The sequence below is a fragment of the Zootoca vivipara genome, chromosome Z2, assembly GCF_965207765.1.
Source record: "Zootoca vivipara chromosome Z2, rZooViv2.hap1.1, whole genome shotgun sequence".
Lineage (NCBI taxonomy): Eukaryota > Metazoa > Chordata > Lepidosauria > Squamata > Lacertidae > Zootoca > Zootoca vivipara.
The window spans coordinates 8,451,638-8,523,726 of record NC_142585.1 but is presented as its reverse complement, the minus strand read 5'-3'; the positions used below and the strand labels follow the sequence as shown (position 1 = coordinate 8,523,726).

Sequence of the window (72,089 nt, the reverse complement as noted above, 5' to 3'; positions counted from 1 at the left end):
TTTACTCCCTTGCCTTTTCTTCTCCCAAAGATGTCCTGCAAGGCAGTGGGTATGGATTTTTCTTTGGGGTTTTCCCCCAAAGCCTTTCCCACAAATGAGTATAGCTGCAAGACAGCAGAGGTTTAGGATCAGAGTTTCCTTCTCCTAGATGGGCTACCTTCAAGGTGGATGAGCCCCATCTACCCACACTTCCCTCTACAGCATGCACAGGAATCCCCTTCTTGATTATTGGTCTTGTCTGCTCAAATTGCCAGAGCCTGTCTTCACTAACTCACTGAGAGTATGAGACCCATCAGCTACCCTCGCCTGGTTTAGCTGGTCAGTCAAAGCCATTCATGGGGTGTGACCTCTGTTGCATGCTGACACCTCCTAGGAGCCCCAGGTGAGAGCCAAGTGCAGGGTGAGAACCTCTAGAAGGAGCATGACATGTCCCCCACCAGAGGTACTATGCCTCCCCTAATACCCTATACTGCATGCAGAAGACCCCAGGTTCAATCCCCAATAGCTTCTCCAGGTAGGGCTGTGAAAGATTCCTGTTTAAAACCCTGGAGAACTTTCGCCATTCTGTGTAGGCAATATTGAGCTAGGTGGACTCTGTATAGCTTACTGTCTTCCTAAATATATCCCTTTTCTGGGCTCTGAACCTCCCCATGTTCACAAGGAGTTCACAATGGGGAGTGGGGTGGAAAATGTTATCAGCAAATGGCTTTATTTCTCTTTTTTGAAACTTGTTCTCCAAGCAGTGTACAATATAACAATAACAATAAAAACCAAAACAGATAAAGCCAGCTAAGCCAATTAAAACAGGGAAATCAAAATACAAAATGACATATAAACTGTGGCAGCAGAACTGGGACATCAAGAGACAAAACCCCTTTTTATAAATAGAAAAACTTCAGCCTGCCTGTAAAATGAAGAGAGGAGCAATCTAAAAGCAAGCCGCCTCTTGTGAATTATAATGGCCATGGAGGTTCATATAGATATATCAAATTTATGAATCACTTTCCAAACATCCCAAAGCAATTAGCAAAACATTTATAAAAACAATTTCAAATCCAGTACAAATACAGACTTAAAAGAAAAAGGGAGGCTTTCAATAGGTGCCTAAAAGACAGTAAGGCAGCCTTTGTCTTATTTGTAATGGGGAGAGGGAGTTCCAAAGGGTTAGGTGCCGCCATACTAAGGGTTTGTTTACTACATCAGGTAGAATGGACCTCCTGCAGTGTGTCTTCCTGACACAGCACATGTGGAAGGTATTGAGGTGTCGCTCCTGTCAGGTGTAAGTTGCCCATGACTCACTTCCATAAAGCAGCATGCTCAACACACAAGCCTGGTAGACCTTCATCCTGGTATTGGTTGTTAGCATCACATTCTCCCATACCCTGTTGGAGATGCTTGTCCATCTCAGCATCCATGGAAAGGCTGTTGGTAATGGTAGAGCCCAGGTAGACCAAATCATCTGCACCCCAAGTGTGTAGTCACCAATGCTGATGCGTGGAGTGCTGGTGACATCCTGACCCAAGACGTTAGTCTTCATCAGGCTAATGGTGAGGCTGAACTCCATGTAGGTTTAGGAGTGTGCTTTTGTCACCTGCTATGTCAGTGAATATGTTTTCCTGTGGGTACAGTTCTTGATAGTGCTCTGCCCGTCATTTCATCTGCTTGCTATGGTATGTGATGATCCCTCCAGACAAAGCTTTTAGCGGTGCAGTTTTCCTGACTGTTGGTCCAGTGGCTTTCTTCATACCTTTGCACATTTTGCTAGTGTTGCCACTGTCAGCAGCAAGTTGAACACTCTAACACAGCTTTAGCTAGTAGTCTGTCAATTTGCTGGGCATTGCTCCTTGCCTTTCTCAGGGCAGCAAGTGTCTTCTCACAGAGCACACACTTGTAGTTCACAAGAGCCTCACAGTTTGCAGCAACAGGCTCATTGTCCTTAATGCCATCCTCAAACCAGTCATGAATCTGCTGCTCTCTTTTGCCAAGAGAGGACATAGCTGTGTTGCAGGTTGCCTCTTTGATGTAGTTCACTCTTGCTCTGACACTGTCTCTGGGGCATTTCAGTTGAGCTTGTTTGATGGAATGAGAGAAGCGTTCACAAAGTTCAGGTATCTCTGTTCTGGCAGTGTGAATTCATGGCTGCACTTTCTGCTTTGTGCTATGGGTCCTCTTTGGCTGGAGAAGGATTTTGCTTGCCACCAAGGAGTGACCCATGCTGCAATTGACTGTGTGGTTGCTTCATGTGACATGAACACAGTTCAGTTCAGTGCCAATTGCCTGGTAACAATCAGGTCCAGCTGGTGCCAGTGGACATCTTGGATGTCTCCAGGACACTTGGTGTTTTGCCTTGGTAGAAATGATTGTGTCTGTGATGCAGAGGCTGTGATATGAGGACAGCTCAAACAGTTTTTGTCCATTTTGTCCATGCTGCCAATACCAATGTGGCCTATGCACTTGTCCGATGTGTGCTGATTGTCCCCAACTCTGGCACTGGAATCTCTCTGCAGGACTAGGTGTTCACAGGCTGGGACCCTCCTGACAGCCTTGTCTAGTTTGTCAAATAATAGAACACATAGTGAGAGCATAAGCAATCAAGATGTTAACCAGACTGGAGATAGTTGAGAGGTGAAGGGAAAGCATCCTGAATCTTTGGTTGGTTGTTCTATTGCAGATAGAAGGGAGTTCCTCACCACCAAACCTATGCTGTGATTAGGTGGGTCTTCAGGATGCCCTCCTTGCCAGAAAAAGGTGTAGTTCTTCTCTTGAAGACTGTCATTCTGGTCTCTTCATGAATGGCAACATATATACAAAGGATATGATAATATTTTAGGTATCCTAGTTCTAAGCTTCTGGCACCTTGAACTTTGTCTGAAAGCTGATTGGAAGTCAGTCAATTTCTTTCACTGCAGCATAACATGGTGGCATTATTCTGCCCCCAACCAAAGCTTCCAGGTTCAGAGGCAGCCCCACATACTATGCATTGTAGTAATCTAATCTGGAGGTTCTTGGCACATGGACAGCAACGGACAGGCTATCCCAGTCCAGCAATGGCCAAAGCTGTACTGTATTGCCAACTCAAGCTGGTAAAGGCAGAAGTCATACAAATTTGGTCACGAGTCTCTCTGTTCTAGTGGTGGTGGTGGGATGAAGGTTAGATGTAGAAAGTTGAATAAGAGGAAAGTGACTCCCAACATTTCCCCCCCATCCTTTAGCAGTACTTGTTGAATGAGTGTTTTGTTCTTGCTTGGAATTTGAAAGACCAATATGTATTTCATGCTAAGAAATCTTCCTTCAAGTTATAACCTAATGACCTTTAGAATTTTTATTTTCATTCCATGATAGGATATGCTTTTGTTTACTTGCTCATGGTATCTGGAATATTCTGCTTTGCAGTACTTCCTTCTAAGAATGCACAAATCTGTCAATCTTTCTGTTTTTCATTTTTCTAGTCTTAAATTCAGTTCACCACATTTCCACATCATTTTGCAATAATAATAATAATAATAATAATAGTCCTCACAAAATTTTGTCTGAATTTTAGTGCACATTTCTTTTTCTTTTTATATAATAATTTTATTAATTTTTATACAAATCCAATAAAAGCCACATTGTCACAATACCAAATTACAATCCAATTAGAAACAAAACTAATTATTTAAAAACTTCTTGTGCACTGGGTTTCAGGATGTGAAGTTCTTATTTCTTCCCGCTTTCCCAATCTTGATTAATCCATTTGCAACAGTTGTGATCTTAATCCTTTGTTTAACAGCCACTGGTTTCTTGACTTTCATTCGTAGTTACAAATTTATTAACTTTTATTTCTGCAAAAGGAGTTTGTGTCCAATACGTTTTCTGTGTGAGATATTAAGTTTTCCATCTATTTTTTTCATTTTTCCTGGTGTAATCCAATCTTAGGGTGCACATTTCTTCAAAACATACATCTTTGTACACGATGCCCCTGCATATATACATTTTGCAGGCAATTTATCCAAATATAGTACATTTTAAAATGACGTTTTCAACAATAATAAGCATTTTAATGCACTCTCTCCTGATATATGTATTTGCACTCAATATCCCACTGGAGATTTGCACTGCCAAGTTTGGAAAAGTGTGATTTCAAAAGGTAGCTGTGTTTCAGTTAACATGTCATTTCAGGCAGAACAAATAAGAACAAATTTCTGCTCACTTCCTAGACCACAAACAATCTCTTTATGTTGGCCACTTGCTTTATTTGCTACAATTTGCTGACCTTCCCATGCAAGACAATTCCTCTAACTTTGTAGCATTTATTATGCACCATATAAATTGCAAAATATGTCAAATTGTCTCCATACACACCGCATCCTTACCCCAAGTTCAGCTTCTCATTTATTGTGGAGGTCTAATCATTTTTGCTTGCTCGGTTGGAGCAGATGACATGAACCATAGCTGCCAAGTTTTCCCTTTTCTCGCGAGGAAGCCTATTCAGCATAAGGGAAAATCCCTTTAAAAAAGGGATAACTTGGCAGCTATGCATGAACTTTCCCTCTGTTAATTCTGGAATTCTATGAACTTTGACTTTCATATTTGTTTATAACCTGTGCTTGCTGAGCAGTAAAGCTCCCCACCCCAACCCGCCAGCAAAACTTCATAAACTTCATAAACTTTCCAAAGACAAAATGGAAGGCCAATATGTGAAGCCAGCAACTTGATTGCCTTGGGTGGAACTAGGTTTCATGCCAGGGTTGTGAATACTGATAGTGCAGAAGATCAAGGCTACTTTCAGACTATTTATTGACCATTCATGCTAATTGGTTTGTACAGCATTTTCAATGAGGCTATATGTTGTCAGCTGTTTATTACTCATTCATTCTGATTTGTTTCAGGGAAGTTATACCAACCTTGTGTTAAGTAACTGTTATCCCAGCGCACTGTCCCTTCATTTCCCTTACTGCAAAAAGTCTGATTTTCATTTTCATTTTTGAAAGTGGAATTGTTAGCACAAGAACACTAAACCCACTTAATTGTGGAACCTGAAGTTGCTGATATGTCCACAAAATAGCAGCAGTCTGGAAGTGCCCCAAAAATCTTTCTTCCACTAAACAAAAACACCCCAAGTTTTCAGATTGCCCCATCAATTTGAAAGGTGCCCCTACTGCAATATATCAGGAAATATTCTATATGAGAAGCTGATCTTAACTCTTCGACTAAAATAGAAGCATCAAACAGATGTGTGTGTGTTTATCTGTGGTATCAAAGAAATCTAGCTACCCATGTCTCAAAAAGCCCTGCTGTTTTTCTTAGGATGTGCTACTGCATAGGGTAAGGGTTTTTCTGTGTATGGAGAGGATCTGAGATATTTTATAATTTATATAGTATGAACATACCGCTGAGTAAGAGGAATTTTTGGCATGAAAAAGTCAGGAAGAAGCAGCTCATTAAGCAGGACCTAGGCTTAATCTAACTTTGAACATCCCCCTCCTCCTCAAAAAAAGAAAAAGGAAAATAGAGAAATAAAGGTTTAATCCCAAAGCACTTGGGTATAATAAATGAGTAAGAGTGTGTGTGTGTGTGTGTGTGTGTGTGTGTGTGTGTGTGTGTGTGTGTGAATGAATGTAGGGATATATATATATATATATATATATATATATATATATATATATGAAACAATGTTGTAGATAGCATCTTGTTGTCATAGCTAATGGGAGGGGAGTCCTGTTCCCACATTTTCACTGCTGGAGAACCAGGAGTTTAAAATAGGTGTGTGTGAAAATATCTCTTTACTGACTTAGTCAAAATTACCATACTTTTCCATGTATAAGACTATGTTTTTTTCTTTAAAAACCATGCTAAAAAGTGGGGGTCGTCTTATACATGGGTAATGCATAAATGCATAGGGTGGATGTTTGATTGGTTGCTGACGAGGCTGTCAGGAGCTATTCTGCATGTTATTGGTTGTTGTGTCAATGGGTGGTGTTGATTGGCTGACACTCCGGCAGTTGGGCCAGCAATGGGACAGATGGGAGGCGGATTTAGCGATTTGTGTGGGTGAACGTTTTTTTGCAATCCCCCCTAAAAAAAGCTCAGCAACCCTGGGTAATCCTCCGCAGAAAAAGCTTAACAATTCTGTACCATCTCCCCCCATTTTCTTACATTTGAGTCCCCCAAAATAGGGGGCGTCTTATACATGGGGGTGTCTTATAGATGTTGCATATGTTTTAAAGATCACTGCAGACCACCTCGGTGTTAAGATTGGCGGGGGGAGGGGGTCCTCCTGGTAGTCCCACCACACACTGTTCCCAGAGTGGTGGCCTGGGAGAGAGATTTTCTGTGGTAGTCTCTCATAGCTGCCAAGTTATCCCTTTTTTTCAGGGATTTTCCATTATGCTGAATAGGCTTCCTCGCGAGAAAAGGGAAAACTTGGCAGCTATGTAGTCTCTAAGCTTTGGAGTTCTCTGCACACAGAGATGCACCTGGCACCTTCATATACAGAAGACACTCCTCTTTATCCTGGCTTTTGATGCTGTGTGTGTGTGTGTGTGTGTGTGCGGGCGCGCGTCTCCCACCCTATTATTGTGATCATGAATTGTTTTAACTGATTTTTAATATTGTCTTCTTGCATTGTTGTAACCTGCCTTAGAACCTTAAGGTTGAACAGTGGGTAAGATACAATCATCATCATTGATGTCAGAAGGCATTGTTCCTGTCCCTGTAGTCATTGCATGCAGTACCGTTTCCATTCTGCTGCTGTTCATGTTTTGAGACAAAAAACTGTCTTATTCATCTCGGTGTCAGCTGTGGCAAAATTATGTAACATAATGTAATGTATGTAATTCAGTGCCCTTGCATTATTCCATTCCATTTGTTTCAATGCAAAAGAAACACAATGCAAATTGGTGTGTGTGTGTGTGTGTGTGTGTGTGAGAGAGAGAGAGAGAGAGAGAGAGAGAGAGATCAATTACATGCCATTAAATCAACAACAGTGAATACCAATTGTAATTGCCAGATTGATTTCCATTCCAGATAAAGAATGAATAATCAAACTTTGACAATTACCCCTCCCATTTCTGTTTTTGTTTATATTCCCCAACATCACCATCAAATTTAGATATATATATATAAATGTTCACACTGCGTGCGCAGATGTAACACCCTTCCTCTGTAACCGCTGAACCGAATTGCATCAAATTAGGACACAAAGTTCCATGCCCATCAGGGAGGGTTCTGGCATATATATTTTTTTCAAAAAACCACACCTTTCATACCTAAAATAATGATTAAATACACAAAAAAGTGGCGCACAAATTAGACATCAGCAGGAAAAGCTCTGAAGATTCCAGCAGCATCCAATAGAAAGGCAGATCTCCAAGGGCGGGGCCAAATTGTTACATCATCAACCACCATCCAACAACCGGCAAAATGGCCATTCCACACCCAAAGCCCAAGGGCGGACCCCAACACTGCCACACCCACCCCACGATCCAGACCCTACCCCGACGTCCCCACCACCCCTGCCAAAGCCACAATGGCCATTCCACCCCCAAAGCCCAAGGACGGAAACCACCAAGATGGTCATTACCAGACAAAGGCAAACGGCCAAACCCAGAGCCACAGCCACAGGACACCACAGCCACAGGCCGCAACCCCAAAACACCCCCCCCCCCGCAAATGCTCACACAACAAGCAACGCAACTAGCCCAAACCCTCATCCACAAAAACCCACAGAGTCAGGCCAGGGCCAAGGAATGGAGATACAGGGCAGAGGCCTCGGCTCACATTTAAATACTAACCCAAGCCAAGGCCGACAGACTAGGCCTCGGCTCTACTTTACAGCCTACAGACTAGGCCTCGGATCTACTTTACAGACTAGGCCTCGGGCTCCACTTTACAGCCTACAGACTAGGCCTCGGCTCTACTTTACAGACTAGGCCTCACCACCACTTTACAGCCTAAAGACTAGGCCTCGGCTCTACTTTACAGAATATCCCAAGTGGAGCCCTGGGTGGGGGGTGGGGTAGGAGGGGCCTGAATAGGTCATGGGTTGAGACAGGGTGGAGGGAGTCACAGGGATGACCCGGGTGGGGGGGAGGGGGGACGAAATACCTCATGGGTTGCTACAGGATGGGAATAATCACAGGGATGAGACACAACAACGGGGATGGGGTGGAAAAAACACATAGTCCAGGGGGGGGACGGGGGGACGGGATACCTCATGGGTTGTGACAGGATGGGATGAATCACAGGGATGAGACACAACAGGGGGGGGGGAAACACATAGTCCAGGGGGGAACATACACATCCTTCCCCCTTTCCTGGGAAACAAGGAACCTGAGTCAGGCACAGCAACGCGTCATGGATCGTCACAGGGTGGGGGCATCCACAGGGATAACCCCCAGCAACGCTTGGCAGGGCCAGCTAGTAATACTAATACTAATACTAATAATAGCCGAATGGGTGATGTGTAGTTTGAACCTGAGAACAGGTACTCGTTTGGGCACCAGGTGACGATTAGATGAAACATTGCTTAAAGCCCATTGAGGATATCCTGTTAAATGCTCCATGCTCTCTCTCTCATGAGAGTCAAGCACAGAGTACCATAGCTGCCAAGTTATCCCTTTTTTTCAGGGATTTTCCATTATGCTGAATAGGCTTCCTCGCGAGAAAAGGGAAAACTTGGCAGCTATGCAGAGTACTACGGTAATAGAAAAAGACAGAAAAGACAGGTAAATACTCCCAGTTTCAAAGATAAGCATCTGTTAAAAGAGCACACCAGCTTTGCAATTTTTTTTGTAACTTGCCTTTTCTGCAACCTGCAAGCACGCAAAGACGAGAGAAGGGGAATAAATGTGGATGCTGATGGCAGAAACAGATGTTATCTCACATAATGAAGCACAGGGGCCTAATTTGTTGCTGTTTCCCAGCAGGAGGGTTGTCCATGGAGCATCTCGCTAAATCTATGTTGCATTGGCACCTATGTCCTGCTGAAATTGGCATTGCACCTTGCAAGCGGGCATCTGGCCACTCTAACAGATGGCATCAGAGGAGACTCAGGATGCTTATGTGCTGAAGGAAGCCAGTTCCCGAAAACAAACAAAAGGAAAACAAAGAGTCTCTATAGGTTTGAATTCTAAGGGTTTTCCAGCTTACATTCAACTGCAGATTTTAAAACAAGGGCATGCCCAGGCTGTATACAGAAAACTTAACTATCTGTATGCCATCTGTAACCATGATGGTGTGTGTGGTTTGGTTTTGTTTTTTACTTAAAACAAAAATAAAAGTAGTGCAACTTGCATCTATGCTTAGGTTTTTTTTAAAAAAAAATATTATGAAGGAAAGCATGGCTTAAAATTTACATCATACTCATTTTTTGCATGGCAAAGGTTCTTTCAATGCCTCTTGGGTTCCTGTTTGCCTTAAAGGATTACCAGTAGGCTACAGGACTTCTGATACAATAACCAAACTACTAGTTATCTATCACCACCATATAAATAAATTTCCAAAAATATGTATATTAGGCAAAATTGTCTACAAAGGTGCATATTAGGAGCAATGCTGACAAATTTTCATGAGAACTTTTTTTAAAAATAGCAAACTTAAATGCAGAGAGCTGAGCTTGAGAAAAATGAGAAGCTGAGAGCAACCAAATTCAGATTCATCCTTTTAAGTGAACCTTAAAAGTCAGCCTTTTAAAAAAAAACACACACAAGCAAACACACACACAAGCAAACACACACACAAGCAAACACACACACTATTGGTGCTCAGCCTAGCCTTGACCCTAATAATGTTCTCAGGCCTGTTTGACTGCAGTCAGAAATAAATGATGAGCTCACCATAGGAAGCTGAAATATCCACATCGAAATATCTCAAGATCCACATCGACCCTGACAACAGTTGGATATGCTTCCAGAGTTGAAACCATGTGGGAAATCATGCTGGTCACATCCCTGGAGCTTCCATCTCAAGTGGCTTTCTTAAGAAGGGATGGGAAATTTCAGGATCAGGGTGCCTCCCAAGGACCCAAACCTCTGGAGCCATTCTTCCCATCTGGCCTGCTTTGCATCCTTCTCAAGTGTTTTTGCCTGTCTGGAATGTGCCCTTGAACTGAAGCTGTGATAGCTCTGTCAGTAGAGCATGAGACTCTGAATCTCAGAGTCATGGGTTTGAGCCCCACGTTGGGTGAAAGACTCCTGCAATGCAGGGGGTGGACTATGTGAGCCTCACGGCCCCTTCCAAATTTACAACTCCATGGTTCTTTGATTCTATTCTAACTCTGACCATGCTTCTTACTTGCCCGCACAGAGGCAAGTGGCTCCTCCCACCATTGCCATGTGGCCCCAGAAGCTTGCCCTGAAGGCTAGCAATGTGGCCCTTGGGCTGGAAAACATTCCTGTTTGAAAGGAATGAAATAAAAGCCAAACTCTGGATCAAAGATAACTTCAGAAGCAGAACAACAGGACTATCACCCAGATGAGCAACAATTTCATCCCAGCCTCATTGTTTCCTCAGAATTTATTTATTATTATTATTATTTTAAAAACCCTCTGTATAATGAGCACACTCTGCACAAGCTGTGCAGAGCAAGGACTGATTCCAAGGAGGTACAGAGACCAGCAATAAAAAAAATGAAGGGGAGGGAGAGAGAATGAGAGGGAAAATGCCCCCAAACCTTCAAGCATGGACTTTGTGACATCTGCCATAGCATTGTTATCCAACACCATAATTTTTTGTGTGTCAGAAATCTATAATAGTCTCAACTTTTATTTGTGAAATATCAGTCTGTCGGCAGCATCTCAGAGCTGGCAGGCGAGGACTGACAGATGCTTCGATTTCGCCTCATCTTCAGCTTAATGCGGCTCTCTCATTACACCAGCTCGAGCTGGGGAAATTATTCCTTCGCATTGGAAAGCCGACATGCAGCCATCTGTCTCTGTGTGGTTATCAAAACTAATATGGTAATGTGGAAAAATTAAGGTCTTAAATGATACCTGGCAACTACCAAAAGACTCTATAGGACATGGGGAACACCTAAACTTCAAAGCCTCCCTGAATCATGGAAAGTGTTGTATGAGCCTTCCCAATATTTAGCCAACGGTGGAAAAGGAGTAGGGCAAACATTCAGCCATGAAGCTCATGTGGGCTAGATTCACTACCTTTCAGAGCACCCTACCTCATGGTGTTGCTGTGAAGATAGAATGGGGTGGGAGGAGAAACATGTGTCCCACCTTGAATTCTTTAGAGGAAAGGGGGGTATAAATGTAATAAATAAATAAATGATAAATAACCTTAAGGAAAGAAAGTGAAGGGGAGTGTGTCTGTTTGAGGTTGCCCATCAACAGCACTTGAGCTGCACACTGAAGAGGACCAGGCACAGATCTCCTTATCACAGCCTGCTTCAGTTAGTGAGAATTGCATTTATGTTTACATTATAGTATACATCTTGGAATGTATACTTTAACATATGCAATTTTTATGTAATCTGGTGTGTAAGCACAATTAGAGCACCTCCAGCCTGTCAGCATTTTGTGAGAGGGAATCAAGCACCTAGCAGGAAATTTTGGTTTGCGCCATTAACATGGATTCAAGAGCTGGGTTGCTCTTGTGCAGCAAATCCGCTTTAAAAAAGAAACAGAACTTCTATGTTAGGAAAGTATTGGGAAATGCATTTAAACAGGGGTGCCAGCATGAAGAAAATATGGGGGTCAAGTAGGTCCCACCCTACATGATGCGGTACATGCACACTATTTGAATAGCAATGCCCATCAATGTGGTGGTGATGGTGTTTCCCTCAAATATTTTATTGGGGGGTGAGTGAAGACCCATCGGCTCCTAGGAGTTGGCTCCTATGCATTGAAAGATGTGGAATAAATGGATGATTAACATGAAGGCGCATAAACACCCCACAAGCAACTCAGGAGGAATGCGCATCGTATAATCTCCCCAGGGCAAATCAACTAAATCAAAATGAATGCTCAGTAAAGACAATCCAACCACCACATAAGCTTTGTGTAAGCAATTCAAGGTGAATGTTCAATAAGTAGGTTATCAGGAGCAGCCCTTTGTGAAATGGCATGAGGATCAGGTTGGCTACTCAATGGCAGGCCCATTCATTGCCTGTAGCTGTTTAACCTAATGTATCAGGCTGTAGTCAGCTCATGCTTTTCAAATAAAATAAGTTAGTCCACAAGACAAAAATGTGGTGTCCTTAGTTTATAAATAAACTCCTAAAATGGCTAGAGTACTAGAGGTCACCTTGACCACAGCACTTCCTTCTCCGTTCTGCATATTCTGGGAACTCATGTCATCTAGTCCTTGTCTAAAAAATGCTTGTTATTTTCCGAAGCATAGCTTTGCAATGGGAACATATTCATACTAGATTGGAATATCTTATAATTCATGTCTGCTACTATTTGTTTTGACAAGCAATATCTCTCCAGTTTTCCCCAGTCCTGCAAGGTAATTAGAACTGGAAATTATGTCCTCCCTCAAAGTGGGCACATGTTGCAGTGAGACCTGGCAACCAAACCTTGTGTTGTGGGTCGGTACAATTGGTCAGCCACAGCACCCTATTGGTAGCTCCCTTGATGCTGGGTTTAATCTGACCAATGCGGACGCTAGCCAAAATGGATCAAGGCACCTATATATGCCAATGCATGTGACCTGAGCTTTCTCTCTTGGTCAGTGCATCGGAACACCCGCCCACCTCTCCCTATATTTAGGGCTTGTGCACTTGACCTTGCTATGCCATCGTGTGTCATCTGTTGTTGGGACAGGGGCACGGCAGGAATGTTCCTCACTTGGCTGATTGGCTGGTGCCATTTGGGTTTTGCCCGCCACGTAGCAAATCATCACAACTTGTAAGGTTGCAGATAGGCTCTGGTTCAGGTGATAAGAATGGGGGAACACTCTAGCCATCCCTATGTGAAGGGGTATTCCGTTAAAGGAATCCAGGGATTCAATGGTTTGGTCAACCTTGTGAGGGGTTGTTGTGCCCATGCCTGAGTCCAGGGGGACATCTGGGTGGTGGACATAGCATGTTCACGGCTTTCTGCCATTCCAGGTGTTCACCCTTGGCTGACCTACGCTGACCTACGATAGAGCTCTGGGTCAGCACTACCTGCAATGGTGCAGGGAGCTAGTCAAACCAGAGCCTATGCAACCACTCACTTGCTGTAATCAATAAAGTTGTGGCCTAGGTAAAGGTAAAGGTACCTCTGACCATTAGGTCCAGTCACAGACGACTCTGGGGTTGCGGCGCTCATCTCGCTCTACAGGCTGAGGGAGCCGGCATGTGTCCGCAGACAGCTTTCGGGTCATGTGGCCAGCATGACTAAGCCACTTCTGGTGAACCAGAGCAGCATACAGAAACGCTGTTTACCTTTCCACCGGAGCGGTACCTATTTATCTACTTGCACCTTTTTGTGCTTTCAAACTGCTAGGTTGGCAGGAGCTGGGACCGAGCAACGGGAGCTCACCCTGTCGCGGGGATTCAAACTGCCGACCTTCTGATCAGCAAGCCCTAGGCTCTGTGGTTTAGACCACAGCACCACCCGTGTTCCTTAAAGTTGTGGCCCAAATTCTGCCAAAATCAAACTAAAAATTTGAGTCTTGTGTGAATTTATTTAAGGGGAAGGTTTAAAGGTCTGAACACGCAAATGTCATGGGAAGAATTCAAAACTTTGTTCAGGCATAGAATGTTCTGTCACTGAACTATGACATTCCTTATCGATGACTGTAAAGTCAGCAAATCTCTTATATATATTTAGTGGAGGTGGTTCTGGAAGAGGAGGCGGCCAAATGGCATTTGGCCCCCACTGAGCCAATGAAGGGGGCCTCACTGTCTCATCACACCTTCAGATGTCAGGTGAGAATGGCTGCTGATTGCAGAAGCTCTGGGAGGGAAGTAGCCAAATGGCAACCACTGGCTCCAGGTGAACCTCTGTCTCACCTTTCCATCAGAAGTAGCCCATGTGGAAAGGAATGCTGTTGGAGACAGTACTGGTTGGATCCAAATAGAATGGATACTCGAAGTCCCTGGAAGGTGAGAAGACACTGAGATGAATACTTTCTAAAGTTAATAATAATGATCTTGACAATTAATAGTCTGAGGTGGACAAGCGGAAGGTAAGACTTGAGCTTTGTTTCAAATGGGCACTGCGTAGATGGGTGTGAAAATACAAAAAAGACAAGACAAGACAAGAAACCACATATTCTTCTCAAGACTGTGCTTTCCACTGAAACGCAGACTCTGCCTTTTAGAGCATGCTGTAGTACTTGGCTGTCAGACTCTTGATCTCCATGGAAACTGTGGAGCTCTCATTAAAATACTTGGGCCATCTCCCCCCCCCTTTCCTTTTTTCAGGAGAATTATTTGTTAGGCTATATATAACAAAAGGAACAGGGTGCGGGGGAGATAACCTGCTGAAACAAAGAATAATTTGGCTTTTAGACAAATGCAATCTAGCATTTATTTCCTCTTATCCTGGGAGATTTTCTTGTACCCTTCAACAAGATCATTGTAATATTTGTGAGTGGTCCCCCCCTCCTTTTCTTCTCCATCCCTTGCCTCCCCCACCACCTCCCATCATTCCCTGTAATCCTGCTGAATCTCATTCTTACAAAACAAGCTGTTGGACTTCCATGGACAGGGATATATCAAAAGCTCCAGGGTGTCCATGTTGCCAGTCTTCCTGCTCACAAATAACCACAACCACAAACAGTTGTTAATTGGAGATAATGGTGTTGCGTCATATGCTGCTCCTCCAGAGAATACCCTCCCGCAGTTTCTTGTCTGGGGGTGGGCACTGGCTGGGTTAAGTATCAGGTCCTATACCTCATCCTATACTTCACCCTGCTGGCCTCTCAAATTCCTAGAGAGTCCTTGGCAGTGCTTTTTTCTATTTTAAAAAAGTGGTACCAGAACTTACCATGAACCCTGGTTCTCTTATAATGGCAATGGTGCCCATTTGAGAGGTGCCAGAAGTGAGTTGCATCAGGTTCAGGCTGGAAAATGGATAGCAGCTAAATGGCCTGCCCATGACAGGGAGAGTTACTATGAGGAACACCAGAAGTTGCTTTAAATTAAATCAGATCATCAATTCCAACTAACCCATCAATTCCTATTCTAATTGGCAGAGGCTCTTCAGGGTTATAATGGGAGTTATTTCCAGCCCTACCTGGAGATGCCAGGGATTGAACCTGGTACTTTCTGCATGCAAAGCAGATGCTCTCACCACTCAGCTTTTAAGACAAAGAAACAGAGGAAACTGCTCTGTACAGAGTTTGACCATACTTCCATCCAGCTCAGTATTGTCCACTCTGACTCGCAGTAGCTGTCCAGTGTTTTAAACAGGAATTGGAGAGTTGAAAGTGACCTCTGAGGTCATCTACTCCAACCCCTTGCTTATGCACTTTATCATTATCTTATCTAGAGATACCCAAAATTGAACCTGGGGCCTCCTTCCATACAGAGCATGCTCACTACTCCTGAGATAGGGGAAATCAGTTCAGAACTCTGCATGTGCAAGAACCATGAAGAAAACACTGAAGACATGCAGCTCAGAGCTGGAGAGATTAAAAACAGGAGGATACAGGAGGTATTTATGCCTGCTTCTTCATCTTTTTGTATGAGCTTCCTGGTTATTGTATCCAGGATGTATGTCATGATATCTTAAGATAGCAAATAATTGTTCTCCCAAGGTTTCTGCATAGAGTGCTCAGACAGAGAGCAAGTTCCGTCTGAAGAGGAAAAAGAAGAGGCTGCTTCATCGCCAACATAAAGGCACCTCACTTTCAAAAGGAGCCTATTTATCTGATTCAGATAAACTTCTCCTACTTGGAACAGACTCAGGGACAGCCCACTTCATCTCTGGGTTCAAGAGAAGAGTCACAACTCACTGCCCTCCTATTCTTTCATATGCAGAGGTGCTGGGGGGGGGGAGAAACTCAAGAAAGGAAGGTGTGGACCAAATTTCAGAGAAGGGGGCAAAAATAATATTCCGGCTTCACTGAATTTATTTCAGACTTTCAGGACTTGCTGATGTACAGACCAGGGTCTTTAGTTAATAAGCAGCTGCAATTTCACACTACCATTCCAGATGTGTGTGTGTGTGTGTGTGCGAGAGACTACATGTGTACAAATGTAAGTAGCGTGCATCTAATGGTTGTGGAAGGTTGGTGATGGTAGCCTTAGGCCAAACTTCCAGAATCTTGTGTACTCTATATGTTGTTGGACTCTGATGCCCATCAGTCACACACAGCATGACAAATGGCCAGGGATGATGGGAACTGTCATCCAAAACATCATTTAGTCCACCATCTTGTGGCTAACAAGGTATCTGTAGGAAAGGTATCTGTAGGCTTTCACTTGTAGGCTTTCACTTGAGTGCAGGAAGCTCCTGCAGCCAATCAGAAGCCGTGCCTTGGTTTTTGAATGGTTTTGGGAGTCAAACAGACTCCCAGAACAAATTAAGTTCGAGAACCAAGATACCACTGTACTAGGTATAAAAAGGACAATTCCTGGATGCCAAGATCTAGGTTTGCAGCAAGTACTCTTTGGTGAGAGAACACCAGCAGAGATTTAAAATCACAAAATATGCACCAAAGTAAAGTGTGGAAATACAAGCAGTAAGACCTTTAAAATATCCCCTTCTAAGTTGCTTCCAAAATTCCCCTCTTCCCTTATTATAGAAAGAAACCACACGTTTGGTAAGTTAAAAATAGTTTCCTTAAACCACTTCAAAGGTTAGATTCAAGTGCTCTCTCATACAGCAGCTAGAAAAGACAGGCAGTATAACTTAGGTTCCAAAAGTGCTAAAAAAAATTAAATTATTTGTATAGAGACACAAAGATGGCCTGATTAAGCCACATGGTCTAAGCTTGGAGCATCCAATAGGGTTGCCATGTGTCCTCTCCCCCCCCCCCCAGGACATGTCCTCTTTATCAGGGGAAAATTTGAGACATGTTGCATTTATTTGCTTTGAATGGCCATCATAGAGTCTTCCTTTTTGCTCTTCAAAATATGGCACCCCTACCACCAAGACTCTCAGCAATTATCAAGTAGACGATTTGGGTTAAATTTTTTGGAACCACTGGGCTAGAACATTGGATGTAAATACCATAGTTCTCTCCTTTTATAATTTTTTCAGTTTCACCCGGCAGCAGTATGAGGAAATTAAGGCACCTTCTTCTTCTGCAAATAAAAACTAAGAATCACTTTTATCCTTTCCTAATATCAAACATGTATCTTATAATTAAATTTCAATCACTCCCCCCTGCTCTCAACTAGGATCATTCATTTGACAGATCCTGCAGTGAGATTATTACAAGATTATAAACTATTGTCAGTCAAATTATCAATGCAGGTCTGAAAAAAAAACCTCAACATTTTGTCAATGCTGAGAGCAGATGTGGGAGGGAAGGAACAATGAATGACAAGAGGTTGTCAGTTCTTGGTTAGAAATAATTGGCACAGAGGAGACAAAAGATGAATCAAGTGAAAAAAAGAGTTTGATGGCAAAAGCTCTCACATTTCAAGACTTCTCCTAAATAGGAGGACTAATGCACCGGAGAATGAATGGAGTCTTGAAGTATGATGTTTCAATTTATTGATGATGCAATATGACTTCTGCTTAAAGTGGTTGAGTCATTCATTCATTCATTCTGCTTAAAGTGTTTTCTTTAAGTTGGGTGAGCACCAGCCTGAAAAGAACTTAAGCAAAATGAGGTTGGCAGGAGCAAGGTTACAGAGTGCTCAGTGACAATGAAGAATGTAAGAAGGCAGCAATCTCCATTCCAACTTGTATTTGCCACAATCGCCCCTGCTTCTGTTCTGCTGCATTTCACTTTCCATCAAATACTATGTTATTCATCTTGCTCTCTGCTATTTAGCATGAGTTGCATAACTACTTGTGCAATGTATGTAGTCTACATTCATTTCAGTGTAAAGGAAACTTCAAAACAATGGGGGGGGATTAATTACATATTGTTTGGAGACTAAAAAAAAAACAACAACCCCAGAACGATGAAAAGCAATACTGGACTAATTTCCATTCCTGACCATTCCTGACCACAGATGAATACCACAGAGTTACAATTCCCAGAGTTTCCTGGGAAAAGGGATGGACCATTAAACCAGCCTGGGAAGTGTAGCTCTGAGAGGGTTTCCTAACCACTCTCAGCACCCTTAACAAACTTCAGTTCCCAGAATTCCTTGGGGGAAGCCATGACTGTGGCATCATTGTGCTTTCAATGTACGATGCATATAGGACCTAAACTCACTGAAACAACATCAAAGCTCTGTTCCCTTGTGGACAGCCTGAGCCCTACATAAGGACTGGCCTGGCCTGAGGCCATTGCCTGCATCATACAACAAACAAGGCTATGTTGAAGTAATCTACAATAGAAACAAATGGCTTATGAGTCACCCAAGACATACAGGCCTGGCTTAAGGATTGCTATTAAAGAAAGGTTAGAGACTGTTTAACACACACTTGTTTCCTGACTGTAATAAATCTTAACATATAAAGAACCCACACCATTCTCCAAATTATTGGCAGTAAATGTTTTAAAGCCCGCCACTAAAAGAAAGAAAGGGGGGTTTAAACTACAATAAACATCAGTGTGTCCAAAACCTTTTAAAAATGACAGCTGCAGTTCACAGACCATTCAGACTGAAGCAGTCTCATGGACCAGGGCGGGAATCTCATGAGCAAGGCCGCCTATGAATGGCAACCCATTCTCTCCCTCCCCGCTAGGAATATCGATTTTGTTTTGGTTTTAATTGTACATTAACATTCAGCGTTGACATTAAACACTTGCTCCCCATGGGATCAATGGACAGAAACAGCCTACTTTTACAAGTGCATATCATGGCTGAATAAAATCAATCACTCTGAAGCCCAAGTGTGTATCAGATTCCATGGTGCAGGCATCATCTGCTCCCCTATGCCAATGCCTCATGATTACTTTTAATCTTAGAATAATCTCGGCTCATATTAAAGTAATTGAATATCTACAGGGTATCGAAAATATTCCAATCACTTCCTGACACTTACCTGTTTTTTCTCTACTTGTGTTTTTAGAAGAGTCTTAGGGTAACTTTGAGTTGTGGCTGAGACCATATAACACCAGTTCAAAGTGTTGGTGCTGACCTTTTAAAGCCCTAAACGGCATCGGTCCTGCATACCTGAAGGAGCATCTCCACCCCCATTGTTCTGCCTGGACACTGAGGTCCAGCTCTGAGGGCCTTCTGGCGGTTCCCTCCCTGCGAGAAGTGAGGTTACAAGGAACCAGACAGAGGGCCATCTCAGTAGTGCCGCCCACCCTTTAGAACACCCTCCCAGCAGGTGTCAAACGGATAAGGAACTAGACAACTTTTAGAAGACATCTGAAGGCAGCCCTGTATTGGGAAGTTTTTAATGTTTGATGTTTTATTCTGATTTTAGTCTTCTGTTGGGAGCCGCCCAGAGTGGCTGGGGAAACCCAGCCATATGGGCGGGGTACAAATGATAAAAAAATTGTTGTTGCTGTTGACTGCCTGAGCTCTTATATACCAGCCCAATGGCTGAAATCATCTAGAGGAACAATGTTAGTTGTCTCTCATGTTACAGAAACCAGACTGGCCTCAACCCGAAGTCCAGCATTTGGTGCCACTGGTCTCATGCCCTGGAGGACTCTTCCTGCAGAGATTCAGTAAGCACCATCACTTTTGACTTCCCTGCATCTCTTGAATGCTTTTTTATGTGACAGGCCTTTGCAGCTGCTTATTTTTTTGACTAGTCTATTTGCCTGAGATTGCTGACCCAACAGCTGCTTGTCCTTTTTCTGCTTGCTGAACCACCTGGTCAACTTTTTCCCTTACCCTCAGCTCTGAGACTCAAAAAATTAACATAGGAAGGTTATTTTTATTAAGTCAGACCATTGTTCCAATGGTCCCAATGTCATCTACACTGACTGGCAACAGCTCTCCAAGGTTCCAGGCAGGGGACACTCCTAGCCCCACCTGGAGATGTTTGGGGTTGAACCTGTGACCTTCTGAATACAAAGCAGATGCTCTTCCACTAAGTTATTACCATTATCCACCTCTTTTACTGTCCTTGGCAGATGTCAGTGAGATTGGGCTATTTCACTCTAGCTGTGGATTCATAGAATCTTACAGAATTGTAGAGCTGGAAGGGACCACAAGGGTCATCTAGTTCAACCCCCTGCAACACAGGAGTCTTTTTGCCCAATGTGGGACTCAATCCCACAATCCTGAGATTAAGAGTCTCATGCTCCACCAGCTAAGCTATCCAGTGGAGACTGAGCTATCCAAATATTCCCCCAAGACTTCCTAGATGTAAACGCATGTCCTTTCAATTAGAGATTCAGGCTGTGTATATATGTGTGTGTGTGTGTGTGAGAGAGAGAGAGAGAGAGAGAGAGAGAGAGAGTTACTAAATTCCAGGCACTTCTGGAAGTAGCATGTGAGACTAGCGTAGCATGGGAAGCAACACTATTGTTGGGAAAATTGAACCCAATTTCTGACAAACAACAGGCGTTTATTTCTGCTATCAGCAAAACTAGCCCCAGCTCGCAAGTTGACACATTGTGGTTGCTGTTTGGGCCAATTCTTGGAAAGAGCCAGGCAATATCCTCTCCTCCATCTTTCATTTGGGGGTTGGCATTTCAAAGGACTTGGAACGAATGCCAGACAGTTTGGCAAGTCTCTAATGACTGTTTCAGGGCAGTAAATTAACAGGAGGTCTCCCTGATTCTCTCTCTGTTGTTTTTCGTCTTAATTTTATCAGGCGGATGGCTGCTTGGCAAAGGGGACCCCCATTCTCCTCTGTGTGAATTCTGGGAGTGGGGTAAATACCTCTGGGTATATTTATTCCTCGTTATATTTATTCCTCGTTGAAACTTAAGTTGCAACAACAGCAAAAAGTAGTTACACAGTGCAACATACTGAAATGAATGTGCAAGCAGTGTGGGTACCAAGAGACTATGTGTTCCAACATCAATGGTGCCAGTCATTTGGCATTAAAATATGCGCCAGCTGCAAAGCCTTGGATCTGGATAAGTCAGAGAGTGCTGGCAGGCTGACAAGGTGCTGCTTTGGAAACATAGGGAGCTGCCTTATATTTAAGTCTGACAATCAATTCCTCTAGCTCAGCATTGTCCCACTGACAGGCAGCAGCTCTCCAGGGTTTCAGATGGGGGACATTCACAGCCTTACCTGGAGATGCCAAGAACTGAACCTTGGACCTTCTGTGTGGGAAACTGATGCTTGGCTGTTGAGCTAACCAGTTAATTTTGGTTTCTCCCACTTTCTCATTTTTCCAATCTTTATCTTAGTTCCTCACATTTTCTTATCAGTTTGCCAATTATTATTTTTTTAAGTCCTCTTGAAATTAGTGCAGTTTTTGGGGTAATATACACAATTTTATATGCAGCACAGGATTCTAAAGACAGGCACAGCAGAGAGAAAAGGAAAAAATACACAGCCTACATGAACACAAATTGTGCATTTTAAAATGAGAGTACAGGCATCCCCACACTTACATGACATCAGCTCGCATGTGACCACGTATACGTGCAATGCTTGGACATAATTAGAAATGAAAAAATTCTAACCAGAAATGGTGGGAGAGAGCTGGAAAGTGCATTGTGGCTCATAAGGAGACCCTTCTGAAGAGCCTGAAGAGGACATCAGTGAGCCAAAAATCCGGGGGAAAAAGAGACTCCAACAGCTACAAAATGGCATGCAAGAGCTCTTGTTGTTGCCATGCTACCCTGCTCAACAGCTGTTGGACAGGAAGCTATATGCACTGCAGCAAGCTCCCCACTTACGTGCATTTCACATATGCACATAGGGGCCTGAAATGTAGCCTCAACATAAAATCTATGAACAGAGAAGAGAAAATTAAGGGGAGACAATATAGCAACCTTCAAATATCTGAAGGGCTGCTGTCATATAGAAGATGGAGCAGACTTGTTCTAGACCCAGAGGGCAGGTCTAGAACCTATATGTGGAAATAGAAGGGCAAGATATTTTGACCAACTTTATTAGGAGTAACTTCCTAACAAAAAGCGGATATTTAAAACATAAGAAGAAACCTGATGTATCAGGCCAGCAGAGTGCCTAGTCCAGTATCCTAGGCTGGGCACATATGACATTTTATTCTCGAATCCATTGAGATGCAGCATTTCACCCCTTATATAGACCACACCCATAGAATCATAGAATCTTAGAGTTGGAAGGGACCCCAAGGGTCCGCTAATCCACCCCCCTGCAATGCAGGAATATCAGTTGATAGATGGCCATCCAACCTCAGCATACAAACCTCCATGGAACGAGAGTCCACCACCTCTTGTGGAGTCTGTTCCACTGCCAAACAGCTCTTGCCAAGTTAGTTTTGCTGCATATTTTTGCCCCTAAAAAGCACTTCCCAAGAAGCTGCTTTTATTCTGAGAATGAAAGCTCATTTCAAATTAATTCTGCATTGCCCCTTAGTGTGTCCATTTGAAAGCAGATGTAGGCAGTTCTGCCCAATGACATCGCGGGTGGATGTATACCAAGTTTGTAATGACCACTTCCATCTTTATTCACCTGGGCATGTGCAGGGGGCGTAAAAGCATGGATAACCTAATCAAATGGATATCCAACAACCACACCCATCAATCTAGATGGAAAGCAGCATGTTGAGGAAGAGCATAAATGAGTCCAGACTGAGAAAAACTAAACTATTGTGCTACAAATGAGTTACTGTGTAGGCAGCTCCATTCCTCTAGTGGCCAACCAGATGCTTCTGGGAAGGTTGCAGCAGGACCTGAGCACAAGAGCCCTCTCCCCTCCTGCAGTTTCTGCCAAATGGTATTCAGAAGCATTACTGCCTCCAACAGTGGAGGTAGAACATAAAGGCATCAAAGTTAGTAGCCACCAATAGCCTTACCCTCCATGAACTCCCTAAAGGTAAGAGCTGTTCAACAGTGGAGCAAGCTGCCTCAGGGGGGCAGGGAGGAAGGTATCCTTCACTGGAGGTATTTCAGCATCTGTAGTCACATCTTTTCAGGGATGTTGTACTTGCATCCTCTATTGCATTTTTGTAATTGCTATGCCTAGAGGACATGGAGGCATCAACCCCCCATTTTTTGCCATCTGTTTGGAAGGGCAATTCTATGAAACTAACAGCTGTGAACACCGTAGAGAATTTGCTTGTCTCCTGACTTTATTTGCTAGTCATTTTATCAGCTTACTTTTTACTGAATATGTTTGTTTCCTACTCATTGAATTCAATGTGACTTACCTCTAAGTAGACAGGGTTACAATTGCAGCCTTCATGCAGTTGTGCTTCTCTCTCATTGTAGATGTTCCTTTAGATTTCCTGGCTATACATCAAATGCAGGGTGTTCCTTTAAAGACACAAAAGGCATCCAAGTTAATGCAAGCCAGTTTGCAGTACTAGCAGTAGCTTTGATGGAATAATTGATTTATACAAAGCAACTACCCTAAGCAAACTGCATGACGCAGGAAAGGAGCATTTGGCTGAGCAAGCAGCCACTATCAGTTGAAATTATGGGCTATGTATACACTTAAAGTAAAACGCTTTCCCACAAAGAATCCCAAGAACTGTAGTTTACCGCTCACAGAACTACAATTCCCAGCACCCATAATAAACTACAGTTCCCCGGATTCTTTAGGGGAAGTAATATGTTGGTGAATATGCAGCCATGATGGGAAGAAGCTGATTCATCCAAGCTCCATACATAAAGATAATGCACATTATATTACCCAACTTGCCGGTAACTCCCATGTAAAATGGTGTAGGTTGGTTGGTCCTTCCAGGTGTGGTGTATCTATCTCCCCCCATTACAGTGGTACATTCGTTCTCAAACTTAATCCGTTCTGGAAGTCTGTTCCAAAACCAAAGCATTCCAAAACCAAGGCGCACTTTCCCATAGACAGTAATGCAAAACAGATTAATCTGTTCCAGACTTTAAAAAACAACCCCTAAAACAGCAATTTAATATTATTTTTTCTATTTTACAAGACCATTGATCCATAAAATGAAAGCAATAAACAATGTACTGTACTATAAAATAAATAAAACAGTATTGTAGATGATAAAAATAGAAATTAAATTTTTTTCTTACCTGAACTGGTGATAGTCATTGTTTGGAATTTATTCATTTCCACAGTCACACAATCAATCAATCAATCAGTAGCTGAACTGGGATCCACAGTCACAAAAACAAATTACTGTAACTGAAAAAGCATCAAACCAAAAACGTAACATAAATAGCAAAAACAACTTCACCAAATATTATATGAGCTCCAAATATCACCTCAGAACACTGCAACTGGAAACAGAATGCTGGAATTACAATGGGGGGATGCAAATGAGCAGCGCAACAGGAAACAAGGGGGGGACGCAAATTAGCGGCACATTCCTGTTCACCCAGGCATTTGGTGGCTGAAATGTTATTGATCCTGGCCTCATTGAAACTTGGACTCAGCAAGAAAAACTAATTGAATATCTAAGGATGGCAAAATTAACGGCAATAATTAGGAATGTTCCGAGGCAAAAGATAATAGGCGAATGGAAATACGTACAAGACTACTTGGAAAAAGAAAATATAGAAGTCAATTTAGCGAAATGCTTAGAATAGAGAGTTAAAAGGAGAAAAGAAAACTATAAGTAAAGAGAAAAATGGTAATGGAGTGGAGTAAGAGGAACAGCAAGGGAGAGAGAATCTGCAAAGGAACGCATACTGTAAATAACAGGAAGTGAACCTTTTTTCTTTATATTTCCTTTTTTCACCTTTATTTGCTTTTTTGTAAATGTATTCCTTTGTTTTCTAATTTTTACCCTGCACTTTTTCTATGATTTGTTCTTTATGATTTTGTAATTTCCATTTTTTTGTTCTATTTTTCTTCGTTTTGTATGTTTTTAAAAATTGAATAAAGATTATTAATAAAAAAATGAAACTTGGACTCAGCTACATTAGGAAAGCAACAGTAATTTGAATGTGTTATAAACATGCAACAGCAGATAACGACAGAGAGCGGGAAAATTTAAATCATGATTTTCCATAGATATTTCCCCCCTCTCATTTCTGACTTATTTATAGTGTTTATTTTCATGTGTTTAGATCCATCCACTATTACTTATGAGGGTATATGACCATTTTTTATTTTTTGATGTTCTTAATGCTTTAAGATTTTTTAAATATACTGTATTACAATTTTATTTTAATCACATTGTTTTCCTGCTTGAATGTTTTCTGGCCTCGTCCCTTTTGGAAGGAAGGCAGGACAGAAATTTAATAAGGTCATCATCATCATCATCATCATCATGCAAGGCTCCATACACATTATACATTTAAAGCACATTCAAGGCACATTTCCTCCCTCAAAGAATTCTGGGCACTGTAGTTCACCCCTGCATAGCATTACATCCCATCACCCTTAACAAACTACAGCTCCCCTGATGGCAGGGAGAATGTTCTTTTAATATGTTTTGAAGACATATTGTGTATGCAGCCTAAGCACCTATTTTGTCAAATGTATGCCCAAGAATCAGCTATGGACTCCCAAATGGGAATTCCTAAGCATCCATTGAGCAAAATGCAATACAACCAGATGTATGCACAGTTTTATACACCGATTTCGCCCTGCTTGCTTGATTCATGCTGAGCATCTATGGAAGGGAATACCTCATCATTAGACAGGTATGCCAACTGGAGACCACCTTATGCACCTGCGCCCACTGCATTCTACAGGAATGTCTTTCATTGAAGTCCCTCAGGTATCAGAAGCCTTCTCCACAGTACTGTAGCTCCGAGCAGGGCTTTCAGCATGACAGCACCTGCTTAGTGGAAGATGTTCCCTGTTGAGATATGACTGTCACCCACTCTCTGTACTTAACAGAAACAACCGAAGACATTTTTATTTCGACAGGCTTTCTCAGCCAGATAAATAGGTACCTGTTTTAAGGTGTTCGTTTTGCATTGTTTTAAAGCTTAGCTTCAGGGGAGGTTTGCACTGTTTTCAAAATGGTTTTAAGCTGTTTCCATATGGTGCCTATAAATCGAAGAAGAAGAAGAAGAAGAAGAAGAAGAAGAAGAAGAAGAAGAAGAAGAAGAAGAAGAAGAAGAAGAAGAAGAAGAGGAGGAGGAGGAGGAGGAGGAGGAGGAGGAGGAGGAGGAGGAGGAGGAGGAGGAGGAGGAGGAGGAGGAGGAGGAGGAGGAGGAGGAGGAGGAGAAAGAAGAAGAACAGGAGGAGGAGGAGGAGGAGGAGGAGGAGGAGGAGGAGGAGGAGAAGAAGAAGAAGAAGAAGAAGAAGAAGAAGAAGAAGAAGAAGAAGAAGAAGCCATAGAACCTAAGCATATAGGAACTTACCTTATGTTAGATCACATTTTAGCCACATTCACTTTATTTTTATTCCCCCCCCCCAAAAAAAATTATTTATTTATTTTGTTTAAGTATTTTGTATTTGGAAAATTAATAAAAAATATTTTTTTGGGGGGGAGCAATGCAAGAATCTCAACTAAAGCATTCATGACAGATGGCCACCCAACCTAGTTCAGCATACACTGACCAGCAGATGCCCCAATGGGAAGTCCAGATTCCAGAGGCAGAGACAACCTTGTGATTCATCCTGTCTTCAGAGGCATGTTGTCTCTGATGCTAAAGGCAATAGAGCCATTGTTATACAGTGCTTTGAGGACAATTTGGTCTTAAAAGAAGAGAGAAGGCTCACCCATAGCGTTTAATGTGGATTGTAAGCTTCCTGCTCCTTGATTAATTCTCAGTTGTCCACATAATGTTCTCCTATAAATCACTGCCCAAACTTTCTCCTCCCTCAGTCTGGATTTACTAATTCCTTCTCCTTTTCGGAGTATCCCTGGTATGAGAAAATCCAGACTGATGGAAGGGAAATGGTGGGGAGGCAGTGATTTAGAGGGCAACATCATATGAACAATGGAGAATTAACTGAGGCACAGGTTTCTTCCTGTCTACATTAAACGACAGTATGGATGAGCAGAGAGAAAGAGAGAGAGCACCAGTAGTATCTGAAGTGACCAATTCATACAATCAAACTGATGGCGTCCCCATTCCCCTATAAATAACACGAACGACCTGTGCATAAAACCCAACTGATGGTAGCTATATGCCTCCATATTTGACATAATATTGAGATTTTTCCTTGGGTTTCTCTTAGAGAAAACCCATCCTTCTTCCTCAACAGGCACAAAAAATAGATAAAAAGAGGAGCATCATGAAAGCTTCCAGAGCTGTATCGATCTTGCCTCCCATGTCCAAAGAGAATTGTTTACATGCCGAGCATCAGAAAGCTCACAATTTTTTTTATTGTAAATACTCATCTCTCCTGCATAGACACCAAAGAGCTGAGGGTGCCTGTTATTGTACTTTCTACCTGAACATCTTGCTTTTCACTAAAAAAGTTTCCAGGCACAAGCAATCTCGACATCTGTTTCAAGGAACTCGGCTGGAAACGCAGTTCTGCGCAGCCAAATTGCTTGTGCTTCTATGGAGGAAATGGCTATTTATTTTATGCTGCCATCTGGGCTCTAAATAGTATCTTTTGTCATTTGCGGCCTTGAGTTTGGTTTCCCCCCCCCTTTTTTCTTCCTCTCCACCAGATATAAAATGAAATGCTTTCTAAATTAGGTTTGTTGTATACAACACAAACTTTATTTTTAATGTAAAATAAAATAAAATAAGAAGTGTCATAAATTACTTGGGGAGATTGAGTTGGCCATGAGAGTTGGAATCAGCCCACCTCCTTAAACTTTATAAATACCTAGGTATCTGTTGGCTTGCTGAATTACTATTGTTCTGTATATCTGGTTACTTTAAGCTATGTTGAAATATGGGGCTTCCCTAGAGTAGAAGGGTGCCTGTGGGTGACGCTGTGAGGAAACTGGTGGAGGCAAGCAGCTGCTCCTGATCTGGTGTGCCCATGAAGCCCAAAGCACAACACACAGGAGCCACTGCACACACTACCCTTTCCTCCATGCAAACCAAGGAAATAAGAGACAGAGCAGGAACAACAGACATGAAAGGAAATGAAAGGGCACGGGAACTTCAGGTTGAAAGACAAAGGGAGAACTGTAGTTGGCTCCATCTAAGCGGCCATGGGGAGTTGGTGTGGGGCTCATGAAAATCCTAAAAGGAATTTTTTTTTGGGGGGGGGGGTGGAGAGAATTGCAGTGCATGGAGAGGGGAAGAAAAGAACAATCCATGGCCAAAGAAGACACAGAAAGAGAGAGAAGCATGGGGGAAGTGGGGGGGGGGATAAAAGAGAAAAGCCACAAGCAGGTTTGGATTGCAGCAAGAGAGCAATGAAGGAGCTGAATAAACTGGAGAGGGGTGGGTGGGTGAGACATCCTTCAATGACTGGGAGTTGTGTGTCTGTGTGTGAGTAAAAAGAGGATAGAATAGCGAGTCAGCCTTTCCAGCAGGGAAACTGAGGAAGACGAAAGAAAGAGGGAGATGAGCACTCAACCACCCTCCTACCCCTCTTTCCGGGGGGGGGGAGAGACGAGCCCCCCACCCCTTACACACCTGATTGAGGGAGGGGACGCCCCTCTCCCTGCAAGGGCTGGAAGTGCCCTGAGGAGAAAGTGTGGGGGAGAGAGGAGGTGCCGTCCGTCTGCCGGCTTTTTGTCCGGGGTGCCTATTCTGTGGGGAGCAGCGAGGAAGTGGCAGCAACCAGGAGGAGGAGGGCGAGGGCAACGTGAGGGCCCCGCAGGGTGGTGAGGCAGCAGGGGGGAGGCGAGCCGAGGGGCAGCAAGGAGGAGGAAGAGTTCCAGCTCGTCCCTCCCCCGCTGCCAACACCTGCCTCTCGCAAGGGCAGGCACAGGCTCCTATGCCTGCTCTCTGGGGCTTTCCCCCTGCCCGCCCCACAGCGAGCTGGCTAGAAGGGAGGCAGTGCTTTTGGGCTGTCCGCTCCTCCTCCGCCCCCTTTGCCGACATCAACGGCAAAGGGAGAGGAGCGGGCAGCGCTAAAGCTGATGCCTTTGCTCCATAACACGCAGCGACTTTTTCCCTTCTGTTTTAGGAGGGGGAAAGTGCATGTTATGGAGTGAAAAATACGGTACTTTATATTTGACTTTCTTCTGTAATGTTTTATTTTGGGTGGTTTCATTCGATGTTTTCAAGTAGGCTATGAACTGCTTTGAGATTTTTTTTCTTAAGAATGTAAAACAGTATGGAAATGAAACACCCTGAGATCATGGCCGTGATGAAGGGAGGGATATGAAATTAAGCAACAAATTAATGAAAAATAAATAAATAGATGTGTACACAGAAGCACAGGAAACTGCCTTAATCAAAGCATTGGTCATCTAATTTAGTATTGTTTCTAGCAGAAGCCTCTCCAGCCCTACTGGAGATGCTGCAGGTTGAACTTGGGACCTTCTATGTGCAAAGCAGATGTTCTACCTCTGAGTGATGACTGTTCCCAACATAGGAAAGGTCATACCACAGTTCTTTGGTTAATAGCATTTGTAATTATTGCTACCAACCCTGGGATCATGTTTCTGGCACCAAAACATGAGGGGTTAACCAATACAAAATGAGTATTATCCCCACCCCAAATTAATTTTTAAGGGTCCTTTAGCATCTTCCATCAGGTCTATCAATAGTTTAGGTTATAAAAGAGTGTGGATTGTTGCCATTTGGAATGCATATCTACCTGGCTTTCATCATGTATTGAGTTAAATTAGAACAGATGGACACTACTAGATTACCAAAGAAATGCTTCTTGGAGCAGCCAAAAGACAGTTATGTCAACATATAACTCTCTAAATGCAACCATAAAACATAGCTGGGGGGGGGCTGGGTTCTGCAAAACCTAATCAAGATGGATTTAAGATGTGCCCAGGAAACCATTACAAATAAATTAAGGGGTTATTACATTCAGCAGGATATGGATGGAAGAGATCCAGACCTCAGTCTTTATTCCCTATATTTGGCAGCTGAAGTGATGCACAATTTTGGAAGGTTTATTTCCATGGCTCAACCTTTAGGCTGTTGCAAAGAGCCTTCCTGACTTTATGTTCTTAGTCTATGCTAACTCGGTTCTTGACGGGACATTGCCAAAAGATGCCTGTGGAACTCCAGTTATCAATCTCTGGGTACATTGTCCCATATGTACTTTACACAGGAGGAAATTTCTACATGGCATTTGCAGGAAGGGCCACAGCTTAGCACATGTTTAGCCCCTCATATTTCCAGGTGAATGAACATAAGAAGCTGCCTTATGGAGACTCACAAAATTCCCCAGGAAGGGGACGGGCACCCACAATTTTCGGTGCCAGGGCCATGCACACTGCCTGGCACCCATGACCCCGGACACCCGCGGCTAAGTTGGAACCATTGTTAAATGGTACCAATTTTTGGTAAGATTGTTTGCATGGCCAGTTAAAAGCTAAATATATTTCAGCTGGGTGAATATCTTTGTTAAAGCTCAATTTGTTTCACAAGTTGAATGTATGCAGGTGGAAACAAGCGCCACTGAGTTTAATGGAGCCTACTCCAGAAAAGTATGCAAAGGATTGCATGAATTTGGATCCAACTGATCTGAGTGGAAGCAGTGAGACCCATGCAAGGCCATGGAAGCATAACACACTACTGGCAAATGCTCTTTACATTTCCCATAATGTGCTGAAGAGATTTTACAAGGGACATTCTGGATCTTTGTCCAGCAGGAGTAGAGAGCATCCTTGTGCTCGGGTCCTGCTTGCTGTCAGGGAAACCCTGCTGGTTTCCCACAAGTAACTGTTCGGCCACTGTGAGAACAGGATGCTTGACTAGGTGGCCCATTGGCCTGATCCAGCAGGCTCATGTTCTTATGTTTGTGGGAAGTAAAAAGGGTTGTCTGCTACTGCCAGGTAGATCCACTGGGCAGGCAATAAAACCAGTTCGCTCTGCCAGCACACTGCCTGCTTTCCAAAGCTGCTGTGATCAAGATAAATAGAACCTTGAAGCAAAACTTGGTTGAAATCTCACCCCCTCACACACCTTCCTGCACCAAGATTTTCCTCTATCCTGAGGTTTTCCTATGAATCTGTCCCACAAACCACTCTCCACCTATATAATAATAATAATAGCTTGTCATTTGATAGCAAGGCATGGTGAAAGTGTTTAGGAAATGGAAGAACTTGATTGCAATAAAATAACTCTCCGTGCTGGGGAATACAATTTTTAAGGGAATGTTTATGAAGCTTTTAGAAACTATGAAGGGCAAAGAGTTTGTGTGATCTGTGCATTCTATTTATTTCCTGAAATCATGCAGCCATGCCTTCAGGAAGCCCGATAACTCGTCTGGCTTGGAATTTTCCAGCGTCTTTTATAGTTGAGTAAAAACGAGTAAATCGTATATCCAGCTCATATGAAACAACTAATGACTCACAAGGAAGCAATATTACCAGCAAGTCTACCTGTGAGTGAGTGCCTAGTTCATATAGAGATAAAATTAAACTACAAAAGACTCCATTAAAGTAACAGTAAGAGTCCTGGCAGAAGCCCATAAAACAAGGGAGATTCAAAGAGTTATGGATGGAACTACTTGTATACCCCTTAACTATAGTTTTAAATTACAGCAGATGGCAGGAGGGGAAGAAATCTCTGGTATCCTCTGTGTTGTAAATGCTTTTGCACTTCATGGTTGGAGTGTAAGTCGTACACTTAACTCTGTATTTTCTAGAGGGTGTAGACTGTAGCTGCCTTTAGCTTTTATAGCCACATGGGCAGTTTGCCTTTAAAACAAACACCACCAGGTATTATCTGACAGTAAAATTAAATGGTTACTAGAAGCAAGTATCCATATTGCAGCCCAGCAGCAGAGTGTCTGCCTCGCAGAAGGTCCCAGGTTCAACTGCTCGCACTTCCTGGTACAGCTGTCCCAGAGAGCCTCTGACAGTCATGAAGACAATACTGACCTAGATAGACCAATGGTATGACTCTGTTAAAGGCAGCTTCCTATGATCCAATAATCTTGTCAGTTGGCAATTAGCACCAGCAGCTAATTCTCAAGGCATATGTATTTATTGGAGGGATGGAAAGGCCATGGCTCAGCAGACAACAGTGTCCAGGTTATTCTCTCCAGAAGGGCCTATCAATGCCTATTGTTTAACCAATAGACCATGACCTCTGGTTTTCAGCTATGAAGCTCATTAGGCAAATATATAGTTAGGTGTTTTTTTATGTGCATTATTGGCAATAAAAATAAGAATTGCTGTTCTGGATTTGTTTGGACGGATTGCCATATTTTGAAGAGCAAAAAAGAGGACACATTTGTTGACTTCTACTTTTAATTATGGATTGCTATGATGACTCTACCCGTGGAAAGGGGCCTTGTCCTGGAAAAAGAGGACATTTTACAAACCAGAGTGAATGGAATAATGTTTATTATGCTAGTTTTGGACAGCTGAGATCATGCACTGCTTATGTATCTGGGATGAGGGTTATGTAGGGCCTGAATAAGGTATGATAAATTTCATTAAGTTAAGCAACAATAGGTAGATTTTGAGGCAGGTATACAGTTGGCAAGCTGGATATGTTGCAGGAACAGCAGGCAGCCTTGTTCTTGCTGGATGAAGAATTCAAACTCAAATTACTATTTCTGCCAAAATCTTTAATGCTCAAATCAGTATGGTGCACAGATAAGGCAAGGGTAAAAGCACAGCAGGCTATACACATGGTTCAGCTGATCCATCCATTGACACACACCCAGTCTCCTGGTTTAAAGAGCAGGGCAGGCACAGCTTTAGCAGAGCAAGCAAGAAGCATCTGTGGACTGGGCAGCCAAAGAGACACTCCATTGAGTGAGCTGAGCCCAAGCTGTCTGTTTGCACTGACTCTGGTGTCTCCATGTCCTTAACTCACAAGTAGACTTGCACTCTAGCAGCTCCCCTGCAGTTGGAGCACCACTGACAGGAGTTGATGGCCAAGGAAATTCTTGTGGAGAAGGGGGCTTGCTTGGGAGTGTCCGGTGGGCTTCTTTTCTGACAACCTGCTGGAATCTACTCCAGGGTGTTGCTCTACATCCATGATCTTCTCCCCATACAATTCCGAGATCTCCTATGAACCACATGAAACTTGTTCAAACCTGCTAGGTTTGCCTGACTCCAGCTCCTTGAGTTCCTCCCACTTTTCTTCTTGATCTGACAAGTCACTCCAGAACATCTCCATGTGGAGGTCTCTGCACATATGCTAAGAGGGGCAGCACCATGCATGGACAGGAGCTGTTCACGGCTGAACAAAAAAAGGGGGGAGAGTCTATAGTGGATTCCAGAAGGAGTGGAGATCCCTTGTTCAGTCAGGTTTCATTACAGAGGCAGAAATAAAGTATTCTGTGGTCTGTCTGAACTATTTTTCCTGGGATTAAATTTCTTCCCATTCCAATATTTTTATACACCCCTTCCACGTCCCCTTTTCCTGTAGAGCTGACACAGACACATGGTTCTAGATTAATGTTAATCAGTGTGCAGAGGGCACAACAGTAGTTCACAACTTTACCCTGTCTGAATCGCTGTAATACATTGCCCGAAGCATGTCTTGGCTTGCAAAACACATCACAGGAGCTAAATACCTGTCTTAATTGGGGTTCCAATGTCTAATCAATTAATCATTAAGCATTTTTATTGACTAAAAAGAGGGGCATGATGAATGGAGCATCATATTCTTTTGTATGAAGAAAATATTATTTGAATTGACATGCTTGTAAAGATTCTAGGTGCTACCTTGAAAGAGGCACCCCCCCCCATTTAAGGAAATAACTCCAAGATGATGCCAGCTAGAATAAATGTATGCATAATCTAACAGGCAAATCATGTCACTAGCTTCGGAAATACTGTACTGTTTTACTTCTGTGCAAATTTCATCAGCTGATAAATCAATCAATTGGCTAACAGGCCCACAATTAATTAAAATGTCTTTAACAGAGTACTAATACCATAAAATGGGACACAGGTGGTGCTGTGGGTTAAACCACAGAGCCTAGGGCTTGCTGATCAGAAGGTTGGCGGTTCGAATCCCTGTGATAGGGTGAGCTCCCGTTGATCGGTCCCAGCTCCTGCCAACCTAGCAGTTCGAAAGCACGCCAAAGTGCAAGTAGACAAATAGGTACCGCTCCAAGCGGGAAGGTAAACGGCATTTCTGTGTGCTGCTCTGGTTCACCAGAAGCGGCTTTGTCATGCTAGCCACATGACCTGGAAGCTGTACGCCAGCTCCCTCGGCCAATAACGCAAGATGAGTGCTGCAACCCCAGAGTCGGTCCCAACTGGACCTAATGGTCAGGGGTCCCTTTAATACCATAAAAACCCACATACAAAGCAATTGGTTGTTAATGAGAGATGAGAGTGCCACAACAAAACACTGGATGTGTATTCTTAGAAGATTGTGCATTTTGTTTCCCATCACAATGTCCCCAGGTTCTGTGGCTCCTATTATCCCAGCTGATACCCCTCTCTTCCATATGGTGATGTCATTCTGGCTACAGAAGAACAGTCACTATTAGCATGTAGGATTCTCTGCTGGCTGGAGCCCACTGGTACTGGTGAGAGAGCCCAAAAGTATGTGGAAGCAGAGACAACTAATTCTCTTCCCTGCTGAGTTCTGCAAGGGCAACACTTAAGTCACACTCACACCATAAATTTAAAACACTTTAATGATGCCACTTTAAATAGCCAAATAATTGTGGGAGGGAGCTGTAGTTTGTTAAGAGGGCTGGAGTTGTTACAGAGCAATTTAACAACAAATGTCTCTAGTGCTATTTTTCAAGAAAAAGAGGTGCCAAACTTACCATGAGCGCCTCCCTTGTTCTCTTTAAATAAGCATGGGCGCCCACCTGAGAGGTGCTGGAACTGAGTTCCTGTGAGTTCCTCCTGAAAAATAGCCCTGAATCTCTCTCTTCCCAGGGACCTCTGAGAATTGTAGCTCTTGGAGGGGAATAGAGGCCTCCTAATAACTTTCAGCACCCTTAACAAACAACAACTCCCATAATTCCTTAGGGGAATCCAAAGTGGCATTGTAGTGCTTTAAATGTATGGTGTGAATGTGGTCTAAGGAAGAGGAAGCTGACAGGCAGTGTGGCCTCCTGGGCCAGTTGTAAGTAAGAAGCCAGGCAAGTGGGGGAGGCTGGCAGTGTTTTGTGGGGCAGTGCCCCATTTCCCCAAATGGACCAGCCACTGTTGATGGGATCTGTAATAAGAGTTGTGAAATGGTTTTGTTTCATCCTCTCATGTTTGGGCGGCAGAAAAATGAGAGGACATAAATACCTCTGATGGTGTTTTTGTCTGGAGGGAGGTTTCTCCTTCATCTTCTCCCTTTTCTCAGTGGGAAAATCCTTTTCCTCGTCTCACTCTCATTTTCTTTGCTCCATATGCTAGCTATTTCAAGGTAAGGCCTTGAAAAACAACAACCCACAGATTATGAGTTCTTCCAAAGTTCTTTCCTCTCCCCAACCCGCTTGCCATGCTGTTTTCCTTCTACATTCCTGCGGTGCCAACAGATGAAGCTGTAAGCCTGCTCATCTCACTGCATCTAATCTTGATGCAGCTCAACAGCGGGGAAGGTGGGCAATTGGATGCTAGCAGTTGTTGGCAAAGAATGAACGCTGCAGCAGGATCGAAACTGGATGACACTCGACTTGCATAGAGAAAGCTGCCATTTCAGAAACTCGCCTCCTGGGCTAGGATTTTACTTTGCGTCTGTTGGAGAGAAAAGTGCTTGCTTTAAATGTCATTAGTTCTTTGATACTTTTCCGTTTGTTCCTTATTCTTTTGCTTAATAGTGTGTGTGTGTGTATGTGTGTGTGTGTGTGATGATTAATCTATAGTGAACTACACAAATGTTGAATTTATAAGTGCCAGGGGGGTTAATAAACCTTTTCACCTTTAGGGCAGATCTACACCATGCATTTAAAAGACATCCAATACATATTTAAAGCAAATGACTTCCCCCAAAAGAAATTTGGGGACTGTAGTTTCCCCTTCACAGAACTAATGTGTGCTAAATGTGCTATAAATACAGGTATATGGTGTGGATCTGCCCATGTCCATTTTAGAGAGGTAGCTGTATTTGCCTGAGGGTTCATGAAATGAAGGAGCAGTTTTTGGTCTATGTTTGGACACAATTAGATGCCATTTTGAATCAAGATGGCAGACAGAATCGTTTAGACTTAGAATCACAGAACTGTGATTTTAACCCAATTTTAAAACTGCACTGGTTTTTGTTGTTTTAGAATTCCTGAGCAATGACATGCAAATTTAACCTTCCTCTTCTCTTCCCAGAGCTGGCCCTATCATTAGGTAAAGTGACAGAGCCACCTTAGGCAACAGATGCTGGGACACAGTCACCACACAAGCTATGCCATCCATACTTGGGTAGCCAAGAGATTAGAGGCCAATCCTCCTTGACCTCTAGCCTGTTGGACGCAAGGATCACACCACTGTGTCTCCACAGCCACTGCAAAGCTCCCACTCACCTCCCAACTCCCAACTCTCGGGAGGAAACTGGAATCCTTGCACCCTCCCCTCTCTCCAGCTCAGCTGCTTCTCCTTCATACACTATCTCCATGGGACTGTCAGCCAATAAAATTGGAAGAGGATCATCTGTAGTTGTTTAAGGGTTTTCCCCAGACTTTGGCTGCTTGCCCTCCAGCACGATGACAGTGGCAGATTTCCAACAGTTCACACCTTCTGGCACCTTACAAATGAATGGAAGTTCATTCCGCACCTGCAAGAAATCAATCCTTTGGTGTGGCAGCACCAGGGCCAACCCCACACGTTTTGGCACCTGAAGTAAACCACAAAGTGTACCGCCTGCCAGGTAAGAAGGGGTGAATGAAGATCTCATCGGGAACAAGGGTGGAAGGAGATCAGCAGTGCCTCCTGTTTGCCAAGAAGCCCATGTAGAAACAGCCCAGGAGGTGGTAGATCCAGCCTCCAAGGAGCGTGCTGCAGCGTGGCAGTGGCAGGGGCGGGTAAAGCATTTTTTGGAGGCCGGATCTGCTGACCCTGCATATCCTGCCACCTGAGGCGATTGCCTCACCTTGCCTTCTGGTTGGGCTGGCCCTGGACAGCACACACTCCTTGGAGCTCCCTATTAATATTAGGCAGGCACATTTGCTGTATTGCTTTCAACTCCTGTGAATCACCTTCTTTTTCTCAGCAAGCCTACCCAGGCATGCCACTTATGATTTAATAAGTACAACGATATTAAAATCACTGGTTTTATTTTATATTTTAAAGAGGTTTTTTTAAAAAAAAGGGGATAACTTGGTTACTGTATATTGGTGTATTTTAAATGAACAATTTAGATCGTCTTTTGTGCCACAGCTGTGTTTGCCCTCCGGCTGTTCCCCTTCCTCCCTCCCAGCCACAAACACATATCACTACAACCAGCCAGAACTCAATGGAACTGAATTCTGGCACCTCTAAGGTGGGCACCATTGCCATTATAAGAGAACAAGGGAGGCATTCATTGTGCATTCTGTCATGTCTTTTCCTAGAAAAATAGCAATGAGTACAACGTATTTCATACCATGCATTTTACAGTACATTATAACTATGATAAGAAAGGATGCTGCTGCGGGTATTTAAAAACAAGGACATAGTGATCATTCTGCAAAAAGAGACCTCACTGACTAATCGTGATACAATTCCTCTGAATGAAGTTGTGAAAGGCGAACAGCCAGATGACAGGCAAACACTTTGTCCACCTATGACTTATGACTTACATAGCTCTTTTTTTAGCTGCTGCTAATTAGGTAGTAGGTCCCATCCTTCATTTATCATGTTTGCTTTAGATTGTAAGGTAGATCAGTTGGAATCATGCCTACTTCCTCAATTTCATGAAAGCACCAAGCTAGTTCAAAGTGCTCAATTAACTTTCATACTGCAGTTACGAAAGAGCTTAAGAAGTCTCCCTTTTCAGATTCTTCAACTGGTCACAGTGTCATCCTTATGAAGTTTTGGCTCTCCAGCTGGGGTGGAATAAGTTAAAGATTTGTTAAAGCCCTCTTACCAAGTCATAGTGAATAAGGGCAAGGGAGAATTTGGACCCAGTTCACATTTAAAGTTAAATTACATAAATTTTCACTTTCTTAAAGGATTTGAAAACCGAACCATAGCCATCTGTCAAAATTTGCACTTATTTGAATATTGTAATGCAGTGGTTCAGCCAACTAAAATGCATATATTAGGGGAAAGTGTGCATAAAAATGAACATATTAGTGAAAATGGCATACAGAAATGCTATTTTATCAGGGAAAGTTACTTGCAAAAATATACACATTATTCAAAACTGCATACAAAAATGTTTTTATTAGGAGGAATTCCCACTCAAATGCTTACAAAATGCCATGGTGATTTAAAATAAGAAAATTTGCTAATTACTGCAGAAATGTGGAGAACTAAACTTTAGATTGGAAAAATGAGAAACGGAGACAACAACAGCAACAATTTATTATTTACACCCCACCCATCTGGCTGTGTTTTCCCCAACTGAAATTGATATATTTTTCCATCTCTATTAGTAAGCAAGGCCCCCCGCCCCCGTTAGTGAACAATAAGAAGGTGGGATGCCCTTTTGTTTTCTTAGTTTTATTTTCATTAGAAGATAGGAGGCTGCCTTATACAGAATCAGACCACTGGTCCGTCTAGTTCAATATTGTCCACACTGACTAGCAATGGCTGGGGATTGAACCCGGGATCTTCTGCAGGCAAACCTATTGAAGATAAGGTGCCCAGGTTAGCCATGTCCATCAATTTCAATGGGTTAACTCTTGAGTATGGCGAACATTGGATGCAACACCCCCTTCACTTTGCCAGTGATCTATGGTTCCCCAGTCCCCGCATAAGCAAAGAGATTGCTTGAGCCAGCAATGGACAGCACAACAAGAACATGGATGTGGGGCATTTGTGTTTTGCACACCTGCATCTGCACACCATAAACAAAATATTTCTGCACTTTATGAACTTAGTTCTGCATCCTGTGCTCAAAGTGGTGACCCAGGTGCCTGTGGAAAGCCTTCCAGCAAGACCTGAGTACAAGAACGCTGTCCCCTCCTGTGGTTTCCACCAGCAGGTATTCAGAAGTATTACTGCCCCTGACTGTGGAAGGCAGAACATAGCCATTGTAGCTAGTGCTCTTTTCAAGCCGTCCGAGTTGGTGGCCATCACTGCTCCCTTTGAGAGTGAGTTTCATAGTTTAACTGTGGTGCGTGAATATAAGTCTGTCCTTTAATCCAATGGTCCTCAACCTTGGGCCTCCAGATGTTTTGAGACTACAATTCCCATCATCCCTGACCACTGGTCCTGCTAGCTGGGGATCATGGGAGTTGTAGGCCAAAAACATCTGGAGGCCCAAGGTTGAGGACCACTGCTTAATCCATCCTGAATCTTCCAACATTCAGCTTCATTGGATTGTCTGTGGGTTCTAGTGTTATGAAAGAGGGAGACAAAATTTTAGCCACCCACTTTCTCCCTAACCTTACAAACTTTGGTCACTTCTTACTCACCTTTTTTTTTTCTAAACTAAAAATTCCTAAATGTTACAACATCTAACCCTCCTGCCGCTGTAAACTAGACAAGTTTAATGAGGATTGATTTTTGCTTTACAGCAAATGTCTGCAACTGAAACAAACAAAGAGGAATAGGTAGCAGATGAGGGTGAGGGGACTTCTGCTAGAAAGAGCTGTTGCAGGTCAGAGTAGGAAATACTGTGAAGTGGTCAAACAGTATGCCCTAATATAAGGTAGTTTCCTGTGTATTTCCCCCCCAAAATGCATACAAAAAAAGTGAAATGCATCTATAACATTTCCTCAGTTCATTACAAAATGAACTCTTGACCTAAAATGCAGCTTGCTGAAAGCTCTCCTATGGAGAGAGAGAGAGACAGATACAAGAAACCAGACATAAGACAAGAATACTACACAGTTATTAAGTCAAAGAGTTATTCTTGAAGATGCTGCTGTACTAGTAATCGTGGGTCTTACATGCTAAAATTAACAGTATTCATTGTGGTTGTAGGCCTCAAATTTATGAACTTGAGAAACATGTTTAAACAGCAGGGAACTGTCTTGCTAAATACAGCTGCAATCACAATGACACAGAAGACTGGAGCAGGATTGTTTTGCTTTGTTATCTCGTTTGTACCCCGACCTTTCCCCCAAGAAGCTCAGAGCACCTTCAATGAACCCAGGAGGGAGAAAAGCCACTTGCCTACAGTGGCCTAGTCGAGGTTCATGTTTGAGACCATGTTTGCATCTCCGCTGAGATAATGGATGCAAAGTTTTTTTAAAAAACACTCTTATGGCTACAGTCCTATGGATTTAATGAGTGTGGGGAACATTCAACACCTGCCCCTGATGTTGTGTGTTTATTTCCAGGTTCCCTTCTCCAGCAGGAGGAGGCTACCTTCAAGATAATGTATGGCTCCAACCCTATCTACCAATTGATCTATCTAGGCTCTTTCTTATGTATGTGCAAACCATAAATGGTTGTATGTGTGAGAAGTCCCTTACGTGGACTTGCAAACCAGACAAGGAGACACCGAAGTGAGTCTTACCAGTTCCTCTTTATTGTAACGCGTTTGCAAAGGCGGGCTCCTCGACCTGAGTGGTACGAAGAGCCCCGAGCAATGTACAGGCTCAAGCTTATATCCGTCCCTACTGCTGCCGCCCCTCTTTTAGAGGCTTGGCTTACAATCTATCTGAGTATGACACATTTCTATACATTAACCAATCTACGCTCGCTATTTTAAAGTTTAACCTTATTAGGAAGCAAGCAGGGGCTATACTTCCTTATCTATACCCTAACTTAGCTGACATAGCACCCTGGAACTTTCCACTGAGTTTTGAGACACATCCTGTCTTAGTCCTTCTCACAATCCCCCCTCTTTTTGTATCTTGTCTCAAACTCACAGAGTAATTCGTGGCCTAGCCCACTTTCCTCATCTTCCTCTAAACTACCTTCTGGCGCACTTATTGGGAGGGGTTTATAAGCCTGCATTAGCATCATTATGCGAGGGGGAACAGTCCTATCCATCATTCTTTCCATCATTGTCTGTAAACATCGTAGCAAGCAGGGCATACAAAAGCAGAAAAGGATTAAAATCACAAGGGGTCCCGCTAATGTAAGGAGGATCCCCCTCAACCATCCACTGGGTAAAAACTTCTCTAACCAGGACATGTCCCACCCTTCCCAGGTCTGTACTGGGACATGTGCTGTTTTTTGGATTTTATCCGCTAGGTCTCTTATGGCTTGTCCGTGGTTGGAGATGTTAAAACAACACGCCTCTCCGGTCAAATTAAGGGCTCTACAGAAGCCCCCCTCCTTCGCCAGAACAAAGTCCAGTCCCAATTTCAGTTTCATTACAACTGTTCTTGTCTCGTCAAGCTGGGTGGCGACCAGCCGAAGTGCCTCGGCGGTGGCATTTGCTACTATTTCTACCACAGCCTGTAGCCGAATTATACGATTCAGATTGTAGATGGGTTCCCTTGCTCCCGCTATTGGCTCATGCTGATTCCATGAGGCTGGGTCATAATGGGCCACTATTCTTTCAGGGGGCCATGCTGACCCCCAATTCTGGGTGCTACCACCTGCCACACTGAATTTACTAGTATCCACGCTGATGCTTCTTCGGCTGCGTCTGGTGGGGCTACCGGGCAGGACCCACATGGGTGGTACCAGGAACGCAGGGAAACAGGACCCATACCACGTCGGTGGTAGGGTCGTATACGCGGTTTTCCCGCATACCCAATAAAGGCCCACTTTTGCCTGCGTGACACGCGTGACACCCCTCCCTGCGAAATTCAGCACTACTCGGTTTAAAAGCTCGACCAATGATTGGCACTTCCCATCACACCCACTATATGTAACTTTGCTATTCGCGACTGTCACATCGCCGTCGTCACAGGAACAATTACAATGAGATTGGCCCACAAAGATGGACTGAGTGGTCCATCTCCGTCGGTGGACACACAGGTGTCCTCGGACCTCAAGAACCCTCAAGGGGGACGGGTGCTGCCATGTTGGCCAAAGCTCGGAATCTGGGAGCCTGGAAAAGTTGTGAATGGATGACTGATTAAATGGTAGTGGGAGGAATGGCATTCCCGCTTGTGCGTCTGTTGGGCCAAGGGTACATACCAGGCACATAGTTTTGTTAACCGTTTGTGCCACTATTTCAGCCACTTGTAGCCATTTATTATAGGGGTTCCTGGCCCCCCACTCATGCATTCGTTCCGTGATGTTATAGAGGGAAATCTTGCCCCCTGACCTTATATTCCCAGCGCATTCTGCTGTGAGGCAAAGGGCAAGCACCCCCAATGGTATTGCGGTACCACGTCGCCTCCCACATATCCGGTATCTTTCATGCCAACAAAAATAAGTGACCATATATATTATTAATGCAGCGCACACCACCCCTACCCACCACCACCAATGGTTCCAGGGTTCTTCCCACATGTCCGTCATTTCTCTTTGTGAGGTATAAAGGAATAGGCTCTCCCAGAGGACAATGATTCTAATGCCTGTATCACTGTTGGGCTTTCTAATAATTCACACTGAATTTCCCCTCCTAATTTAACTCTGCAATGTTGAATTATAACATCTTCAATAAAAACTATGTTGCATTCCTCAGTGCAATGTACACACAGCACACACCCCTCACAATGCGCACAGCAACAGCATTCCAAGAAACACTCACACGTGCAGAACAGACACATTTACGGTCTAGGAATGTTCTGCTGGATTCTGGTTCCTGATTTTGTAAGAGTCACTCTTAGCGGGTTATCTGGGCTGGCCGTTGCCGTCCAACTCTCCGGCGGGGCTTTCTTCACCCGGTGGTAGTGGGTCCATCCATGCTCTCTGGTCCGTACTGCTGACTCAGTGGTGAGTAGGATTTGGTATGGGCCCTCCCAACTCGGGGTGAGTTTCTCCGACCGCCACGCCTTTATCAGGACCAGGTCTCCAGGTTGGAAGCTGTGCTGTTGCTCCAAGAGTGGGGGTCTCTGTGCTAGTACGCCTTGCCTGTGAAAGGATAACAAAGACTGGGACAGTGACTGCAGGTATTTCCGGGTGAACTGATCCCTAAATTCAATCTGAGGGTTTCCTAGGGGAGCTAGATAGGGGTGGCCCATCATCATTTCAAAAGGGGACAGTCCAGTGTCCTTCCGAGGAGCCACCCTCATTCTCAATAAGGCCAAGGGGAGATTCTTTGTCCAGGGCAACCCATTCTCTAGATACAGCTTGGTCAAATGTTTCTTGATTTCTCCATTTGCCCGTTCCACTTTCCCACTACTCTCAGGATGCCAGGGGGTGTGAAAGTTCCATGTGATTCCCACCGCCCTCATCACCTCTTGCATTGCCAATTGGGTGAAATGGGTCCCCCTGTCTGAGTCTATTGCTTCCGTTATCCCATAGCGAGGAAGAATATGCTCCAGGATGGTTTTTCCAACCACTTGGGCCGTGGCTCTGCGGCTGGGAAAAGCCTCAACCCACCCTGTGAGATGATCCTTAAACACCAACAAATACTTTTGCCCCCCTCTTTCTGGCAACTCAGTAAAATCTACTTGTATCCTTTGGAATGGCCACACCGCTAACGGTCGCCCGCCTCTTTCTGTCTTCCTGGCTCGGGCCTTATTAACCTTCTGACATATTAAACATTTCCATGCAATAGCGTGCGCCATGGGCCACATGTCCCTGCTCCAATACAGGGGTTTCACCAGATTAATCATTCCCTCAGTGCCCAAGTGGCTCCCCCCATGTATTTTCTCTAAAATGCTTAGCATCACCGATTTAGGAAGGACCATCTGTCTCTCTGGGGTTTCCCAACCATCTCCTTTCTTTTCCCACCCCTCCTTTTCCATATATTCCTTTTCCTTTTGAGTAAATACTAAATCTTTCAGGTCCTGCGGATCTATCACCGGAACCCGTAGGACACATTGCCTAATTACTTCGTCTCTGGGCTCTCCCTCAGCTGCTTCTCGCGCCCTGACGTCTGCCCATGCATTTCCTTGCTCCTCTGGACTGTGTCCTTTGGTATGAGCTAAAATATGCACAATCCCTACTTTCCGTGGTTCCATCAGAGATTCTAGCAACCGTTCTAACAGGGCTACGTGCTCAATCTGTTTCCCATCTGCCTTAATAAAGCCTCTCTCTCTCCATGTCCTGCCAAAAGTATGAACCACTCCCCACGCGTATCTTGAATCTGTCCATATGGTTACATCCAACCCTTTCGCTAATTCTAGGGCGCGAGTCAATGCCATCACTTCACATTTTTGAGCTGACCAAGTGTTGGGGAGCGCCCCGCTTTCTATAGTCTCCCCATCTTCCCTTACCACTGCATATCCTGACCTCCTTTTACCTTCCTTGACGTAGCTGGACCCATCCACAAACCACCTTTCTCCTTCCTTCAATGGCACTTCACTCAGATCTTCCCTTACTTTTGCCATCAATTCTATATCTCTCAGGCAGTCATGCTCATTTGGCTCCCATTCCTTCCTTTCTCCCCTAAGAAATTCCGCGGGATTCAAGTTCCTGTCTGTCCCAATAGTGATGTCTGAGCCTGTTCTCAGAATTCCCTCATATTGTACCAGACGTCTATCCGTCATCCAGGTCGGAGCGGCTCCTGTCATGACCGCCCCGATCTGGTGAGGGCTGTGTACAATCAAGGCCCCCCCGAAAGTCAGTTTTCGGCTTTCTAGTACTAGTTCGGCTGCTGCTGCTACTGCTTGTATGCACGCTGGCCACCCTCTAACCACTGGTTCTAATGTTGTACTCAAATAAGCCACCGGCTGGTATCTTCCTCCCCTTTTCTGAGCTAGCACCCCCACTGCGGTTTGGGATGCCACTGTCACATAGAGGTGGAAGGGTTGTTGTAAATTGGGTAGGGCTAATGCCGGACTGGCGATTAGGGTTCTCTTAATTTCTTCCCATCTTTCCCTGTCTCCTTCATCCCACAATACTTCCTCTTCCTTCCCCGTCAGCTTCTTATTTAAGAATTGGGTTAGTTTTGAATATTGGTCTATCCATAATCTGCAATATCCCAGCAATCCCAACATTCTTCGCACATCAGTCCTAGTTCTCGGGGGTCTCAATTCCATGATACCTCTTACCCTGTCTGGATCCAATTGTCTGGTTCCCCCATCCAATATGTGCCCTAGGTATCTTACTCTCCTTTCTGTGAACTGCAGTTTTTCCCTTGATACCTTGACCCCCAGATCGCCCAGCCAATTCAACAATCGTATGGAATCCAATTTAACTTCTTTTTCCTTTTCTCCAATTAATAACACATCATCAACATATGACAAGATTTTATTGGGTTTGGTGGGTCTAAACTCCTTCAGCCTTTCCCCCAACGCCTGTCCAAACAACAGAGGACTCTCAGTATATCCCTGGGGCAAGACTGTCCATCTATATTGTCTCTTTTGACCAGTCTCCACGTCCTCCCATTCGAAAGCAAACAGATCTCGACTCCCTTCATCCAGTGGGCATGCCCAGAAGGCGTCTTTTAAATCAATAACTGTGTACCATCGAGTGGAAGGAGGTATCCTACTTAACAGGGTGTAAGGATCTGGCACTGTGGGAAATCGGGGTATGACTATCCCGTTGACATTCCTTAAATCCTCCACCATCCTAAATTTGCCGTCTTTCTTTTGAACCGCCAGGATCGGGCTGTTAAAAGGTGACATTGTGGGCTCTAGGAGCCCCTGACTCAAAAGGGCGTTTACTACTGGTTGCAGACCTATCCTTCCTGCTCTCTTCATAGGATATTGTGGGGTCCAGAGATGAGTAATTCCGGGCTTGACCATAATTTTTATAGGTTCCATATCTATTCTTCCCATAGTTTTCCCATCCACCCACACTTTGGGGTTAATCTGTTGTTCAGTCTCTGTTTGGAGCACATACATTGGTGTCCCTTGTTCTTCATCCATTAATCTAAACCCCAGGGGAACCATTAGATCCCTTCCCAGTAAATTTACCCCTGATTCTGGTATAAACAAAAGGGAACTTTCAACCCCCCATTTTCCTCGGGTGATTCTGCTTGGTTCTAACTGCTGTACTTCAGTTGGTTTCCCACTTACTCCCACAACCTTAATCGTTTTGGATGTTTTACTTACTCCCGGTATATTTACACAGACTGAGGATCGGGCTGCCCCAGAATCCACCAGAAACACAATAGGTTTCTGGGAGGGACCCACAAATAGATTCACCAATGGCTCATTCCGGGTCCCGGGGCCTGAGCCGGAGAGTCCCTATTCATCATACAAACTGTACAATTCAGCCCCCACTTCCCCCATTGTCCGGGTGGTCTGTGGCTGTTCCTGTCTCTGTCTAGGCACATCAGGTATTTGCTCCCGTGGTGTCCTACAATCCCTAGCAAAATGACCTATTTTTTGGCACCGGTAGCACATTATTCCCCCAGGCCTGGGTCCCACTCCCCTAGTTGGGCCATAGGAGCCTCTCCCTCTATATCCTCCTCTGCCCCGATATCCTTCTGTCATCCTCTGTTCCTTATTTTCTGTCCGTTCCTCTGACTTCTTTCCCCCTTCCCCCGCCTTCTGTATGGCTGCTACCATCATCTGACACTTCTGCTTTTGTTTCACAACATCCCTATTTACAAAAACCTGCTGCGCAGTTCTCACTAGTTCACTTATTGTGGCATTTTGCCAATCCATCTTTTGCAGCTTCTTCTGAATATCCGGCCAAGCTTTGGTAACAAACTGCATTTTCAATAAGTTATCAAAAGCTGGCGAGTCTGGTCCCACTCCAGAATATTTGGTCAGATGTTCCCTGATCCTTTGTACAAAATCTCCAGGTGACTCTTCTTTGGTCTGACTTACCTCAAATGCTTTAGTGAGATTCGTGCTTTGTGGCACTGCAGTCTTAATTCCTTCTATAATCATTTCTTTTAAATCTTTCATGTGTGTCCTGTGATCATTATTATTGGGGTCCCAATTGGGATCCGCCATTGGATATTTCACATCAGATGCTACTGGGTGGGCGGGCTGCAGCGCCTGTTGCCGGATTTCCCAGTATGCCATTGCTGCCCTTCTAATCATAGCCCTTTCCTCTGGGGTGAAGAGGTGCCCCAGAATGTACATTAATTCAGTGTAAGTATATAGGTGAGGTCCCATCCACATCTGTAGCAAGCTTGCTACTTCTTGACTATTCTCATGTAGTTTTGGTAGAGTTTGCTTAAGTTCCCTCAATTCCGAGGGTTTGATGGGACTCACTACATATACCATCACTGGATTCCCTGCCGCATTCAGTCCTCCTGGGGCCTCTCGCAAGGGGTAGTTATGAATCTCTGATGGTTCAGAATTACTCCGTCTCCTATTGCTTCTAGGGGTCCCACCAGGAAGTGGAAAATCTACCACGTCCTGCTTACACTGTTGCAATTCCCGTTGCAATCTTGGATTCTTTAATTTCCTTGTTATTTTATCTATTTGTTCCACTAAAGGACTTAAGAGATTGTCAATATCATTCTCATAGGGCGGCGCCGTGGCCCCTGCACCTGGGGGAGGCGAGGCAGGAATATCTAGTTGATTGTAATCCGGGGGCTGTCCCCCAGGCAGAGGAGGCGCAGGCGGCGGCTGTGGCACCGGACCTGGCGGCCCGGGAAACGCCGCTGGAGGTGGCAGAGATATCTCCCCTTCATCTGACTCCTGTTCCTTTTCTTTTAAAGGAAATTGTCTCAAGGGTGGCGGATCTGGTCCGAAGAAAATTATATGGGACCAGAGTTCTATGTATGGTTTTTCCTTATTCTTCTTGAACTTAATTAAATAATATTGCAGCTGTTTTATCCAATATGGATCTGTTTCTCCGTTGGGGTTCCAATTAAATTCCCCTCCTGGCCCTATAGGATATTCTGGCCATATTATCCGGCAGAAGTTTATCATAGTTGCCTTAGATAATCCCTGGCTATATGGCTTGATTTCCTTTTCATCCCACTGTAACAGTACCTGGCCCAACGGGCTATTTGGATCTATAGGGGTTTTGCTTCCATTCTCCGGGCCCTTTCTACAGGTGCTCTGACCCTTCCCCATTACAGTATTGTTGTCTCTTGTCTCTCACTCTCAGATTCACACGGAATCGCCTGGCCGTTTCCCTCGCGGGCGAACGGAACCGCAAGCTAATCCTCCCGCCGGAGTCCCGGGCCCTCCGGTCCACACTCACGCGTCCGTTTGGAACCTCTCTTTCACACAGAGACTTCACACATACACAACCCTCCTTCTCCCAAGTCTTTCCCTTCTCAGGAAATCACACAATACTCACCCCTCTCAGTCCAGTGCCGCCTCCTCGGTGACTGGTGAACTGGCAGGCGTCCCTGCAGGGCAAGGCAGTCTCTGACTGCAACGGTCCCTGACCACTTCCTCCCTCTTATTTCCCTTAAACACACTTAAATCGGTTCTCCGTCGTTCAGCCCTCGGGATCTGTCACCACGGGGTCCGGACAGTGGGTCTCTCCGAAAAGAACGGAGTGCCGGCCGACCCTTCTTCCGAGATTCCCGCCGTGCAGACCGTCGAGGGCCCCACGTTGGGCGCCAAAATTGTGAGAAGTCCCTTACGTGGACTTGCAAACCAGACAAGGAGACACCGAAGTGAGTCTTACCAGTTCCTCTTTATTGTAACGCGTTTGCAAAGGCGGGCTCCTCGACCTGAGTGGTACGAAGAGCCCCGAGCAATGTACAGGCTCAAGCTTATATCCGTCCCTACTGCTGCCGCCCCTCTTTTAGAGGCTTGGCTTACAATCTATCTGAGTATGACACATTTCTATACATTAACCAATCTACGCTCGCTATTTTAAAGTTTAACCTTATTAGGAAGCAAGCAGGGGCTATACTTCCTTATCTATACCCTAACTTAGCTGACATAGCACCCTGGAACTTTCCACTGAGTTTTGAGACACATCCTGTCTTAGTCCTTCTCACATATGCGACTACTTTCAACTCAGAGTAGTTGCACTGATACTGAACTAACTTGGTCATGTCCATTAATTCCAATGGTCCTATAGGTATTACTAACATTGTTAATAACCCCTAGTACAGTGATAGCTGGTGCCTACTGGGGCTAGTAGAGCGAAAGGCAGAAGAGGCAACAGTTGGGAGAGCCAGAAACAATGATAAGCAGATCTAACCAATTCTGATTTTGCCCCATGACCCTCCCTGTTGAGTTCTACAGAAGACACTATGATTAAAGAGGGGAGAGCAAGTAGCCGGTCCCAGCACCTGAACTGGATGAGGAGACTGGTGGGACAACATCCCATTTTCCCTAATGGACCACCCTCTACTGCCATAGTGTTTTATGGTTGTCTACATTTGCTGTTGATATTTGCATATCATGAAATACTGTTTTGAAAACTTCAAAATCTTTCCCTTATTCCTTGACCGTTTTAATTTGGGAGCTTGGTTGAGAAAACAAGGACATTCTCTGACCTCCTAGGGAAGGGTCTGTAAATGAAGTGGGTTCCCAAAGGATAAGAGCATTCTGGGAAATGTTCCATTCCACCAGGACATCATGGCCTTGCCCTTAACCATTGAGCGTATGTCTTGGGGAAATGCCATAGCTCAGTGGCAGACCACCTACCTTGCATGCGGAGGTTCCCAAGCTTACTTCCTTGCATCTCTAGGTAGAGCTGGGAGCAAAGCCCAGAACCCTGGAAAGCCACTGCCAGTCAGTGTAGGCAATACTGAAGTAGATGGTCTGATGCCCTAACACAGTATAAGGCAACTTCTTGCGTTCCTTTGTTCTCAAACCTGAAACCTCATATAGTTTTAAATTGCACCAACCATTCTCATCTACCATCCAACCTTTCTGGATGGGAAAGCAAGACAAACACACCCTGTACACAAACATACCCCACCCCTGAACTCCTCGCTCTTTGTATCACTCTCCCACCCCTTCCATAGTCACACTATTTCTTGTCTCTACCCACCCAATCTTCATGCTGCAGCCACCCCTGCCTGCAACCACCTTGCCGTTGCTGGCTGTACCTCCTCCTCTGCCGCTGGGGTTAGGCCTTGCCCGTGGCCTTCTCATGGCCTATTCTTCCTGTGTGCAGCTGATAAAGGTGGTCGGTCCGCTTCTGGAAGTGTGCTTCTGGATGTGCTGCACCCACTTCTGGGTGGGCAGTGGTAGAGGCCATGGCAGCAGTGAAGGTCATCTATTCCAACCCCCTGCAATGCAGGAATATGCAGCTATCCCATACAAGGATCAAACCTGCAACCTTGGCATAATCAGCACTATGCTCTAGCCAACAGAGCTATCCAAGGAATACTGTATTGCTATACAGTATTGAACGTGGAGTGCGGGCAGTGCAGGCAGTGCCGGATTTATGTATAAGCTAAACAAGCTCTAGCTTAGGGGCCCAACTCTCTTGGGGGCCTCAAAAAAATTTAAAGGGAAAAAAACTGGATGTACATTTCCAAAATATAAGATAGAAAACAAATAAAATGAAACCAACATACAGCAACAGTTTTGTGTTGTGTAGCCTCCTATTTGTTATGTGCAAATGGCTTTAGATACCTATTAGGTCCATAAATTACCATATAGCATATATTCAACACAAAAAGTGACCATTTGTTGTTGACAAAGGACAGCTGGGCATATAAAGGGCCCCTTTACCTTCAGTAGCTTAGGGCCTCATCAAACCTAAATCCAGCCCTGCTCCCAGGTGTTGTCCATGAAGTAAAATTTAAGCTGGTTCCTATGAACCCAGAGAAATGGATCCTGACCCAGGGAGAGCCCAAGGATCCAGGCAAGCAGACGAATTTAAGCGTCTCCTGCCCACCAAATAACAGAGACCAAACCAGGACGTACGAAGCAAGGCACTTTTATTTTCGCTGTTGCAACAGGGTCCTTCCTCTCACGCAGGAGAACAAGGAAGGAACCCCAAACAGAGGTGTCTTGCCCTTAAAAAGAAATTTGAAATTGGTTTCAGCCCACCCCCCAGAAGCATCATCCATATGTCACAGAAGGGGTGTAGCCCAAGACCGCCCTCCCTAGATTCATCATAGGTACATCATGAAAGGGGAGGTCTGGTGGCAGTAATCTGAGCATCCTGGACCCTGCCCCCAAAACCTAATCAACAAAAAAGAGATATTTACATTTTCCTGTTTCCCAGCCAAGTTAATCACACCCTTTTGTCTGGCACCCAAGTATCAGGATGCCAGGGATTATCACTTTAATTCCTGAGACAATGAGAAGGTTCCCCCCCCCTTCTTCCTTGCAGAGGAACGCCAGGTCTGAGAGAGTCAAAATGGTGTCAGTCAGGCCTGTCTTCCTGTGCTGCTTCAGACATGTTTCTGTACATTCATGTACATGTTTTATGAACAATTATTATATATATATATATGACCTCAAAATTCTTATAACATCCAACTATGGCTCCAAAAATGCTGGACCTTTGGCCATCCTGGCTGGGGCTGATGGGAGTTTGAGTCCAGAAACATGTGCCCTTGCACAACTGAGTAAGCCTTGCCACCAGAGCCTTTATTACTGAGTGGCTTTGCATCCTAGTATCTGCCTTCTTAGGAACTGATAAACCATGCTAAAAAAAATTTTTTTTAATGACACAAAAACCAGTTCATGCTTCTAAGAAGCTTCTTCATTTTAAATGGGATTGTCACATGCACAGCAACTTCCAGAGGAAAAGGAGAAGCAGTGGGAAATTGTTTGCTTATACCACCATCTTGTGGCTGCTTGTTTAAAATGCTGTCTAAGGCATTCTTATAAAAGGTCTTTATCTCTGGCTAAAGTACAAAAACACCACCAGAAACACATGCACCTTGGTGGCCAGTGTGGGACCAGGATGCTGGATGAGACCCTGGGCTCATCCACTAGGGCTCTTCTTACATTCTTGCTCCTGGGACACCTCAATGTCTGCTGTTGATCATAGGAAGCTGCCTTCAACTGAGTCAGACTATGCCTCCCACCCAATCCAATACTGCCTTCTCTGACTGGCAGTAATCTCTCTGGAGTCTTTGGTAATGATCTTTTCCTATCTCTGCTGAGATCCTTTTGAACTGGCTTGAACTTGGGGCCCTTCTGCATGCAGAGTCCATGCTCCCATGGCCCCTACTTTGCTCAACTAATACATATCTTAACAACCAGTATTTGGGTAATTTGACTGTGGCCCTTGGCTGGGGCTGGTGGGAGCTGTTTTAGGGGAGGACTGTTTAGGGGGAGGCTGCCCTAAAATGGTGTGGGACCAGTTTATCCAAAGGACTGTCTTCTCTCATATGAACTTGCCCATTGACTGAGTCCATCATTAGAGGCTTGCGTCCATATATCCCCTCCTATAGGTGGGAGGTTGGTAGTTACACGAGCAGGGCCTTTTCGACCATTACCCACTCTGGCCCCCAGAATTTGGTTAACTTTACTCCTGTTTCCTTTTAGCTTTCAAGATGCTTTCTTGCACTTGTCCTTCCTGAGGGATCCTGCCTAATTATTGTTTTGCTTCTTCCTTTACTTTTGGTGCTGGGTTGTGTTATAATCTTTTTTAATTCTTTGCATTATGTGTGTGTGTGTGTGTGTGTGTGTGTGTTGTGCTTTTATATAAGCTGTTGTGAGCACTGAAAAATTGGGAAAGTCAAGGATATGAATACAAAACACACATACAAAAGTTGGTCAAATGGCGGTGAGTGGTTTATTTGCCTTTTTCCTTCTTGGTCAGTTTCTCAACATCATCTTGGACGGATGATGAAGAATGGCTATCACTGCTTTCATCACTCTCATCATCACTGTCTTCTTCAGAATCTTCAGAATCATCTTCTTTGGGGCCTCTTCGTAATGCATTAAAACATGGGCTGAAATGCCACCAAAAAACAAACCCCTCAATGAGGATATTGTGCATTTCCTGGCAGATTCCAGATACAGTAAATGGTGGGAAGGGTAGCAAACCAGGGCTGCATCTACACTGACCTGTTTAATGTTATTTTCCCATATTAGAACGATATTAGATATGTCATTCTAAAATGTCACTTGCTATTTAACATTTTTATCATGCCCCCACCCACCCACCCACCCCGGTCAAATGTAAGTAATACCCAGCCACACCATTTTCCAAAATGCTGTTTCTTTCCCTGTTGCTGGTCGATGGTTGCTCTGTTCCTCCCTCTGGTGTCAAATTTTAATTCGCCCTTCCTCCTTCCCTCCATCCCATGGGAGGGAGGTCAGAATTTGAATGCAGTAAATAAAGAGAGGGGTAAAAACACTACATAGGGACATGTGAGCAGTGTTTCACCAATGTAGCAGCATAAAACAATTAAAAATTAAGCTATTAAAATACAAGGTAATAACGCATTATTAACGTAAAAAAGTAGGGTGTCATGTGTCCATTTATGTTATCAAAACCATTCCCTAACTCTTCCTTAACATTAAAAACCATGAGTATAGATATGCCCCAGGTCTTATACCAGGTCAGACTATTTTTCAGTTTCAGCACTGACTGGCAAAAACTCGACAGGGCTCAGGCAGGCCTCTTTCCCTTCCCTTCCCATCTGATCTTTTAACGGTGTGATATCAGGGATGAAACCTGGGACGTTATGCATTCATGGTAGCAAGTGAAGGGAAGCATCCCTGCCTGAAACCTGAGCTACTGCAGGTCAGAGTAGAAGCATTGAATTTAAGAACCAGTAATCTCACTCAAAGCAAGAGAAATTCAGATGATTGCAACAGTAATGGGAAGGTGTGAGAGAGGGGTTTTGCTGCTTCCTTCCATCCTAGTCTATTTGCTCTGTCCACTTTTCTCCATCCCCAAGTCAGTTCCAGTAAACCAGGAGTGGGTGGCATGTGGCCTTCCAGATGTTGTACTTCAAACCCCCCCATCAGCCCCAGTTAGCATGGCCAATGGTCAGGGATGCTGGAGTCCAACAGCCTCTGGAAGGCTACAAGTCTCCCAACTCTGCAGTAATCCCTATCCCCCTAAATCCTCTCCTTTATATACGAACAAGGAAGGCATGCCAATCCGTCATGTCCAATTTAGCTTTCAAAAAGCCAAATGCAGCAGCAACAGGTGAGAAATTATTTACTTGTGCGATGCACCTGCAGATGAAAGACCCACATACAGCGTTGGTAATTTCCCAATAGATGTTACACTCTTGCAGATGTGTTGAAACAATTCACTGGAACCCTATGTCAAAAGAGGCGCCATCTTGAAACTAAAAAAGTTTTGCTTCTTTTGATGTATTCAAACATTGCAAACAGGGTGTGCTAGAAATTAAAATGGTTCAACATCTAGTTAATTATGGCCTTTTTTTGCTTTCTTTCTTCTTTTTTAAAAAGGCCTTTTTAAGCAACATCCAATAATATTCCTAGGAATAGCAACAGTCCACCCACTCCACACAGCCCTTCCTGGGCAAATCACTTCAGCATTGATATGAATCCTATCTCTCACACATTCATTTCCCAGGGCTTATCTTAGCAGACCATTCTTTGCTAATTCTAGGCTCCTGTTTGGAGATGTGCCAATGGCTCCACTTGGCTACCTGCAGTTTCAGCATTGGGTGCTAAGAGCAGAGGAAATTGTAAATGCAAAGATTCTATGCAGGAGGTCCATGTGTGGAAACTTTCAACAAATAACCATCTGGTGAGCAGAGAGGAATAATGCCTGTGTGTGTGTGTGGTTCCATATGTATAGGCAGGGCAATTTATTTTTCATGGTAAATGATTTGATAGCTGAGAAATTTTGTGCTAAAGGTTCGTGTGGGAACACAGGGAAGCTACGTTTCCCCAGATCATAGAATCATAGAGTTGGAAGAGACCACAAGGGCCATCCAGTCCAACCCCCTGCCAAGCAGGAAACACCATCAAAGCATTCCTGACAGATGGCTGTCAAGCCTCTGCTTAAAGACCTCCAAAGAAAGAGACTCCACTCCACCACACTCCTTGGCAGCAAATTCCACTATCGAACAGCTCTTACTGTCAGGAAGTTCTTCCTAATGTTTAGGTGGAATCTTCTTTCCTGTTGGTCTGCCTGCTTCAGGATTGTCTACCCTGATGGACAGTGGCCACATCCATACCATATGTTTAAAGCACATTCAGCAATCATACTAAAGCAAATGGTTGCCAACTCCCCCCCCCCAAAAAAAAATCTGGAAATTGTATTTTGCTCAGGTTGCTAGGAATTGTTGCTCTGTGATGAAATTCCACAGGGCAAAGCCTGCCAGACTAAAATGAAGGGCAATCTAATATCAGGGACATGGGGAACCTGCAGAAAAGCCCCATCAGGAGGTCATAGTGATCAAGGTGGATCTTCTAAGTATGGGTACAAATGTGTCCTCCCACCTCCTGCTTCCTCGTCCTTTTAACAGGAGATGTCAGGGACTGGACGTGGGGCCTTTTAGGTGTGCTCTGCCGCTGAGTTAGAGTTCCTGCCTCCTAGAGACACCAACTTGCAAGTGTGGTGGGGGGCCCAACATCCCACACATGACGACATCATGTCAGGACATCACGCCAGCTTGGAGGAGCCAGGAATGTGGTGGCTTCAATGGTTGGTGGCTGCTGCTGCTGCTGCCACCACCAGGAGAAGGAGGAGGAGGACCCAACCACTAAAGCCACCTTGCTATTGTGTTCCTGGCTCCTCCAACCTGACATGACCATTTTTTTTAACATTGGGGGGGTGTTCCCCACAAACAAATGTTGAGGGGCTCAAAAAGGGTTTGGCCCCTAGGGGTTGGCGCCTCTGCCTCCCTCCACTCCACTGCATTTTCCTTTAGGTTGTGCAAGTGCTGAAGTGCCCCATGACACAGCTGTGCTTTTTAAGTATCTCTTACCTCCTCTCCACAATAAAACAGCAACATGGAAGAAATGCGAGAATGATCAGTCCTCCTATCCCGACACCAAGCATCCGCAGGATCTGTTGAGGGCCTGTTACAGTTCAATCAACGTCAGCTTGGCTTGTAACAGTCCTACAACCTAGTAAAGAGTCAGCTTTGCTTCACGGCCGCATTTGCGATTAAGAAACCTTCAGAGCGTGTGCATGTGTATAGTACACTAGGAGCTGTGCTCCTGTTTGCTCCACCACCACCCCTGTCATTTCCCCCACATTAACCCCCTAGAGCTTCCACTTCCCACCCCATGCAACTACTTAAGCTCACTTTCCACCAGACCAACCCAATTTCTGAAGCCACTTCCCTTTTCTACTCTGTAGCTCTGCTTTGTACCCCTTCGCTTCATTCCCATACCTGTGCCTCCTTTCCCCTCCTTTTGTGCAACCCCTCTTGCACATAAACCACTCCATGGTAATATTTTGCATCTCCTCCTCCTACTTACTGCAACTACTACACACTTTGTTCACCTTCTACCCAAGTTATGAAGCATATCCTGCAAGTGTCCTGGGACACACACACCCTTTTTAAAAAAATCACTACAGAATGGTGATGTTTTGGGTGCTATGATCTTTCCCAACTCCTTTCTTGTTGCAGTCAAGTCTCTGCAGCTAGGAAGCTAGCAAAGGAGTGAGATAGCTGGCCTAGAATCTCAATCTCTCTCTCTCTTAATGTGGGCTAGATTTTTTTTTTTAAAGTTCCTTCACAGGCAGTCTGACATGGTACCACTTCATTCCGCTGCACCTGTATAGAGGATCATAAGTTTTGTACTGCAGTTACATGTATTAGTGGGAAAAGTTTATTTCTGGGATGTGCTCTGATTTTAAACCAACACTCCAGTGCTATCACAGAAACATAGGAGAACCATTGTGGTGTAGCAGCTAAAGTGCTGCACTAGGACCTTGGAGATCAGGGTTCAAGTCTCCATGAAGCCCACTGGCTGACCTTGGGCCAGTCAATATCTCACAACCTAACATACCTCACAGGGTAGTTATGAGGACCAACTGGGTGTTTATGCCACCTTGCAGGGGTGCCAACTTGAATAAAATATTGCGGGTGCACAGGTAAGCACCACCCTGCGTAATCAATTACATGACACAGTGCACACACCATTTGAATGGCAATGCCCATCAACTTTGCAGGGGACCAGCCCCCTCAAATATTTTATTCTGGGGGCTGGAGCACTCACAGCCCCTAGGTGTTGGCTCCTATGCCACCTTGACTACCTCTGAAAAAACGTAATAATGAAAAATACTGACATAAAAAGGCATATTAATTAAAATAATAAAAGACCTACCCACATGATGCTGAAACGATACCCTGCATGAATGCTGTGCAATAGAATGTACCTTCACCCAATTATTTGTTTGCTTGTGTTGCAACAGAAGAAAATCTCTAATAAAACTCTAATAATTTTTTTTAAAAAAAGGGATATTAACTGTAAAGTAATTGTTCATTTCCATCCTATAGGAAATACTCCCCCCAAGACATTTCCCTATCTAACACCCATTTTAAAATGCATGCCTTATCACAGCATCCCTTAGCCTGCTGCCCTCCAATATCTCTAACTCCCATCAGTTTTGACCCCAGTCCAGGCATTTGGGGGTGATAGGAATGAGAGCCTAGCAACATTTTGAGGCCACCCAATTGGGGAAGGTTGCCTTATAACAATATGAATTTGAACATTTTGGGGTGCACTCCTGGCTGAATCTTTGTTATTCAGACACACGTGACTACAGTGGCTCCGACTGCCTATGGCTGTTAAGGAATATACGGTAGGAAACTGAATTGGTCCATCTAGCTCAGTATTGTCTGCACTGACTGGCAGAGGCATTCCAGGGTTTTAAGGCAAGGAATCTTTCCCAGGCTTACATGGATATCAAACCAGGGACATTCTGCATGCAAAGCAGATGCCCTACACCGAGCTGCAGCCCTTCCTGGCAGCTCAGGCTTGGGCTTGTTTAGCTGCAGAAGTCCAGGCACCTGTGACCTCCAGAGTGTATCACAGTAATGCATTACTTGTGGGGCATCCATTAAATCTGTTGCCTGGTTGTTGAAGGAGGTACCTCATTCACAGGGCAAAACATCTGTGCTGAAGGAGTTGCAGAGGCTGCAAATATGATACCGGGCCAAGTTTAAGGTCTTTCTATGGAACAACTTGAATACCAGGTTATCTCTGGGAATGCCTTATATTCTGCACCTCTGCTGAGATATTTCAATCTTTGGGAGAGATGCTGTTAGCATTGCCATATGCTCCTGAGGTTCATCTTATGATCACTTTTTATTCCAGCAGGCCTTTTCACAGGCAGATCTGATTTTATTGTTTTAAACTGGTTTTATATATTTACTGTACTGTTGAGTTTGACGCATGCTACTTAGTGACAATTGTGCTTAAGTGGCATATAATTTGTCTGAGTAAAAATAAATTAAATAGAATAAAGTCAGGGCCTTCTCTTTGGAATGCAATTCCAATAAGCACCCACTGTTTAGACACCTGCTTAGTATGCACCTGTTTACTCAGGCTTCCCTTGGGCGATCAAGCTATGTTGATGCATTAATCTGCTCTACTGATTTGCAACGAGTTTGGGACTTGCTTTATGCATGCAATTTTATTTCATACAAAGTATCAGAGCAGTTTGCAACAGTTATACATAAAAACCGTACAATAAAAGCTACATTAAAATTCTGGAATCAGAAACCAGCTAGCTATTATGGAGAGATGCAGCCTTAATTGCCTGCACAAGCCTATTGGAATAGGAAAGTTTTCAGCAGGCATTTAAAACTGGAAACAGAAGGTGCCTGCTGAATCTCTGTTGGCAGACTATTCCATAATGCTGGGCCAATGACACTCAGGGCTTAGGTCTTGTTGTTGACAAATAAACCTTGCCAACTTGGGGAACCACCTCCAACATGCGGGCAGATGATCTCAGTGATTGTACTGGGATAGAAGTGTTCAGGTGTTCCCTAAGGTGCCTAAAATTTTCAGTGCTTTGTGAATTAATACAAGGACATTGAACCTGTATTAGAAGCATATGGGCAACCAGTGCAGATGTTTTAACAATGGTCTCACATGCTGGCCACATTCTCCCATTCTGCACCGACTGCAGGTCCCTAATCAGGCCCAATGCATAGTGTGCATTGCAGTAATCCAGACTCGAGGTTACCAAAGCCTGGACTACAATGGTAAGGCTATCCCTATACAGGAATGGCTGTATTGTTGAATTTATGCATTCACTGCCACAATATTTTCCCCCTATATTGTTGCTGGCATATAAACATGGCAATAGGTAAAATAAAATATCCTCCCTTTTAAGTTACAAAAGCAGTTTGTCATGTGGCATCAGAAGAAGAGAGGCTGCCTGTTTGAGAAAACAAAAAAACTCAAAGACTCCAAACATGTGAAACTAGCTGCAGAGGGATTTTTGTTGGCTCCTAATCTATGTTTGTTGCAAATATAACTGTGATGGAAATCCTGCTGGATCAGCCCTAAGGTCCACTTAGTCTGGCAGCCTTCTTTCCAAGAGGCCACCCAGAAGCCTCCAGGAAGACCACATGAAAGCAACAGGCCTTGCCTCACACTGTTCTCAAAACTGGCAGGGGAAAATAGAAAACATGTTCAGTGAAGTGAAGAATCAGACGATTGAACAGGGCAATAAAATTGCCAATTACCCATTGCAGGAGGTAACCCAATAATTTGTGAGATGCTGGAGTCTAAGAGGCCTGTGAAGGGTTGGTGTTTTGTCAACAGATTGTTAGAATGCACACAGCGTGTGCTTTGTGGACTATAAGCACGTGTTGTTTATTGACATATGCTGCACATCCTGAAGCATTCAAGTACCAAAATCACTCTACAAACAAACTGGATGGAAAAGAAACTCCAGTCCTACAGGAGAAGCACATTGAATTTTCAAGAACCATTTTAAGATGCACTCCAAGACACAATGGGAGTCACAATGCAGTGGTACCTCAGGTTAAGTACTTAATTGGTTCCGGAAGTCCATACTTAACCTGAAGCATACTTAACCTGAAGCGAACTTTCCCATTGAAAGTAATGGAAAGTGGATTAATCCGTTCCAAATGGGTCTGCGGAGTACTTAACTTGAAAGTACTCAACCTGAAGCGTACTTAACCCGAGGTATGACTGTATCTGTGTGCACTGATGTAAAATGAAACAGGTCACTACTCTGTGTAGTCAAAGGGTACAGGACCTGTCGCCTTCTAGTTGTTGTTAGGGATGATGGAATGAAGGAATTGTAGCCCAGCAACAACTGAAGTGGTACAGCACAACACTTAAACTGATCTAGTCCAACAGTGTTTATTCTGACTGGTATGACTTCTCGGACAGAAATATTTCCCAGATCAGCTATCTGAGATTTTTACTTAACAGGCAAGGAGAGAGATATAACCTGGGACCTACTGTGTGAAAATCTTCCGAGCTATGGCCCCTCGTGCTCATTTGAGAGCTTCCTGGTGCATTACATAAGTCCTCAGCACAGACATGCAAGCACGAGGCTAGTCCATTAAGTAGGGCAAGTGGGGAACTGCCCCATGAAGCTGAGCTGCTCTCAGCCACCACCACCCCACCAGCTTGCCTCCTTGATTAAAACCAATCCAGGGGCTGGCAATGTATTGTCATTTTCCTTCCTACTAGTTTCGGTGTTATCCCTTGAATGGAGGAAGTTGGGGTGGGGGAATCAGAGTGAGTTCGCTCTGCCTGTCATTGGCTCTGACTTCACCTACTGCTGGCTTCTGCCCCAACTAATCCCAAGGGTCACCCAGCAGCCTGCTTACAAACCTGCCCCTGTATCTATACTACTCTGCTGTGCCACCTGGGAAAAGCAGAAACAAGGTCTTGGCTGAAGGTGGCAGTGTAGGCATAAGAAACTATGTGTCCAGCTTTGCAGAACAAGTGAAAGAGTCCTAAAGGCAGAATGCCACTTACGGTCTTTGAGTGGAGTGTAGCAGTCCAACTGAACATGCTTTTTAGACGAGAAGCAGCACTTGTGTTCCAGACACAACGACTTGTTGCTCTTTTCCCCAGCTTGGCAAGGCACCACAGGCTGATTTGTTTTGGGTCGACACGCTTTGGGAAATGAAGCAGAAATGCAATATTTCAGTTCCAAGCCCAGTTTAAATGTGCATATCACTGAGGCACAAGGCAAAGTTATTCCAGACCGCTGCTTCCATTCCATGTGTTCCACTTTAAAGAAAACAGTCCTTTATTTCAAGGTCTCTCCAGTCCAAGTCTGGCTTAAAGACAGAAGACCCCAAGAAGAGAGAGCAAGAGGGTTCTTAGAGTCGCCTGTCAACAGTGAGCGACAACATCTGGGCAGGTGACAGAGCAAGCATGAAGTTCACCTGGTTACCACCTTCCCCAATTACAGGGTATCCAAGAGCATTCTATACAGAGCAGACCTACTGAAATGAGTGGACCTAAATTAGTCATGTCCATTCATTTCAGTGGGTCCGACATTAGAATTACTATGGCTTGAATCCATGCAGGGTTGTCTTTAGCAGATGCAGCGCCGGGGTGCAAATATCCACCCAGTGCCCCCAAATCATCACGGATAGTGTGTGGGGTGGCCGTAGCTGTGCACTGCCATCCATCCAGGGGGGCACAACTCTCCCCCATGCCTCTGCGGGAGAGTGAGCCCCGCAGAGGCTTGGTAGTGAAGTTGTGCCCCTCCCAAGCTTCCACAGGAGGAGAGTGATCCCCACAGAGGCTTGGGAGGGAAGCTGCGTGCCCGACAGCCATATGGTTGGCAGGGCACAGCTTCCACCCTAAGTCTCTGTGGGGATCGCTCTCCTCCCGAGGAGGCTTGGGTGGGAGGGAAGCTGCACATCTGCCAGCCTTATGGTTAGTGGGGCGCAGCTGTCGGGTGTGCAGGGAAAAGGGAGGCCACCGGCAAAGCCGTGAAGCTCCCCCACTTGCTGGGGCACCCCTGAGAGGCCGGCAACCTGGCGCGATGCACCAGTAAAGCCCTATGGGAAAGATGGCTCTGAATCCATGTTTGTATCTATATCAGGAGTGAAGAACCACACACACACACACACACACACACACACACACACACACACACCAGATGTTGCTGGACTACAACTCTGAGCAGCCTTAACTATTGACTATGCTGGCTGGGACTAATGGGATATGTAGTTTAGCAACGTCCAGAGGGCTAGAGGTTTCCCAGCCCTGATCTATGCATACAAATTAGCTCAGTGTCCTCTTTCTATGAGACATGTTTCCTTTTTCTGGGAGGGATATGCAAGTGGCTGATATTATGTTTTATTGGAAATTTGCTGAGAGTTCCTTCTCACTTATGCATCAACTCCATGCAAGGGAGAAAAGGAACAGTAGCCGGGGGGGGGGGGGGAGCACAGAGAGACACAAAGAGGGGCCAAGCATCAATGTGGTGGTTTTGAAAGTATGTTTTTGATTGAGCCCTTTGCTTTGGAGTATCTGAATAAGATTCAGGAGGGCCTGTTTCCTTTGAAGGTTGGAACAAACTGGGCAATCTTCACACACTAATGAGCTGATTATTTCCAAGTGCAACTTTGAAGTCTGCTTCTCCTTTTGGTGGAAAAAGCAATGCTACCACCAAAAAGCAAAAGAGCCTTGCAGCAAGATTTGTGCAAGGCCCTCCTTTCATTTATTTAAACAATTTATATACCACTTAACTACAATAGTCTCTAAGCGGTTTGCAAAGATGGGGCTTTGCAATTGCTTCGCTTGTAAAGACCAGCCCCTACAATGCACAGCAAACTGATTCTGGAATCCACTAATGGGAGAAAAAGAGGGAACCGAAAGCAGGGTCCCCCTTCTTCTCCTTCAACTTCTTCAGCATCCAGCCACTGCAGCAAGCGTTGTCGACCTTTTGGGAGTCTGGGAAGTCTGCTGTGGACACCTGCGAGCATATGTGCAGCATGCTGGGTATCCATGCACCACAGCTTAGCAGGAGGAGTGTCCAAGGCTTGCCTTGTGCTCCATTGGCCTGTTTTCCCAACCCCTATGCTCTTGGAGTATGGCCATAGGTGCCAACTCCCAGACTGAAAAATCTGGGATCGGAAGTCACGCAGCCATTTTGGAACTGGGCAGAGCAGCACCGGAAGTCACTTCTACTCATGCTCTGCCCATTTCCAAAATGGCCGCAGCACCAGAAATCACTTCTGCGCATGTCCAGGGACTCCAGACATGCGCAGAAGGAGCCTCCCCGGGCCGGTAAGAATCCGGGGGATTTACGTTGTTTTTTTAAAAAAATCTGGGCTGCCAGCGGGAAACGGCTGGAAAAACGGGGGTTTCCCAGGGAATACGGGAGACTTGGCAGCTATGAGTATGGCAAGAATGGGAGAGAAAGGAAAACCCTGCTTCATTGGCCTGCCCAGCACTGGATTTATGGATTGTATACAAGTCCTACTCAGTGTAAAACCATCAAACATAAAGAGACTAAGTCCATTAATTTCAATGGGTATACTCTGAGCAGGACCACCGCTGGATAACTATGTATATGTGCGTGAATATCCACATGTATCTCTAAGTCCTTTTGGTTGTTCCACTACCCTCAGGTGGTGGCAGCCTAGGAAAGATTATTCTCTGTGGCAGCCCTTAATTTGTGGAAACCCACTCCCCCGAGAAGTATGTCTGGATTCTTCACTTTGAAGCTTTTAGTGAATGCTAAAGATGCCCCCTTTTACCCTGACATTTGACACTTGAGATGTCCATTTTTAAGATGGTCCCCCTCTTCTTCCTTTGCAAGTTGAAAACAAACTGTTTTTAATGTTGTGTTTTAAATTGTTGTAACATTCTCTGGGATCTTAAGGTGAAGGGTGGGTAACAAATAACAACAGCAGCTACTGCTGTGTTGACTTTTTTTCTTTTGCTGTAAATACATTGCGTAGCTATAGCAGTATGCTAACATTTGATACCCACCATTAAATTTGCATTGGGAGCATCTCAACCCATCCAAAGAACTGCTGAAAGTAGTCCTGTGCATCAGGAGGGCTTTGAGGGCTTCTCAAATAAGATGACCCTCGTGGTCCCTTCCAACTCTACACTTCTATGATTCTAAGATGCTTGCAAAGCAGTATGGGTGACCCATGTGCAGCTGCAGCATGAGAGGAAAGGGAAGGTTCATTCCTTTGGGCAACCCCTTTTTATTTCCTTTCCCAAACATGGAACGTGGCACTCTGCATAGAACAACACCCCTCAATATAGCCCAACAAAGAGACCTTTCACTGAAGTACCACAGTAACAAACATTTCAAATCCACTCAAGGATTTGAAGTGGGGGCAATGAAATATGACGCCACAATAGCACTTACTCACTGGGTTGAAAAAGGTCACCAGCTGTTCAGATACGATCTGTACTTTCGTCCTTGGCTCACGGGGAGCAACTTCAGTTTCATTTAAATCATCCAATGCGGGAAATGCAGAACCTGAAAAGCCCAGAACAATTCAAACTCCTGCACGGCAACTCAAGGGGGAAACTCATTTAAGTACCATAGTACAGTTTTCCCACTTAAACTCTCTCTCCCCCCCTATCAAAACACTTCCCCCCACTCAGCTTCTGATCCCGTTCTTCAGGTAGGTGGTGGACTGAATACTATGCCCTCTGTCTTAGTGGTGGTTGGAGGAGAATATCAGGTCAGTTCAAAATAAAATCTCTCTCACCCACCATGCTTTGTAAGTATATGAAGGAGCCAATCTGGCACATACCTTGGTTGTCGAACTTTATCCATTCCGGGAGTCCGTTCGACTCCCGGAACGGTCCGAAAACCAAGGTGTGGCTTCCGATTGGCTGCAGGAGCTTCCTGCACTCAAGCGGAAGCCATGGAAGCCAAGCCAGATCTTCAGCTTCCAATAAACATCTGCAAACCAGAACACTTCTTCTGGGTTTGCAGCGTTCGGGAGCTGATTTGTTCGGGAGCCAAGCCAAGGTACCGCTGTATTGCCAAGACCTGAATAGGTTAGCTGGGAACAATCAACCTGACCTACTTATGTCTTCCCAGATACTCAGTGCTCCACAAAGGTAGACTTGAGGTTTTGGGAGGGTAATTGCTGCTATCCCACGAGGATCAGAGACCAACTGGTGGTGCATTCCAGAAATGTGTGAAAGCTGATGGATTCCTGAATGCTGCTAGAGATTTTCCAGAAGCCTCGGAAGGCAATTCTGCCAAGGTCCTAGTCTCCCTGTGGAATGGTGAGACATGACAGGCCTTTGACACAACTGCACCCAAATGTCCTCTCTGGTGCTGTTGAAGTTAGGCAACCACCCAATTTATTGGGGAGTTCCAGGCAACTGGAGACAACTGCAGTACAAGTGGTATAAGTTTTGCTCTGAAGGAGACTGTACACATAATCATGCCTACTGTGTGGTGGTTAACATGGAGAAAACAGCCTATTTGGCAACCCATGTACCACTTAGAAAAGCTATTCCACAATGGAAGTGACAATCATTTACCCTCATTAACCCAGTCTTGGAGCCTACCGTAGAAAATCTGCAAGGACAAAATTGTCTGCTTCATATAGACTTGAGTGCTGCTCTTGCTGGCTGTAGAATCAGCCTTGATTACTCTGATGGGTGAGATTTGGGTGAAAGACAGAAGCACCACGAACCTGTTGACTCCCCTAGATCACTCAGTGGGTTGAGATACCACAGACCACAGTGTATGTCTGGTCTCAGCGAGTTCGTAGTTTGTTTTGCGGTGGCTTCACTACTACTTACAGGGTCTGTTCCATTGAAAAGTATTGACTGATGGTGCCTTGGACCCCTAGGAGTTGTTGGGTACCACAATTTTGTTTCCAACACTATTTAATATCTAGATGAAGCTGCTGTGGAGGTCATTAGAAGGTATCTGGCAAGATGTCACTTAGTTCCATTTCTCTGTAACATCTCAAATCAGGAGGTCATAAACTGGTGCCTGGATGCAGTTGTGAGCTGGATGACAGCAAATAATCCTGACTATTTGCAAAATTGCATTGGACTGATGGAAGCTGGAATCCAACAACTGCCAGAATGAAACATGCTGGCTACTTTTGAGCTAGCTCAGGACTTGCAGCAGCTGTCTACAGCTTCAGACAAGAGTATTTCCTAGCTCTATTTGGGGATGCTAGGGCACTCTCAGTTCATTTCTTGGCTTAGGAAAGTTGGGTATTGTTAGCAGAAAATGACCCAGTAGGCCAACCTTTGAAGCCTAGTGGTCCTATTTAAGCACATAGGCAATAAGTTCCCTGCGCTATGGATTGAATTGATACCTGCTGTATTCAAAGCATGTATACTTCACCACTGAGTTATGGCACTTTTCAAAGCAGTGATGGTAGTAGTAGGGAGAGGGAGAGGAAGAAATTGATTGGGGGATAAGAACTAATCCAGAGGACAGGCTACCAGTTTGCCCACATGCTGTTTAGATCAACAGATACACACAGCTAGAGTACAGATTGGATATGGTCAACACCTTGAATTTTAAAAGCTGGTAGCCTTATAAGTTTCCCTGAGCAATTCCTCTATTGTCAAACATTGCAGGCTACCTTATGTTTAAGAACTACTCCTTATAATACTCACTTGGGCTAACAGCATGATACAATACACACAAGCATTTTGCTAAAATCTGGGTCACAGAGATCATCATCAGTATTACTTCTGCAATGAAAAACAAATAATGTAAACTCCAGGAAACCTTCACCTGCTTATTGAGGAAAGAATACTCAAAAGTCTTGTCTTATTTGGATTACTTTTGCATGGGGCAACAGTCATTTTGCATGGGAACCCCAGATCAATTCCACACATTTAAAAACACTTTGTAGAATCACACTTGACTGGTTGGGTGCAGAGGATTGGTGGGAGGAACTAGCTGGGGAATCCCCAAGGGAAGAAGGCTCAGAGCTCAGGAATTGGTGGTGGGACGATGGAGTGGTCAGAGGGAGAAGAGGGTGTAGACCAGGAAGAGGTGCAGAAGCTGAAGAGTTAATAAGGTATTGTAAGCAAGGTATTAGTAAGCAAGGTATTAGGGAGGCAGTGCAAGACAGGAGTGCCTAGCGTGCTATGGTCCATGGGGTCACGAAGAGTCGGACACGACTAAACGACTAAACAACAACAACAATTGTGGCAGAGAGAAGTCCAGAATCAGAAATCGAAGTTGAAGCAGGAGAGGAGGGAGGCCAAGAAGCAGAGATGAGTCTGGCTGGTGAAGAGTCACAGGTGTTTCCCATTCCTGCTGCAACAAGCTCCCCTCCCTCCTTGTACCACAGAACCAAGAGAGGCATGTAGAGTGTGGGCTACGTTAGCATCACACAGTTTTTGTCTTGGATTCCTTGGGAGAAATCCTGGAGAGGTGGGGACTTAGGCAGCTGTGGGAAGGTGGGGACCTTCAGTCTATGCAACTGCTTCATGGGGGCAAGCCGTACCGAAGAGGAGTTGCTGTGCAGATCCTGTTTTTGCTGATAAAGAGTTAACTCCACTTGCTTTGTGTGATTTACTGCTGACTCACTCCAGGCACTTGCCAACTCAGTGGATGCTAATGAGTCCAGCAAACCTCTCAACTCCATAAACTTCATTTCAGACCATGAAAGGGTCATTGGATGAAGGTTGGATGAGGGTGAGTTAGTGTGGCAGTTATGAGTTAAGACCAGGTTTGAGGAACCTGTGGCCCTCCAGTTGCTCTTGAACTCCCATCGTTCATGACCATTTGCCATGATAGCTTGGGGCTGGTGGGAACTTAGATTCGTAGAGTTGGAAGGGACCACAAGGGTGATCTAGTTCAACCCTCTGCAATGCAACAGCTGGAGCCCAACACCTGGAGGGCCCCAGGCTCCACATCCTTAGTTTATTCTTAGCTGGGGAAGATAACCAAGTTCACAGTGGGTGGCCTTGGCCCAATCTTCCTCTCTCAGGCATTAACAGAGGGGTTTTGAGAATGCATCTTGATGCATCTAAATACAATGGTCTGAGCTCAGTGGAATAAGATAGGCTACAAAGGTGAATAACAAAAATCATGCCGCCACCTGATTGAAGAAACCTTAGCTGATTGAACTTTACTCAAGTAGATAGATTGAATTTGCATAGATTCTCACTTAAGTAAAACAGACTCTCCCCAGACCACATAATTTTGTCTTTAAAAAAGAACACGTCACAGCAGATACCCAAAATTCTTTACCTCATGTATCAGGATGGTGTCCACTACCTGCAGGTGCTAGGGAGGTAGGTGTGATAATGCTCACTACCTGTAGTTTCTGAAAGTTTTTAATTTTTTAAATATTTTTTTTTTAATCTGCTGCCCTAGTGGCCTCTTACTTCAATATTAGTAATATTTTAATCACCTTAAATTGATGCATCAAAGCAGCTCTGGGTTAAACCCTTATTGACTTTTAGCCAGAAATGGGTCATCCCCAATGGTAGAAACCTTAGATCTTAACTTTCCAGAACAGTGCAAATCTTGCTTACTTTAAACTGGGGTGCAGGACCTTAATATTACTAAGCAAATTAAGGGCATCCTAATTCATACTAACTGCAGAGACACAGATGGAGAAGAAAGGCCCTAACCTAATACAGGGTTATGATAAAACTGATCAATAAAACTTACAGTAAGGTTAAAGTAGATTCATTTAACCTTAGCTACTGAGAGGTCTCCAGCCACCCTTTCTAGCTTTTAGAAAAGAATCAATTGCCTCATGGCTCAAATGAAGTTACATACATTTCTGTATTTTGAGGTCTCTGCACACTTGTCAACTTGCAGACTCTTTAAGGAAATGGTTCAGTGTCGTAGCTATGGGGATCTCTATTATGACTTACACGTTTGGTAATGACTTCCAGAGGGCTGGCTATGTTAACCAGTTTGGATATTTTAAAGATCATGATTTGTTGTTGAATGAAATTATGCCACAAGTCTTTAAGGTCTCAAATGACTCTTTATAAGCTTACCAGATTTTTTTCAAAGAATCCGGAGACACTTTTTTTTTTTTGAAAAGAGAGAAAAGTTATTTTTTTAAAAAGTTTTGGTTTTGTTTTTTTTAAAAAGAAGTAATATCTTCTCTTCTGTGGTCTCCTCTGTCACGTGTCCTTCCTCTGGGCCCCGGCCTGCTCTCTTGAAGCACTAGCCGCGTGGAGTAGGCTTGGGTCAGGCCTGGGCTTGTCCATGTGTGCTTGCCCTCCTAGGGCTTTCCTCCTTAGCAGCAACAGCAGCGGGGCGGCAAGGTCGGGGCTCCCCTCTTTTTTCTCCTTCCTCTTTCTCTCTCTTCCTTCCCCTTCTCCTTACGTCGCCTCCAGGGTTTCCCTGGCCCCGGAGCACTGCTGGGCAGTCGGCCGGGTGGCCAGACGCTCTTGCTCCTGGCTCGATTTGGGTCGTGGGGCAGTGGTGGCAGGAGCAGCAGTTTCAGAAGCCCAGAGCCAGCCTGGTAGCGCAGTTGGCTCTGGTTGGCTTCAGCTGTTTGCTGCCATGGCACCCGCCATTTTGCCTCACTGGAAGTCCCCATATGATGTGTCTTGTGCCATTGAACCAATCAGGCAACATTCATTCTGTACTAATGAATCTACAACACAAGATATAAATCCGGTGACATTAAATGAAATCCGGGGACATTCCGGGGACGGATTTTGCCTGGGGACAGATTTGTAAATCCAGGGACTGTCCCCGGGAAACAAGGACGTCTGGTAACCATATCTTAGGCATTCGTCATGTACCAATGTGACTTGAGATCAAGAAAATGTAACATTACATAGCCAGGGATATGAGAGAAATGAAACAGAACAAGCTCCTAGTGATTGCTAGCTAGGAAGGGGCAAAAAGTGCCTAAGGTTGTGTCACTTTCACTGGGAAAAGGTGGAAGAACCTCTTACGACCAAGAGGTTGAGAAGAACACAAAGGTGTTAAGTGCCTGAAGCTTCTCTTCTGCTGCCCCCCACCCCCTCCAAAGCTCAGAATCAGGAATATTAACGTGACACTTTTGCTTATGTGTAATTTGGGGATATGTACTTGGTTTGTGTCTCAAGTTACCATTCTTCCACATCTGATTTCTGTTCAGGATTAGGATATCAGCTGTGATAGGCCTCTTGCTCAAGGCTATAGGCTTCTGGCACAATTAATCCAACCCTACTTCCTCCAGATAATGTGTACATGCGTTGGCGGGTATAAGGCCAAGGCTGCATTCAGTAGCCAGCAAATTGTGGCGGTGGATTTCAGAAGTGAGGATCTCTCTCCAGTTTTGAGTCTCTACTAATTTGACTACAACCTCTTTATGATGCACCAGGATCTCTTAAGTACATGCATATAGTGTTAATAGTAATTGTGACGGGTTGACTTGAGGCACTAAAACAATTTACTTTGAACTGTGTGAGCAAAAAGATTTTTCCACTGTCAACTCTAAAACAGCTGAAAACAGAAAAGGGCAAAGATTCTGAAGCTCTGCTGCGTTACTCTGCTGGTGACACTGGTATAGGTGTGATCTTAAGAATGCTATCATTGCACAGATAAAAGACAAGACACCTTGAGTTTCAGAAGCGCTTATTGGCTGCAAGACTTCATTCCTTTCTTGTTTTGCAGCCTCTCATTTTGGGACAGGTCACACCACTTAAAGCAACTGTGAAGATAATTTAAAGGATAAAAAGTGGTTTCTTTTCATCACAACGTAAGGAATGGTAGGGAAAGAGACAAGATGAAAAACTTCACCCTGAGGATTAACTGGAGTTCTTGTGAATACACACAAAACATGGTAAAAAGAAACAAATCTACAGGATCCTTGGTGCAACTTATGTTGTCGGGCCTTTGGCATACTTTTAACCCATTCACCAATTTCATGTGATTGAAAAACAGGGCTACACATAACTGTTCATTGATTGGCTCTCTGCATAGCAACTGTGCAGGCCAACTACAGAAAGGTCTATAACTAGCAAATATAAAATGCTCTCCCGCTTCTTCAATCATTGTTTTATCTCTCACTTCTGACAAGTTAGAGGCCAAAAAGATACAACTGTTGCTTCATCAGAATGCGCTTATTAACAAAAGCGAACCAACTCTCAGAATTCTTCTACCTACCAAAGCCTGATGACAAATTGGTTTTCAAGTTTATTTGAAGTCACCTGCCATGTTGTGGTGGATGCCGTTTTGAACAATTGTCAAAGTTTCAGATATGGCATTGGTTGAGGGCCGGATGTCTCAATTTACTTACTTATCAAACCTTTATTAGGCATTTTACAAATAAAACCATAAAAGAGAAAATAACATATAAGAGCTTTGAAATATATATTTAAAAGGCAGCAGTTGGCTACATAGACTGATTATATATATATATATATATATATATATATATATATATATATATATATGTGTGTGTGTGTGTGTGTGTGTGTGTGTGTGTGTGTGTATGTAGAATCTGTGGCTTTCCTTGTTAACCTGCTCCTTGGAGGACTGCTACCAAAAACTCGGCTACCCCCGCCGTTACGCTTTGGTCAACGTCAGATAGGCAGAATCCCACACTTTCACCTTATTGGGGTTCCAGACCACCCAAAAGAGGGGACAGCACACGTTGACGGGGCGTACTGCACAATGGACAATGAAAGATAATATGCTCTACAGTGTCCGGGACATTCATAGAACATCTGCAGAATCTCTTGTTTCTAGGAATGTTTTGATATCTTCCCCTGACAAATGCCGAGGGAAAAACATTCAGACGGGCCAACATAAAAGCCCTACGTTGGGCTGGGATTATTTAGTGACGTAATTGGCTCTGCTATCTAGGATATTTAAATCATAGAATATAGGGGAGCAAATTTTGTTTACAGCTGCCACAATATTTTGTCTCTCGACATCCTTTAGTCTAGTTAGGATATTATGGAAAATGTATTGCTCGCTAGAATTCTAAAAGGGCTCCAACTTGATGCCTATAGATTCAATCTTTTTTTTTCAAGGTACTGATACCATCTTCATTTATAGGAGTCTTTGAGCAAATCAGCGAGCAGACTTGATGGGGGGCAGCGAAAATGGCAGCGTAACCAGTATTTTATTGAGGTGGTCCAGGCCCAATATTCAATTGTGTGTATGCCTATGATGTCTCAATTGATCTCTCTTTTTTTTAAGGAACCTAAGGAGAAGGGGACGGCAGAGGACGAGATGGTTGGACAGTGTTCTCAAAGCTACCAACATGAGTTTGACCAAACTGCAGGAGGCAGTGGAAGACAGGAGTGCCTGGCGTGCTATGGTCCATGGGGTCACGAAGAGTCTTTCATGACTAAACAACTAAACAACAACAACAACAACAGACTTACCGGCTTCTAA

At 44.3% G+C, this 72,089-nt stretch overlaps 2 protein-coding genes across 2 annotated transcripts; both read right to left on the bottom strand.

Annotated features, from left to right (window-relative positions):
* Window positions 1–40,558: 40,558 nt before the first annotated feature.
* LOC148686551 (uncharacterized) lies at window positions 40,559–42,593 on the bottom strand. Its single transcript, XM_088664440.1, has one exon. The coding sequence runs from the start codon at window positions 42,471–42,473 to the stop codon at window positions 40,872–40,874; it is 1,602 nt and encodes a 533-aa protein (XP_088520566.1). The 5' UTR covers window positions 42,474–42,593; the 3' UTR covers window positions 40,559–40,871.
* A 10,056-nt stretch (window positions 42,594–52,649) lies between these two features.
* Window positions 52,650–66,452, bottom strand: FMR1NB (FMR1 neighbor). The gene is made up of 5 exons (XM_060270581.1): window positions 66,386–66,452; window positions 64,146–64,259; window positions 60,773–60,913; window positions 55,777–55,870; window positions 52,650–52,809 (listed from the first exon to the last, which is right to left on the bottom strand). The coding sequence occupies exons 1-5, from the start codon at window positions 66,450–66,452 to the stop codon at window positions 52,650–52,652; spliced, it is 576 nt and encodes a 191-aa protein (XP_060126564.1).
* Window positions 66,453–72,089: the final 5,637 nt, after the last annotated feature.

Excerpts from the sequence above, each read along its gene's own strand:
- LOC148686551 (XM_088664440.1), bottom strand. The coding sequence starts at position 42,473 with ATGACGGACATGTGGGAAGAACCCTGGAACCATTGGTGGTGGTGGGTA.
- FMR1NB (XM_060270581.1), bottom strand. The coding sequence starts at position 66,452 with ATGATGATCTCTGTGACCCAGATTTTAGCAAAATGCTTGTGTGTATTG. Across the intron at positions 60,914-64,145 it reads GACCTTTTTCAACCCAGTGA|CGTGTCGACCCAAAACAAAT; the intron begins GTAAGTGCTATT and ends CATTTCCCAAAG. Across the intron at positions 52,810-55,776 it reads TGTTTTATTGTGGAGAGGAG|CCCATGTTTTAATGCATTAC; the intron begins GTAAGAGATACT and ends GTGGCATTTCAG.